We start from the raw sequence: 70,731 nt of genomic DNA on the forward strand, positions 1-70,731 counted from the left end.
AGCTGATAATTCATTTAATTTTCAGGTTTAACTGATTTGAAATCATGGGTGAAGTCAGACTAAGCTTTGAACAAAGAAAATTTATCCACTAGACTTTTCTTTATGGGGATACACAAAAGATAAAGTTTACAGTACAAACCCAGCAACCTTTGACGAATTGAGGGTGCACCAATACCGAACAGAATGATTCTTGATGTTTGCCATCCCATTGCTTCGTGTTAGCAGCAGTTTCTGGACCAGAACGATCATCCGTTTGAAAACAGGCTTTGACAAAAGTAACTACTCATTTCTGTAGATTCGTTCACATTTTGAAAATGAACTGTGTGCTAACAAACACTGACTATGATCATTCAAAGTGCATATACATTTTTGGGGACACCCTGTATTTCCTAAGAGCTGGGGGAAGCTCGGGGGCTGCTGAGCAGACCAGTTCTCCCCGCTCTCCTACCTTCCCGGGAAGAGCACCCGGAAGATGCAGTGTTCCCAGGGACAGAAATCACCCGAGAGGAAGTGTGAGAAGAGCTGAATGTGGTCTTTGCAGGGTCCCCGGAGCAAGGTAGGTATAATAAATGGCACTGCGTTTTGGCAGGCGGAGAACATTGTAAGCTCTGCCCTAAATAATACTGGAGCAAAAAAAAAAAAAAAAAAAAAGGAATGCAGCAAAAGCCAGCCCAAATGCTTGCAAGATGCCTGCCAACAGCCCCCATCATCATCATTACCGTCACTCCCCCTGATGGGCTGCTATTTTAGAAGAACACTTTCTGGGAACTTCCTACCACGCTCTCTGGGGCAGGCTCTGTTAGCCCTTTGGCCACCAAGCCTAGGGGAGACCCAAGGACAGAGGTGGGAGGGTAACTCTCAGCCCTCCAGCGCCTTCCGCCAAGTCACCGCCTTGGTGAGAACGCACACTTAGGTGGAATGGCCCGGAAGGCAAGGGAGATTTTCCAACTGCCTGTAGGGCAAACGCTTCTTTAAGATTAATTGCAGTATGTTTCCTCCCAGCTGTAACTCATTTTACGGCTTCCACATCTGCCGGCTCATTTAGTCTTTAGTCAGGTCGGTGAGCGAGGCAGGACAGGTGTCCTTACCTGATTTCCCAAGTGGGAAAATGAAAGCTGGTAGGTGGCTGCAGCTCACAAGGCCATGCCCATGACCCCAACTCCACCCGGTGCTCTCTTCAAACACGCAGGGGACAGAAATGACCCTTAGAATCCCTGACTGATGGCTGGGTTTCCTGGGAGCTGTCTATGTTGGTTTGTTTAAAAAAAAAAAAAAAGTTATTTAAATTAAGATCACTCAAGACCTGGCAACAAGGGGCAGGGCGTAGTTGGTAAGCAATCCCCTTCGCTCTACAGCTGCTATTTATTAACATTAATTCTGGATATGAACTTTTCTAAAATATGTATTTAGGCTTCTCTGCTTTCTCTTCAGAGGATGCCTGCATCCTCAAAGAGCCAATATCATCAAATGATTCTCAGGCCAAACCCAGGTCTGGAGAGAAGTGGAGCGGAAGTGACAGCTTCTGACCACTAGAGGGACCCCAGGCACCAGCTACAATTTTTTTTCTGCAGCAACTGGTGCTGGGAATGGTACCCATCTCCTGGGAAAATTTAGGTCAGATGTATATCTGGCAAAGAATCCCTACATTGTTTAAACAAACCAGGTCCATAAGAGACCAAAGTATCTCAGCGCTGAACCAAAGAACTTTAATTTTAGGATCCAAGCAGAGATTAAAGTCACCATAAGTAGGACCAGACACCAGAATCAAAGAATATGCATTTTTAAAAAATATTTTTTATTGATTTTTCACAGAGAAAAAGAGAGAAGGATAGAGAGTCAGAAACATCGATGAGAGAGAATCATCGATCAGCTGCCTCTTGCACACCCCCTACTGGGGATGTGCCCGCAATCAAGGCACATGCCCCTGCCCGGAATTGAACCTGGGACCCTTCAGTCCGCAGACCGACACTCTATCCACTGAGCCAAACCGGTTCCGGCAAAGAATATGCATTTTATTTAGCATATTATCCTTTAACATGTTATCATAGAGTTTTCAGAGTCTTCTAGTCCCAAATATTCTGATTCAGAAAAGCTTTTTCGTTTTTAATCCTCACCTGAGGATCAATTTTTTTACATGTTGATTTTAGGGAGAGAGAGAGAGATGGAGAGGGAGAGAGAGAAACATCGATCAGTTGCCTCCCATATGCACCCCAACTGGGGATCGAACCCACAACCTGTGTATGTGCCCTGACCTGGAATTGAGCTGGCGACCTTTTGGTGTATGGGAGGAGACCAATCAACTGAGCCACACCTACCAGGACCTGATTCAGAATATCATAAATTGAGGGGGGGGGGGGGAACAAAAACCTATTGAAACTTTCTCCTCAGGCGATTCTGACCCACTGCCAATTTGGGGGAAAGCTGTTGGATTGTTCTGAGTATGTCCCATGCATGGGTGGCCCCCTGTTCTGTTTTGCTATCGGTTACTTCCCAGTCTCAGACTGAGACCTTCTGTAATTGTGAACTCAGACCTCCGCTTAGCTCTGCCCTTGCCTTCTCTGCTGTGGCACCAGGTCTTTCCTCTTATAACTGCATTTATAATTTATGTGTTCGCTTAGTGTCTAATGCCTGCCCCTCCTACTTGTCTGCAAACTGCACAAGAGTAAGACCCTCACCTCATGCACTCACCACTGCAGAACAAGAGCCCTGAGCAGAGCGGAGCACAGTGTGTGGGGAGTGTTTGGGTGTATGTGTTTACATTACCAAGAATGCCACAGCCCCTCCCTGTAATCTGTAATCCAACTGTGAAAAGCCTTTCCTCACATGTGGTCAAAATCCACCTCCGTGATTTCTTCCCATCCAATGTGTCTAGTTGTAAAGCTGCAACTACCTACATGGGATATGCTCATTCACAGGGCGACCACTCGGCCATATGAAGACAGCTATCTATTTTCTATAGTTTTCCAGCATCAGCGTCCCATACCCTCTCATTCCTGCCGCTCAGCCCCTCCTTAGAGAAGTGCCATGGCCCCCGACTGTCTTTGTGTTGACCACGCTCCTTTTGAAAGTGATAATCTGTTAATGTCACTTCCAACATGTGGTGACCAGACCTGTGTTCTCAGTTCCAAAAACGGCCTGTCCAGGGCGGGAGTGAGTGATGTAGTCCCCCTCCCCCTGGTCCCCCAGCTGCCCCGCCCTGTGCGAGCACACCGAGTCTTAATGCACTTGGAGTCTGATTCGCTTTTTGGCCACCACATGTGCTATTGAATCATCTTCAGCCCCTGGCCAAGTGGAACTCTGTGTTCTCTCATGAGAACTTCTGTTGAGTCAGGCCTCTTCCATCCTGTTTGGGGGTTTTTTGTTTGTTTGTTTTGCCTTGCAATAAATGTTAATTTTTTGCATTACACCTATTACATTTTATTTAATTTCTGCGTTTTTTGCAATCTCAGTGAGCTTCCTGCCAGTCGGCTCCTCTCACGTTGCCAGCGCTTTCCAACAATGTGGCGTGAGCAGCCCCACTCTGGGTCATGTGAAGGAGGAGAAATATGTCATATTCTTCAAAGCTTCCAGGTTGATAGCAGAGAGTCCACTTCTCCCTACCTGCTTTCTCAGGTCACAGACAGAAAAGGGCCCACTCATTTGTAACGCATTTTCTTTTCCAATGCCCCATGCCCCTGGCTTCTCCTCTGGGTAATCAGCCTCGTTGTCCTGGCTTCCAGAACCCACCCACCCACCAGTACGAACATCTAAGAACGTTCCAGAATGTGCCAGCACTGCAGGGCCACCACCTACAAGGGGCTCTGCACTGAGATAAGGGTCTCTGCTGTGTGGTCGAGGCCTAGGCTGGGAAGTCTAGGCAACTGAAGGCTGGTGGGGTTTTTTATTTTGTGCTGTTTTTTGTTTGTTTGTTTGTTTGTTTGTTATTTAAATATGTTTTATTGATTTTTTTACAGAGAGGAAGAGAGAGGGATAGAGAGTTAGAAACATCGATGAGAGAGAAACATCAATCAGCTGCCTCCTGCACACCCCGCACTGGGGATGTGCCCGGAACCAAGGTACATGCCCTTGACAGGAATCGAACCTGGGATCCCTCAGTTCGCAGGCCGACGCTCTATCCACTGAGCCAAACTGATTTTGGCAAGGCTGGTGGGTCCTGGGATCCAAGTATGCTCAGGGTTGCTCAGGAGAGGGCCGGGACATCCTGAGAACCAAGGAAGCAAGCTGGCAGGCACCTCTCCCTCACAGCACCTTGAACTTGGCAGGCACTCAGTACACGTGGTCAATGAAATGAGCTCTACACCCCGGGTGCCTGAGGGTTACCCCGAACTGCACACAGAAAGGAAGCTGCAGAAGGCCAGGAGGTGGCGGAGGGGACATGGGTGCCAAGCAGGAACTGAAGAGGTGCAGGGAGACGTGATCAGGAAAAATAAACACCAGCCCTGGAGACTGCAATGACCTTCAGGCCCTGGGAGGGTGTGGGCTTGCTCTGGCTGCGTGTGATAACATCTAGGAAGATGGCCAACACCACGGTTGGTTCTGAGCCAATGATGACTGTCGGCTGGAACTCTAGGGCAGTGGCTGGGACTCGCCTTTCCTCAGGTTAGTTGAGAACCACTGCCCCACCGAAACTGGTTTGGCTCAATGGATAGAGCATTGGCCTGTGGACTTAAGGGTCCCAGGTTCGATTCTGGTCAAGGGTATGTACCTTGGTTGCAGGCACATCTCCTGTAGGGGGTGTGCAGGACGCAGCTGGTTGATGTCTCTCTCTCATCGATGTTTCTAGCTCGCTCTCTCTCTTTCTCTCTCTCTCTCTCTTCCTCTTTGTAAAAAAATCAACAAAATATATATTTTTTTTAAAAAGCCCTTCTCAGCTCTCCCTACGGTCCAAAGCCTCAGTGCCCAAAGCCCCTCCAACGTGCGGCTCAAGAAACGCAGCCAAGTCCTCCCGCACCAGCAGGCCAAAGGTGGACACACAAAGTAGGTGCACACACCGGGAGTTGTGTACGACAACCCTTCAGTCTCTGGTCCCCACGTGATTGGCCGGCCTGGGAGAGGCACCCGGAGGCCTGGGGAGAGCATGTTTGGGGGCAGTTAGTCTGCACTGATTCTTCGCTTATTTGTTCCTCTTCTCCAGGAGACTTGAAACCATTGGGGGAATGGGGAGGCGGGGGTGGGGGGATGGGAGGGAGCAACATGTGATTTCCACAGAATTCATTAATTCCCATACTCAGCACATGTTTCCTGACCTCTCACTGTGCTCCAGTCACGAAGCAAGTTCTTGCACCCGGGACACTTGTTTTCCAGCGGGGGAGGCGGTGGTAGATGAGCAACAAACTGGTAAGCAAGCAAATGAAGCGCCAACAGAATCTCAGGGCGCGATGAAGGCCACGCTGACAACGTCCCAGGTGTGTTGGTGAAGAATCATGGGGAGCCCTGACCAGGTTGGCTCAGTGGATAGAGCTTCGGCCTGTGGACTGAAGGGTCCCAGGTTTGATTCCAGTCAAGGGCATGTACCTTGGTTGGGGACACATACCCTAGTAGGGGGTGTGCAGGAGGCAGCTGATCAAAGTTTCTCTCTCATCGATGTTTCTGACTCTCTATCCCTCTCCCTTCCTCTCTGTAAAGTAATCAATATAATATATATATATATATATATATATATATATATATATATATATATTGAAAGAATCATGGGAAAGTAGTTAGGGCTACACCCCATTGGATGTCAGGGAAGGTCATTTTTTAAAAAAAAATTGATTTCTGAGAGGAAGAGAGAGAGAGAGAGAGACAGAGAGAGGGAGAGAGAGAGAGAGAGAGAGAGAGAGAGAGAGAGAGAGAGAGAGAAGCATCAATGATGAGAGAGAATCATTGATCAGCTGCCTCCTACATGCCCCCCACTGGGGATCAAGCCCACAATCCAGGCATGTGCCCTTGACCAGAATCAAACCTGGGACCCTTCAGTCCGCAGGCTGCTGTTCTATCCACTGAGCCAGACCGCCTAGGGCAGGGAAGGTCTCTTTTGAAGAAGGCGATTTGCACTGAGATCCCCAGGACAGCGATGTGAATGACACAGGAATTCGCATGCCACATAGATGAGATGTCCAGCGCAGAGACTCTTAGCAGGGAAACAGGCTGTGCCCATTCAGAGAACAGACAGTTCTTCAGGCGCCAGGCCCCTCGGGTTTGCTGAGCAAAGGGGAGACAAAGCCGCACTTGGTCCTGGAAGTCCCACGAGGCAGCTGAAAGCCTGAGTTGAACTCTGAGTACCGAGGGAAGAACCCAATGCCAAACGTGGGCCATTAGTAATGCTATGTCTTCCTAAAGAGAGACTTCACCACTTCATCCTATTTCCCAAGACTTATCGCCCCTCCTCCCCCAAAGTGCATAGGACCTAGGACCAGAGGTCCTTCAGGAGGGTGCTGTTTGGAGCCACGCGCAGTGCCTCCTTCTGGAATCCAGAGAACTGCTTAGGAAAACAGAACACGCAGTCGCCCCAGAGAAGGGCAGGTGGCCCTCGGGACGGTATCTGTGAAATCTCAGGGAGTAGGCAGCCTACAGTGCCCCCACACTGTGGGAGAAACGCACACAGAAAAGTGAGGGGGAAGCTGGGGTTCTCGTGCCAGAAACCAAGCCCGCAAACACCTGGGCCGTCCGTCAGAGGGATCTGAAAGTCACAAGGGCTCCTCCCTCGCGTTAATACCAACACGTCTGAGAGCTCTCCGACATCGGAGTGTGACACCAGGATGCCCGAAACCCCCTAACGCTCTGCCCCCAAATTCCCCAAGCCGGTTTCCAAGTGCCGTCCTCCCTCCTGGAGAGTCCCTCCTTTCCCCGAGTAATTACAGGAAAGATAAAAGCTAACGTGCCTTCCTGCGGAACTTATTTTTAAACGCCCTTCCTGCCCAAACCGCAGAGACGATGTGCGGAGATGATTTAGAGGGACTTGAACTTGTTAATTAACCTAAACAGTCACATTCATCTGCAAGATGCATTGTTAATTAAAACTGCGATTCTCCGTGTGCCCAGGCAGAGGGCTGCTGATGTCAGAATAATTAGATAGTCTATAATGGTTTTCTTGCAAATCCCCAGCAATTAGAGTTGGCGATGAATTAGGTTTAAACTCCCAGTGAAGTTTTCAATTAGGATTCCTCTGAGGGTGGCTTCTGAAGGAAGGTGAGGGTGAGGCCGGGAGGATGGAGGGATGAAAGGAAAAGGGGGTGAGGACAGGCTCTTTGTTTCCTAAATCCCCTGGCAGGGGTCTGAGCTTGGGATAAACAACGAACAGTGGCGTCCACGTGACCTCCAACCTTCCCCGGAAAACAAGTCTCTCTCCTTAAAGGAGCAAACGCAGGTCGACCCTTCCCCAGGGTTGTGTGCCCCCAGGAGCCTGCGGTCTGGGTTTCGTCTCGCAGAGAGTTTTTTGTTTTGTTTTGTTTTTTTAAGTCAGGAGGCCCAATAACTCTCATGCAGCTGACATCCCTGCCAACCCTGAGATTAAAGGCTTAAGGGCTCTAAGAAAACAGGATCTGTATTCCTGGAGGGTTGCACACAAGATCCAGGAGAAGGGTGGAGTGTGTGCTGGCACGCAGTGGGTTAAGTGGGCTGGGTAGCGGGATTCTGAGGAATGCCTTCGAGAAGGGCCTGAGGTCAGGCTCCCTGGCTCAGGCTTTCCAGACTGCCTGAATGCAGCCGAGATGATGACACGGAGAAGCGGGCCCCTGAAGGGACCGGGCAAAGCGGGCAGGGGCAGAATGGGGAGGAGGTAGCTTTGGGAAAGGAAGGGTATCTGACCAGCCCTGACCTCTGATCGGCGGCAGGCTCTCACTTCTGCTTTTCCTTCCTGAGGGATGGGCCGGCCGCTGGATCACCTGGGATTCTTGCTCCTTGGACTGGGAAAGGAGGGGTTTTCACCTGGAGACTGACCGGGGTGGACAGCCTAACGATTGAGACAAGGCCAGTGGTCTCCAGTAAGTTTCCCTCGCAGGGGGTTGATACTGAGCGAGTCTGCAAGTCAAAGACACCCTCACCCTCAACGAGGCCAACTTTCCCCAGGGGAGGGAGCTGGGCGATGTCTGTAGGACTGAGCGGGTGGCCACGGGTCGGAGGGGCGATCCTGAGAGAAAGCTGAACGGGAAATAAGGGGAAAGGGACACTGAAGCACTCAGGAACCGTGGGAACGTCATTTAGGTTTGTGAGTTATTGTTCTTCTTCACTTTCTTCCCGTCCTTTCTCTTTCAGAATGCCTCTGCATCTCCATCATCCCTACATCCCACCCTTCCACGTAGCACACACCCAACAGCAGCTAACCTGGTAGCTACTGAGAGACAGGAGGCGGGGGGCTTTGGAGGGTGTGTCACAGCACCCACCCAGGACACTTCCCAGGGCCTCTCGTGCTGTCCGCTCAGAATGCTCTAGCGCATCTGCCTCCTGCACTCGGCCAGAGCTCTCCAAGCCCAGAGGCAGGCAGTGGGTGTGGGGCAGGAGCCAGGTATGCTCACCTTTGAAAAATGGAAAGTCCACATTTGGATTCCAATGCAAGGTACCCTCTCAAGTTTCCCCAGCTTGTAACTGAGCTAGAGAGGAATTCTGCGCGAGTGCGTGAGCGTGTGCATGTGCGTGTGCGTGTGCGTGTGTGTGTGTGTGTGTGTGTGTGTGGGAGAGAGAGAGAGAAAGAGAGAGAGAGAGAGAGAGAGAGAGAGAGAGAGAGAGAGAGAGAGAGAGAGAGATTTTGGATAGAGGGTGAATTTGTTGGTGGCAGTATAAGTCATTCCCCTTATATAGAGGGCCCGATTCATTATTCTTACACTCATCACCTAGACGTGGCTGCATAGAGGTTGAGAAAAAGCCTCCAGGATCAAGCTTAGCAGCCAAAAACTCAGGGGCATCTAAGAAAGAGGTGCCTAGGGCACAGGGACGGTGTGAAAGGTGGAAGGAAAGACTTGTGTGGGGAGAACAGGCTTATTCCAAGAGCTGAGGTTTGGAAGAGAAGTGTGGTGCATTCTAAGCAGAAATTAATCCGCTCAGGCCTCTGCTCCTTTAAGTTTCTCCTGTTGCACAACTTCTAGATTTTTGGTTCCCTACACACAACCTCTACAGAAAAGATTCAGCACAGAAACAAGGATAAAGAAAACATATGTGTAGGAAGTGTGTCATAATTGCCAATTCTATGTCCTAAGAACAGGGATGGAGAGTGGGGTTGGGGGGAGGGTTGAGGTAGGTGAGCACACAGACACACAGACACACACACACACACACACACACACACACACGGGTGTGTGCAATTCACACACTAATGGGAAGTAAGCAGACATGTCAACATATTATTATATGTATGCATCTAACATGGATGTGAGTTTTTAACAGATTGAGACAGGCAGACGCACATGCTCACACGCATGAGGGTTCAGGTCATGCTGAGGAATCCACCTCAGAAGAATGACTTCTAGGTGGTGGCTTCTAGATTATCTTGTTCCCTGGACTCTGTGAGGTTCCAGGATGCTTCTCTCCACCTTTCCCACCGCCGCCCTGATCTCTAAACAAAGCCAGCAGGTGTCAGGGAGACAAAGGCACAGAGGACCTCAGCACAGGCCAGCCAGGAGGGGGAGCCATGCTCTGGGCTCAGCTCCAATCTTCTCTGCTTTGCTTTCTCCAGTTTCTAGTCTTCATTCTCTGTGGCAGTTTCTCTCCTTTCCTTACCTGCTAAGCCATCTCTTCTGGTTGTTCGGGGTTAGCTGCTCCCCTCCTGTTCTGGTCCCCCTTCTCCTCCCCCATGGAGAGATGGCAGCACCCGCACACCCGGAGCAAACACCTGTGTGCCCTGAGGATGTCCGCACATCAGCCAGGTACTCCCCACGCCAGCCAGGGAAGCAGAAGCCAGCAGGCCGGCCTGGCATGAAACCCAACTCCCCGCTTCGGTCTCTCTCTCCATGTCCCTTCCTCTCCTCTCCAGCCCCAGACAAAATAAGAAACCAGCAGCGTCACAGAGGCAGCACAGACTTTAATTCAGGCCGGCAGGGAGGAAGGGAGCTGAGATTTGCCTCCCAGGGCGTCCGGAGGAGAGGGCTGACTGGCCGGGAGGGGCCAGGAGGGCAGGGCCCCGCGAGCCGCCCGGCGGCACAAGGCGGCCAGGAGCAGGGGCCCGGCCACGCAGTGCAGGATCGCCAGCACTTCCGCCAAGGGCAGCAGCAGGTCCAGCGCCTGCTGGGCCGGGCAGGACGACAGCACCAAGATCCTGGATCTCACGAGGGCGTCCAGTCCCCAGAGCACCCCATGGGGCCACCAGAAAAGGAACCAGAGCCACAGCACATCCACCCGGGGACTCGGCCCCCTGCCCAGTGCCCTCGTCAGCCCCTTGGCTCCCAGTAAGCCCAGGGGCAACAAGACAAAGATGGCCAAAAGGCTGGCGCTGTGCAGAAGCTTCAGAACGCCCTGGCTGGATGCCAAGGAGCAGAGTCCATCGGAGGTGTCGCTGGCCAGGGTGATGGGCACCGCCAGGAGGACGGCCAGTGTCCAAAGCCCCACCGAGAGCCCCAGGACGAGGCGTGGGACAGGGCCAGCCCCCAGGGTGGGGCCCAGGCAGGCGTGGCAGCCGATCAGCAGGGCTTGGGCGAAGGCTGAGCCGTTCCAGACTAGGTGGGCCAGGTGGCACAGGTAGGTGTTGTGGGCGCCCTGGAGCCCCGGGGCCAGGATGGGCACCGCGACGCTGTAGAGGGCGCTGCCCACGGCCAGCTGGGTGAGGAGGAGCCGCCGGCCGGGACAGAGCTGCCGGGGCGAGCGGGGACTGAGCAGAGCGAAGAGGATGGCCGCGCTGGCCAGGATGCCCAGGACGCTGGCGAGGACGTAGAAGGGCAGCGAGGACGGGTCCAGCAGGGTGCAGGAGTGGCAGGGGGCCGCCGCCTCCATGCCTGAGTAGTCGTAGATCTCGGAGGAATAATTCCAACCCTCCAGGTGCTCATCTTCGAGGGAAAGGTGAGTCGAGTTGTCGTCGTCGGGGAAGGAGTCCACCTGGGGGGTCCCCGGAGGGACAATCACACTTGCAGTTACCCCGCTGGCCTCTGGGGAAGGCCACCTGACAGGGGGCGGAGGGGCCGAGGGGAGCAGTGGGGGTGCAGTGGGAAAGGCCATCACAGTGGAGACTGAGGAGCCAGCAGAGGCATGGACAGCCAGGGGAGGGCATGGGGGCAGGGCTGGAGGGCAGGGGAGTCCCAGGAAGGGCTGCCAGGGGCCTGGATGGTACTGATTGGAAGACAAATGAGCAGGAAAGCCATAGAGACCTGGGGCTCTGAGGTAAGAAGCGAGGGGAGACGAGGGAAGGGATACGAGATGAGGAGGGAAGAAAAGAAGAATGAAAAAGCCGGGGTGGGGGGGCAGAGGGTAGGAGGGGCAGAGCTGCGGGTGCCGCCCCACACTCACCGGGCGCAGGCAGTTCCCCATGCCACTGCTGGGCTCCCGCAGGCCGAGAGGGAGGCCGCGGCTCCGTCACCTGCTGCGGTCCCCAGATAAGCGCCGGGCTAATGAAGGGCCATTGGTTCTGGGCAGGGCCCTTGGGTGGCAGGGGTGGGGGCACGCAGGAAGCCCTGGCCCCACGCCCACTGCCTGTCTGAGCCCGAGGCCCACACAGGGCATTGGCCCCCGGCTTTTCCTGTTTTGAGGTCGGATCCCACTGGTGGGGTCCCGGGCTTGGCAAAGGAAGAAGGTGGGAACCAGGAGGTGGGTCCTTCCCCGAAGGTGGCGGGAGGCTGAGGAGCCAAGGGCTTTCCAGCAAGGAGGGCTCCTTGGGTTCGAGGAAGGAAGAGGGGCCAGGGGTGAAGTGTGAGGCAGAGATAAGAGGCATGCTGGGAAGTTGGAGGGAAAGGCGGCCGGTGACGCTCGCTGCTCCTCCGCCCCTTGAACCTGAGCCAGGGAGAGAGGGTTCAAAAGCCACGCTGGCGAGAGGAGTCAGTGGTGCTGGGCTGGGCCCTGTGGTGCTGAGGGCCGGGCTCTCTGTGTAGGAAGGAGTCTGGGGTGAGAAGGGCTCATTGGCCTGTGGGGTGGCTTGTGCTGTGCATCTGGCACATACCTGACCCAGGTGTGTGGCTCTGGCTGCTTCCCTGCGCGAGGAGGGAGGGCCTACGGAAGCTCCTGAGGGTGACTGGGCATTGCCTCATCCCCGAGGGGTGCGGCGAAGTCCCTTTCGGGACGAGCAGAGCACGTGGGCTGAAAGGCGGAGCCTCTTTATAGGGGTCCCGTCTGCACTGGGGGGACCTCAGGCCTGTGTCAGGCTCCGCGTGGGGGGAGAGCCCCTTTCTCTCCAGGTGGTGACCGTGTCTCCCGAGCCAGAACCCCTAAGCCGACACGCCGGCTCTTAGGTACCCCCCCCCCATGTTTTCCCAGGTCTCTGCTGATTCTTTCCACCCCTCTTCACCCCCACGTTCTACTTCTTCCGTTCGGGAGCCGCAGTCTGGACGTTGGAAGCGATGAGCAACGGCCGAGTCTGACTGGTGACGCAGGGGGGCCGCTTAGAGACACTGTGTCGTAGGTCCAAGGAGGCAGGTGGTATTTTAACTCCAGTCCTGCCAGCAGCCTCCTTCCGGTCCCCACGGGGCGCGCTGCAGTGGAGCAGGGAAGCCCGGGGGCGAGAGACCAGACAGAGACCAACCCCTCCTCTCCCCTCCTCCCCGGGGACACTAGCTCAGGATTCCCCTGGGGAGGGGAGGAGGGGGAGAAACGGGTTGGGGGACCTGTTGAAGCTGCCCTGGAATGATGTCGGTGGCATCTTCACCGTCACCTGCACCTCCTCCCCTCCTGTCTGGTGGAAGGCAGGGGGAGCCCAGCCCCAGACACTCAGAAAGCAAGGCCCCGGCCGGAGGGAGTGAGTGCACTTCTCTCCCTTGGAGAGCTGTATTGTTCCCATACAGAGTGCCCTGGGGAGAGGGCCCGGCCAGGCCCATGCCCCCTCCCTCCCCTCTGGAAATGGGGTACCAGCCAGCAGCCCTCAGCCACGCATCCCCATGGGAGCCAGAGCGGCAAGAAGCAGGCAGCCGAGCCAGCGAGCGACACGGTGATCGATATATTGAGGGTGGCCCTCGGAGATTAGCATAGGAGAGTTAGAAAGGTTATAAAGATACACGGTCCCCTCCCGGCCCCCGGCCCCGCCCCCGCCCCGACAGACGCACAACACAATGGTCCCTCTCCCCGCACTCCCGGTACAAATATGGCTTCTGTGTAATATGGACAGAGTGATTGAGCTCAGAGAGGCAAAGTCAACTTCCCCGAAGCGGTGCTAGGAGACAGGAGCCGCTGCGAGGGGGGGCCTGGGCTTGGAGGGGCGGCCGGGCGCCCAGGGCCCTCACCCACTGCTGGGAAAGCCGCTCACTGTGACCTGAACTGGGGAGGGGGGCGGAGGCCTGCGGGTGCAGCCGCCCCCCTGTGCACACCCCTGGGTGTCAGCGGGGAGGACATGCCGGGCGAGGGTGACAGCAGCGCCAGGGGGCATCCGGGATCTGAGGCCGGGCTGCTGGCTGGACCGGGAGCCTGAGCAACTCATCTCTATGGCAACCAGCTCAGGCCTCAGAGGAAGACAGACAATCGAAAGGAGGGGTGGCGGTGGGAAGAAGGGACGTTTCTCTCTCTCCAGCCCTCAGCTCAGCGGGCACGGATGTGCCAGGGGTGGTTCTAGGATCGGGGCCGGGGACAGGCCGAGTGACCCTGACTCCACAGCTCCGAGAAGGGAGACGGGGCGGGAGACGGGGCCGAGGTCCATGCTCCGGCGAGACCGATGGACAGCTGAGCACGAACCTGTCCCGGGACTGCTTTCTCCACGACAGGTGCGCACTGGGGGTGGCAGGAGGTGCCAGGATGAAACAGCCTCGCCCGGGAGACACCCCGCTGGCTGGGGGTCCTCTCCTCGAAGGCCCTCCTTCCCGGTCCCAGGGCCGCCACCTGCCGGGACCCGCTCGCTGCCTCTCTCACACACAGATGTGCACACAACACACACATCCACACACTCACAAAGTTCACATTATCTTCTTTGTTTGGGCAGGAAACAGCTCAGTGCAGCGAAGCTCCTTTTAGTGCTTGTGTGGTTATATCTGCCTGGCTGCTGGGAGGGGGGACAGGCTGAGGGGCAGGGCAGGGCGGGAGGAGGGGATGGTAAACAATGCCATAGGAGGAGTGGTTGCCCAGCAATAGCCCAGGGCTGGGGCAGTGAGGGCCCCTGGGCAAGGGGAGCGGGCAGTGGCCTTCCTGCGGCTGCTGGAGCCACGAGGGACTGCCTGGCCCTGCGACCCCACGGGCGGCTCCTGTGCAAAGGGCCTGCTTCCTACATCCGGGGGACAAGGGGAGGTGGGCCATCTCACATCCTGTCTCTCCAAACCCATCCCCCCCGGGCGGGGACCACGTCCTCCCTGTGTGGACGCCCTGGGCCTCTGCCTGCCACCTGCAGGCCGCCTCCTCAGGGACCCCGTGGGTTCCTGTTCCGGGAAGAGGGACCGGAGAGCAGGGAGCATTGTCTCCGTCCCCCTCCCGCTCTGCTCACAGCCTCCCCGGCCCAGGGAAGTCCAGGCAGCTGCTCTGTGCAGAGGACCGAGGGCTGATGCCAGCCCCCCGCCCCCCATAAACCAGCCTGCCCCATCCTGTCCTTACCTCCTCCCGGTCTTCCTCCTTCTCCTCCTCTTCCTCCTCCTCCTAAAGCTCAGGGGCTTTGCTCCTCTCGCCCCAGGGCCCCTGCCCCTCCAGCCCGGAGACAGGTTTGATTTGGGGTTGTTACAAAAATAATAATAACCCAAATGCAGAGAAGCCAAGGAAAGGGCTGAGGACAGCCCTCCCTCCCCACCCCCTCCCTCCCCATTCCAAACCGAGTACAAAACCGCACCCAAAGCAGACATTCTGTACAGGGGTGGGGGCTGGGGAGCAGGCGGGAGGGCGCCCCCGGTGGCTCTGTACAAGTCCGAGTTGGTCGTGGCCCCAGAAGTCCCCGTGGGGCCCGGCGGGCGCAGGGCGCGGCCCCTAGATGAAATACTCCTTCTTGTCGTCCCCGCCCGACTGCCCGCCTTCCGCGTTGATGATGGCTGTGTCCGCGTCTGGCGCGTCGTCGGAGCCTTTCGCTTCGTGTGTCAGGTAGGTTCCTGGGGAGGCACAGAGGCTCCTCTTTCCAGGAGCGGCTTCCAAACCTCTGAGCCCCCTTGCCCACGCCCCTCCCACCCACCGACCCACCGGCCACCCCAGGCCCGGCCCGCTTCTCCTGGTCAGAGCTTTATTCCTCCCCATCAGACCTAGCGTGCACGTGCTGCCAACACCCCTCACTCACCCCACCCCTGTGAATTAGTGAGTGCTGCCTTTACATAGAGGACCTCAACAATACTGGCAAAAACGTGTGTGTGTGTGTGTAGATGTGCATGTGTATCTATGTGTGCCTGTGTATGTCTATGTGTGTATATATGCGTGCACATGCATGTGTCTGTCTGTCTGTGTGTAGATTGCATGCATATGCTAGTGTTTGCATGTGTGCACACATATTTACATGCGTGTATAATGTGTGTGCTTGTGTGTGTCTCTGTTTGTATGGTGGTGCTAGGGGAATTGGCATGTCGGCTCCCTGTGCAATGCAGTAGAGAGCTGGCTAGACTGGGTAGTCTGGCTGCCGCTAGAAGTTACAAGGGGAACATCTGAGAGGAAGGCATGTGAAGAGAGGCAGTGAGATGGCGTGCGGATAGGAGAGAGGAAACAAGAAGAGGATCTTGTGGAGACCAGGGGGGGGAGGGGGGGGGGAAGGAGGTCAAAGGTCAAGAAACAGGAGGCCAGACAGAATGACAGGGAAGGAAAGACATGGCTCGAAGATGCAGATTCACTGTCCCTGCTGAAGGCAGAGAGCTGTGGTGGCGGAGCGCGTGGGCGCAGCAGCTGGCTGAGTGGGAGGTTTGGTTCTGTGGGTGATGAAAGGGCAGTGCGGCTCCGCCGAGGGGCCAGGGGGCCCCAGTTCTGCCAAGGTGCCTGTGTTCTTCCTCCTCAGACCTCGGAGGGGCTGCCTGGTCCCCAAAGGCCCTCCCTGCAGCCAGCTCCCACCTGCCTCCCTCCCCGCGCCCACCCCTCCTCCCGCGCCCCCATATCTGACCTTTGTGCCGAATCAAGTAGTGGCCCAGGAAGATGAACAGGATGAGCAGCAGAAAGACAATGAACGCCACGATCCCGCCAATGATGGCGTGGTAGGTGCTGGTGGAGGAGGGCACCGGACTGGGGTCTGGAGAGTAGGGGCAATGCACACCGTCAGCCTGAGAAACCCCGTATCCCGGCATCTCCGACCTGGCCACACGCAGTCTCCCCCGGCAGAGAACACAGGCTGAGGCCGGGACCACGGAGTGGGGTCGCTCAGTAAGGGGATGGGCCTTATTATGTTTCTCACAGTGTGTGGGACATAGCCATGTCTACAGGCATTAATGTGCTCATGAATAAATAGAGACATCTCCTCCAATTAACCCTTGAAGTTGAATTCATGACCCTGAAGTTTGACCTTCACAAAGTCCAAGTTCATCACTTGAATGTTTAGATCGTCTCTTAACCTCTCTCTCCCTCTCTCTCTCTCTCTCTCTCTCTCTCTCTCTCTCTCTCTCTCCCTGGCTGCTTCTGTTTCTCTATTTCTTTCTTCTAATCTCTGGGCTTTCAGAGTATTCCTTCCCTATCCTCCATCCCTCACACTCTTCTGTCCGCGTGCTTTTCTGAGATGGATTCTCCACAGGGGCTTCTCAGCCTGTTCACCCTTTGCCCTGAGATCATCAGAAAAGGAGCAGAAAAAGACTGACAGACCCCAGAACTGGGCACTTTGTAAGATGCACCTTACAAAAGTGACAGATGGCCACCCCTGTCCTGAAGACCAGGAGGAGTTTGAGTTCCAGCCAAACCCAACCCTCCAGCAAGTCTCAGCAGGAGAGTCTGCGACTGCGTTCCTCCCCACCATGCAGAGTCTGTGGGAAGCTGAAGATTTCCGCCCTGATGCCTCCAAGGATGGCCGATGTCTCTGCCGTCAGAGAGCAGACCTGTCCTCCAAAGCAGCATCCATGGAGGATCGATGCCAACCGCGCAGAGGGGCCAGGCACGCCCAGGACAGCCCCAGCCAGGGCAGAGTCCCAAATGCCCGGGAACACAGGGCCCAGGCTGATGAGTCCAACGTTACCCTCAGCATCCATGTGACTCCCACCCATGGGAGAGCTGCTGTTTTTCCACAGACTCAGCTTGCATCTGGATGCCTCATTGACTCCTTAGTCTATATTTTGTCTCTGCCACCTTGTCTCCTCGGGCTTGATCAGGCCGGCTTTAAGAGCCGTGCCTGCTTGTGCCTTGTTTAAAAAGAAAACGTTGATGCTCTGGTTTTTCATGTTCCACTCGGGAGGGAAGGAGAGGGTGACCCCAGGGCTCCATGATCTGATGGGGGCGTGTGATGGTGCAAGCGACAGGAAGCAGCCCTTCTCCTGGGGAGTCCGTGAGACCCAGTCCACAATAAACACAAACCCTGGGTAATTTTTCTAGCGATTAGGGAAACGGAAATTCCCTAGACAAACGGGTTCCCATAGCAACATGACCTCCTGGGTCCTCCACGACATTTAATTTCATTCCAGGCAGGTGGAGTCAGCACTGCTTAGGCTATTCCTGCAAGGAGGTGCAGTAACTCATTCTGCCATCAGGGGTCAGCACTGGGAGCAGTTTGAACAAGACCCACTTTCCAGCACAGGGCACAGAGGACCAGCAAGAGGCCAACCATGGGGTACAAGAGCTTGCTCTGGCTGCCAATCATCACCCAGCCTGACTGCGGGGAGATATGGGGGTGGACACCGAACCTCAGGGCCCGTCCTTGCTCCAGGCTTCTGGCTCTGTTTGTTGTGCTGAGACCGTCCCCCCATGCTGAGATCTGCCCGGGGTCAGATCCGCCCCAGCCAGACACTGGGGGCCCTTGTCCCTGGGAGCCTGTCCGTGGGAGAACTGCTGTTTTTCCACCGACTCAGCTTGTCTTGACGCCTCATTGACTCCTTATTATATATTTTCTCTTTCCTACTTTGTCTCCTCAGGCTTGATTAGGTCGGCTTTAATGGATGTTTCACTCAAGGGAGCCTCCATGTTCCCCTGACAATGCATTTCCCTCTTCTCGGGAAAGGCTTGTAAGACTTCCTGGCACGACCCCACTCCACTGCTATTGGGTTCTGCAAAAAAATCTCCTGCCCAGCCCGGCCAGCATGGCTCAGTGGTTGAGCATCGACCTATGAACCAGGAGGTCAGGGTTCGATTCCCAGTCAGGGCACTGGCCCAGGTTGCAGGCTGCATCCCCGGTAGGGGGCCATGCAGGAGGCAGCCAATCAATGGTTCTCTCTTATCATTGATGTTCCTATCCCTCCCTCTCCCTTCCTCTCTGAAATCAATAAAACATGTATTTTTTTTTCCAATCACCTGCCCACTTTCCATAAGGGAATTCTGCGTCAGCTTGTCTCTTCCCCTGACCTGGGTTTTACGGTTGCACCTTTTGGTAAGAACGTCAGAGAAGAGGCATCGCCAGTTCCTCTAGAAGATATGGCATCTAGGGAAAGATTCCGACTATTTCTCAACAGAGTACAAACTTATCTCCACATGCGGCCTTGACCCAGGTCTGCAGGAGTATGCGTTCTGTCCCCATCCCCGAAGCAAGTCTGCGAATGGCCTGTTGCAAAGGACAGGCATCGACAGCCATACGGGAGAGGTTCCGGGGGTAAACACAGGATGACCATTCCTGCTGCCAGAGTGTGTGAGGTTGGAGACGGTGCCACTGAGTCCTCCTGGCTAAACAAGGCCTAGGCCAGCCCTACACCCTGTTGAACTTTCCTTAGTGCTCATTTCAGGGGGGATCTGCAGCTGAGACTTCAGGCCCTCAGTGGGGGGCTGCTGTCCCTTTAGTCCACTCCAAAGCACCATCTGGGATGCTCTCGGGGTGGACAGAGAAAGGGAGAGAGTGGTCTGAGAGGGGAGAGGGTGGACAGAGAAGGGGAGAGAGGGCGCGGGGGGGATGGAGGCGGCTCACCGTTCACGTTGAGCGTGTAGTAGGCCTTGTAGCTGCCCAGGTTGCTGATGGCCGTGCAGCCGTACGTGCCGCTGTCGCTCTTGTTGAGGAAAGGGAAGATCAGGGCGCTCTCCTGGGTGATCTTCAGGGGCGGCCCACTGCCCTCCTTCTCCCACAGGTACTGCTGGGGGCTGCGGAGAGGTCAGGAGAGAATAGGTCAGGGAGCTAAAGGGAAACAGAGATAACGGAGCAGGGAAGTCGGGGGCTGTTTGATGAAAGCTCGAGAGGGTCTAGGGGCCAGAGACACAGAGCTGCTCAGAGGCAGGGGGAGGGGTATCGTTTGGGGTTCCTTATGGGAACCGCAGGGAACCCGTGGGGTGGAGAGCCCCTCCCCCCTTCTGCTGCTTGGCAGTAGAAACAGAGCATGGCTGTTGGCGTCAGGGAAAACGAGAGGCTCAGACAGTACAGAGGCGACAGGAAGATAGGAAGATGTTATGTGAAGATCTGGATCTGAGAGGGTGGAGTTGTGTTGGCGGCCGGGAAATGACTCCTCTTACACGGGGTTGCCTCGCCCCTCGCAGTGCAGCAGCAGCTTCTGGCCCTCGCGGGGATGTGGAGGGTCCGGCCTGATCTTCGCCGTTGGTGTGTCTGTGGAGAAGAACATGGTGTTCAGATCGCCTTGATCTCCAAAGCATCCTGTCACACACCACAGCTTCCACACTGGATGCCTCGGGAGGCCACGGGGCTATGAATCAAGACTTGGCTCCCCCTGGTCTTGTGAGCAGAGAGCACTATTGCCACTGAACGTGGCGGGGACTGGTGCTGCCACCTGGTAGAGGTAGGGCTCTGGAGGGTCTGTCCTTGGTGAGGACCTAAGACATGTCTAGCAGAGAGCTGAGAAGGCATGCCACCGGTTCATCTGTGCCTTGCACACTGCCCAGCGCATAAACAGAACTTCATGAACAGTTGTGACAGAACAAATACACTTGAACTTGCCTGGTGAGCTCACAACTTCTCAGTCCTCTCTGTTCTGGAGGGGGACTTAAACCGGTTGAAGACAATAAAACAGAATTTTTAATGCTCAGTCCAAAAATGAAGTGAGAGCATTGAAACAACAAGAGACAAGGGGGCATAGTTTGGCTGCAAAAAGGCACTGACACCATAGAGACGGGCTCTGCAAAGGGATATGGCATCTGCCACTGACACCAAAGGGCTGCTGAGGAGGCGAGGTCCAGGCAGCTGCGGAGAACAGCACAACCAGATGCTGGCTCGGAAGAATGGGTAAAGAGGCCGAGCTTCCCCTAAGACAGAACCAAGCTTAACCAGCTAATTAGCGTGTTTCAGTCAAATCAAACGGGACAAAGAGAAGCAGGCCCCACAGGAACCTCCAGCATAGTGCCTGGAGTGTAGCATTTGTCCACTGACCACTGATCACAGGTGGGCCAGAAAGCTCCCTGGAGAGGAATCGCCAGATGGCCGGTTCCTGACAGAAGTCTCTGGGACTCCGACAGCCGAGAGCTTCCTTCGCCCTGGCCTGGGCCCAGACTCAGAGGAAGAAGCCCAACGCCAGGGGCCTCGCCCTCAGAACTAACAATCAGAGAAACAAATCATAGCAACCTAGAACTCAAGTTTACCAAGCTCTTCTTTCGATATTGTTTCATTTATCCTCAAGAAAGTCCAGGGAAGTAAGCAGAAGCCACTAAGCGATGCCATGCTTTGGTGGAAATAGCACAGAAGTAGAGGCCAGAATCTGGGTCGTCAGCTTCCAGATTGAGAGTCGGCTGAATGGGAAGTGCTGCCACCCCAGACCTACCTCATGTTCAAGTTTCAGCAACAAGTTCAGCAATGACTTAAATGGCCTTCAAGTCAGGCCTGTATCTCCCAAAGGAAAGAGATTCAGGGTTTGAATTATTTTGGAAAAACACCCAGCCTTTAGATGAATTAGAAGAAAAAGAATACATTATTTTACAACTCTTCGTCTTCCAGCTTTGGGCTTTATTTTCCGTCCCCCTTGGATCCACCACTCAGAAAAGCTGTATTTGAAAATGTCCAAATTTCCTCAGGAGAGGAGGAAAGTTCACTGTCCATTCTCAAGGCAGATTCCTTGGAGGAAGGAGGATCCTGGGAAAGGTTAAGAGTAGTGATGATAATCGTGGACATGTTGGGTCAGAATCCCAGGAAAAATCAAAGAGCTGTGGTAAATAGAGGAGTACTTAGGAAAAGATCTAGGAATAATGATGCTGGAGCAATTGTGCTTCCTACGGCCTGCATTTTCTTGAAACCATCAAAAGCTAGATCAAGAAGAAGCCTCAGTAATCCCCATGTTCATCTTCTCATTTAGCAAGTAAAGTATCAAACTCAGGGAGGTGAAGCAATTTTCTTAGCATCACATGGTTCAGAAGTAACGGAGGGCAGACTAGAGCGCACATCTTCTGACTACTGGTTTGCTATAGTTGCCACTACAGCTTACAAGCTGGTTGCATGGGACAGGCCTACACCAGGGCTTGGCAAGCTTACCCATTGGGTCCAATCCTGCCTGCTACATGGTTTTGTAAATAAAATGTTGTTGGAACACACACTATGTTTGTTTGTTTACATATTATCTTTGCTACTTTCCTGCAAAAACAGCAAAGGTAAGTAGTTGAGAGAGAGAGAGATCATATGACCCGCAAAGCCTAAAATGTTTGCTATTGGGCCTTTTGCTAACCCTTGGCCTATACCACCACATTTTGTCTCATTTTGTTTTTACCTACCCAGGTATCTGTGCCTATTTTTTCACATACAGCCATCACCACTTTCCTTTTCCCCACACCCCACCTCATACCGGACTCATCTTCACCCACAAGCCCATGACATACATAAAACTTCAATGCGTTGAGAGGTGGATCTGTCAGCTTCTTTTATAGATTCGTGGTTCACAGAGCATGTGACGTCGACCCCATCATCCTCCCGAGTAACCGGGAACGTCACTGAGCTGCTCACGGTGAAGGTTTTGCCATTGGAGTCCTCCTGTATTCGGGTTGGTTCTCCTGGAGTAGACACACACACACACACACACACACACACACACACACACACACAGAAACAGAGTGAGCCCTAACACACAGATAGTGTGTGGGCCCCACTGTAGACATACAGATGGTGAGTTTCAACTTTGACAAACTTAGAAAGTTGTGAAATGGATATGTACACACATACACCCATGAGTGTACACAGAATATCTGTCACTCCCACTTTTTCCTTTTCCATCATGCTTTGTGTGCACACAGACATGCAGACATGCACCACTCCCTCTCTCATTCTCTCTGCCTCCCAGCACACCTCCTCCTGTAACCCCGAGGCAGGAGGGGCTTACCATTAAGCTCTTGATCCCCCTTCCGCCAGGTGAGCTGGGCTGCGGGTTTGCTCCCGGAAGACTGACAGTGTAGGGTGGTCGTATCCTTTTCCCGTAACGGTGACTTGTAGCCAGTGATGATGGGCTTCTGTGGGATTCCTACCAGGCACAGGGGATGGGCAGGATGTGAAGGAGAGGCCAGGAGGTTACCCTGGGCTCTCCCTGCTAAGATGGTCTCTCAGGGGGGGGAGGAGGGGTGGCAGAGAGGGGGGGAGGATACCTAAGTCCTAATGTGCTTTATGATGGGTAGAAAACTAGGTATCTTTCTCTTTGATCTCCTACCTAAGAACCTGGAAGAAATATCTGGGCAGGGAGGTGAAGGGGAGGGGAGAGGAGGCATGGTAGTATGGAGATAGATTATATGTGACCTGGCAACCCAGAGGCCAATGGGATGGCCACAGAATAAGTATGAAGCTCAAGGAAGCAAAGAAGGGAATTGAAATATAGGGTAAAATATAGGAGGAAAGCAGGTAAGCAACTGTGGTATTCAACCTGGACACTATGATCACAGGCTGCACGCACCTCCCATGTTTCCCTCACACAATCTTGGGAGCTCGGTGGAACAGACATCATCATCCTGCCGCTACCGGTTAGGAAGTTCAGGCTCAGAGAGAGTAAGAGGTCTGTCCCAGAGCAAATGGTAAGTAGAGGAGAAATTATTAGAAGTCAGTGCTCTTTCTATTTTTCTCCGTTGCGAAGGGAACCTGGGTTGAACTTTTCCAAAGGGCTCAGAGTCCTGCCTGGCTGCAGACTCCTTTGGGGACGCACCTAGAGAGGTCTGTTTGCACTAGAGTATGCGGCAGTGACTCTGGGGTCAGGGAACCTCACCCAGCACGGTGATGAGGGACTTGGCAGTTCTCACAGGCATAGTGAAGATGGAGCAGGTGTACTCGCCCTCGTCCGCCAGGGCCACGTTGCTGATGCTGATGCTGAGCTCATGGGGCGTGGACCTCACCAGCTGAATCCGATTATCTCGCAGGGCTGGCGGGGAATCGGGAGAGTGGGAAGGAAGGCTTTTACTGGTACCTTTCATGTTTATATCCCACCAGCTTCCTTGGGGGAAGGGGTATAGTGCAGCGTTTTTCAACCGCTGTTCCGCGGCACACTAGTGTGCCGCGAGATGTTGCCTGGTGTGCCGTAGGTGCAGACAAGACAAGAATTTTATAATTTTTCACTATTTTGTTTACTTAATATTTCATAATAAAGTAATTATAAAATACTTTTTTTGTGTTTATTTGATTCCTATTCAAGAGAATTACTTTATATATAGTCAATATAGGCACAGAGTTAAATTTTTTAACATTTTCTAATGGTGGTGTGCCTCGTGATTTTTTTCATGAAACAAGTGTGCCTTTGCCCAAAAAAGGTTGAAAAACACTGGTATAGTGTGATTTGGGGGGGGGGTGTGAAATCCTGCTCCCGAGTTTCAACAGTCTTTAGGCCGTTTTCCTGGACCACTGTCACAGCAGCCTCAGATCTACTCAGAAGACTATGTTGGTGCCGAAACCGGTTTGGCTCAGTGGATAGAACATCAGCCTGCAGACTGAAGGGTCCCAGGTTCGATTCCGGTCAAGGGCATGTACCTTGGTTACGGGCACATCCCCAGTAGGGGGTGTGCAAGAGGCAGCTGATCGATGATTCTCTCTCATTGATGTTTCTAACTCTCTATCCCTCTCTCTTCCTCTCTGTAAAAAATCAATAAAATATATATTTTTAAAAAAACAGCTTTAAAAAAAAAAAAAGAAGAGTATGTTGGATCTCAAGGGCCTCCTTGTGAGACTCACAGGTCAACACTTAGATTAGGCCGTCTCTTCCTGCTCCTTCGGGGTCAAGTCCACCCAGGACCCCATGAGACCACGGAAGGCTCAAGTCAGAGCTGTAATAGCCAAGTTTCTCTGAAACCAGCTGGGGAGCCCATGGCTTCTTGTTCCCTCAAACAACCATACCGTCCCCTGCCTCAGCTTCTGGGCTACAGGGACCGTTCCCCTCGGTGCTGCCACCCCCTCCCCAGCCCAGGGTTCCCTCGGAGAGAGATGGCTCTACCTCTCTTCTCCCCAAAGTACAGCGTCTGCTGGGCAGGGTTAGACCACTGCAGGGAGGAGTCCTCGGGGTCTTTCACTTGGCACTTGAGCTCCACGATGCCACCAGCCACCACTGTCTTATCGGATGTCCAGGGCTGACTGTCTGCAGGAGTAGAAGAGGGTTAGTTTCCGGAGCAAGCCCTAGTCTCTCCACCCATTTCTGGGCCAACATCTAATCCAGACCAGCCAAGGTCCAGGTCTCTGTGTCTCTTAGGGCAGGAGGAAGGAACAGGGGGAGGGAATAGAGGTGGTGGTGGTGGTGGGAACCTTATTTTCTTGTTTGGAATGCACAGGAAAACAGTTATCTTTTGAATATTTGCTTACCAAACTGGCATGGCCACACACATTTGGAGGAATAAAAGCCCTCCAAGTCTACACATGCCACTCTACATGTATCGTTTCTGATAGAGGTCTACCATTCACCTTGGAAAAGTCTACGCATTCGCCTATGTATCTGTCATTCTAGGATTCGCCTTCCTGCCACCACCTGCCTATGGAAGCAAGAACGGGAGAAGCAGTTGTGACTAATAATCCCCACACTGACAGCGAACAAAAGGCCGGGCCAGCCCTAGGCTGGCGCGTTCACTTACATAAGCAGCAGCGGATACAACTTCAAGCCACACAAACAAAACAGCTTTATAAAAACGGAAACAGTTGACACCGACTTTTCAATTCCTCCAACAATGGCTGCCCTTCATTCATCAGCTCCCTTAATATATTTCTGCAGTGTTAGGGCTACCCGCCTCCCAACGTACAAACCCCGTCACCATCCTGGTGTTAGAGCATTGGTTTTCCCTGATGTGGTGGAATCCCTCTCTCCCTGGTCATGTTACACAAACAAACAAGGACTAATCAGATATGATATGGACGAGCCGTTTGGATCCCAAATGTGCCTTCTAGCCAGGCATCAACTGTGAGCCCCTTGGACTGCGTGACTCTTGCTCCTCCTCCAGGTGTCATTGCTCCGTTTCCCCCGCAGCATTGCCTCTGATTCCCGTGATTGATTCCCTCATCTCCAGGACTGACTCTGGGACCCAATAGCAGTGACCTTCACAGAACTAAAATAAACACCTCCCAGCTGATTCAGAAACATCTACAGCATTCCTTCTATGGTGCAAAATCACTTAACCGGCATCACTTCCTCTGACTAGGAAGCCAAGAAACATCATTCCTATGTTCCCTAATGCAGTAACTCAGACCATCCCTATGCTCCCTATGGCACCGATCGTACCCCTCCCCTGTCGGCTATTCCTTTCTTCCTTGGCCACCACAGCTCCAGCGCCACCTACAACGAGCGCTCCCGGTACAGAAGGTGCACGTGCTGAAGTTGCTCTCAGACTTCAGGATAGCTGTCTCCACACTGAAGCACGAAGCCTGGCCACTGTTTCAGTGTTTAGAATCTGAATTAGAAAGGGATCGTAGGGACCATGGAATCCAATTCCCTCATTTTACATGTAGACAATGAGACCATGGCGGTGCGGTGAGGGCCTAAGCTCATTCTACAATACTTATCAGTGATTCCAGTTAGGACTCAAACTTCTTTCTTCTGACACTCGATGCAGTGCTTATGTCATTGGAATGCCCCTCAAGTAATCATCTAATTAGAATTAACGCTATGACTATGAGATTAATGGCCCATAGACGGAGCTGGCGGAGTAAATTTGGGAATGGTATATTCCTTAAGTATCTCAGTGAAAGATTTGGGAAGCCTTTCACTTACAGCTAGCTGTATATCAATGTTTGACTAGTTATTCCATTGCCCCTGGTTCCTTATAAAAATGTCTACACTGACTATGTCTTCCAGACCTCTTTATTCTGAGCAGTACACTCCTCCTGAAATCATTATATTTTTAGGGGGGAAAAAAAAGTGAGGGGACACAGAGGTCTACAGGAAGAAGGAGTGGGTGCTAGGGATGTTGGTGTAGAACTAAGAACTACAATGTCCGATGGAAAGTCGAGGAGGAGAACACAGGGTGAAGGCCACATGAGCGGGAAGTGACATGAGGATGGTCGCGGGCACTGAGAGACACCGAGATGAGGAGGCCTGGATTCTCACCTTGACTGACCAGCATGTCAGGAGTGCTCCAGAGTGTGGAGCTGATGGCCTCGTCGAGTGGAGCCAGAGTTCCCAGCTCCAAATCCTGCTCCTGCCAGTAGCCTGGGGAGAGAATCTCCATCAAGGATGAGCCCTACAGATGCGCTGCTGTCGTGTGGGATCTATACTCTCGTTGGTGGAGGTGGGAGAGAGCTAGGCCCCTGTGAAAAGTAGGTCCACCAGAGAGCCCAAGAAAAGGCAGGTTTCTCACCAAAAAAAAGTGACATTAACTAAAGTATTGAAAAAGGAAGCAAATCCTTCCTCCCAAGGGTGAGTTCAAGGAGGACACTAAGGTTTACAGCCAATCAGATCACGTTAGCGGCAAAAGAGCTCCTAGAGGTCACTGGTCCAGTTCTCCCACTTCACAGCGTGTAAAGGTTAAATGTGACCTGGGGGAGGTCACTACAGTGACAATTACAGAAAACCAAAGACTTCTCTTTCCTCACCCAGGATTCTCTCTGCTTCACTCTGTTATCTACTAAAATAATGAGAAGTTTAATAATTAGAAAATGCTTTTGCATTACTCCTTTTAAATGGCCTGTCAGAGCAGCCCTCCGGCATTATTACTACTTTGCAGGGTGGAAACAGAATGAAGTGACTTGCCCAAGGTCATATAAACAGAACACAAAGACCGGAAATTAAATGCCTGATCCAAATCCAAAGTTCTGCTTGCTTCTGTTAAGACCCTGCCTCTAAAGACAGACACCACAGTGAGGGCAGAAGCTGCCCACAGCCTTCCCAGAGTCTCACCTCTCTATTGGGTGCTCAAATTTTCAAGTTCGCCTCCTTCCTCCTCAGTCCAGTTGCCCACTTATATCACCGATTCTGCTCACTGCTCAGGCACAACAAATCCCTCTCTTCCTAGAATGCAGCCCACAAACCATTTTGTGCCTACACTGTGTCCAGGGCCTATTTCCCCAATCCAACCTGAAGGGGCGGAGGGACAAAGAAACAAGGAGATCTTTTTAGTCTCCCGCCATAAGCCCAGAAGTAGCCAATCACGTGCGCAGAACTCAGTGAGGTCATCGGCTGCTGAGCAGAGTTCTGAGCTGCTGGCTGCTTGTCCAGACCTGGAGTTCCCGCACTACTACCTGCTCGGTAGAGACCCTAGGGAGGGTGGTGGGAGAGGAAAGGGCGAGAGGAGAAGGGGGAGCTGGCACTAGGGGATGCATAGGGGAGGCTTGGGGAGGGACAGAATGGCACTAAAAAGAGTAGTGGCACAGGGGCTTACGGTCCTTGGAGAAGAAAGGGGACAGAGGACTGATGTATCAGAGGGAAGGTGGGGGGAAGGGAAAGGAGACAGGGAAAGAGGGGAAGAAATGGGAGATAAAGAGATTTTCTGCGTTTGGATGGAGGCTCTAAGAGACAGTTTCAGGGTTCGCAGGCCTTCATGGAAGCACCCCCTCTGCTGAGTTCCTCACAGACATGCTCTTGGAGATTTAGAAATTACTCTGTTCTCAGACAGACATGTTAATGCGCAAATGAGAGGGGGAGGAAAGCAGAGAAAACAGAGTCTGTTATAGGTAGAGAGAAGCAGGCAGAAAGGGGACAGAGCACGTGTTGGTGGAAAAGGCAGCCAAGATGAGGACCAGAGAGAGAAAGGTGGCCTGGGGAGGGAGGACAGGGCTCTCCCACCCAGCAGAGACCCTCCCTGGGTGTCGGGACCTCACCCTGCTGCCTTCTGTGGACATCAAGGATAGAGGCAGCCGGACGTTGGTGAGTGTTTCCTCTTATTTTTCAGTGGCTTGTGTGTTTGCGCTTATGCTGCTCCTACACACTGTAGGAAGCCAAGAGGTTGTGCTAAAATTTGGGGTGGTGGAGGGAAGGGAGGCAGCGGGGAGGGTCAGTGCTCAGCCCACCGTATGAGAACCAGGGGCACAAAATAAGCCCCGAGTAGGCCTCTGCTCAAAAGAACAGAGAAAATAGCCATCTCAAACCCCGGCATAGGGCTTGCAGTTTGCAGAGTGGATTTTTTCAACCGTGAATTCACTGAATGTCAAAACAACCTTGAAAGATAAGCAACTAGACATAATCGCTTTTTAGAGACGAGGTTTAAAGAGGTTCAGGGACTCACCTCAAAGCGAACACATAACAACTCTCAAGGACCCTCCTTCTCTCTCTGCTGGTACTCTCCAAGCCTTTCAACAGCTCCTTTTCCTCATAGCATTTCGGCCATTGTCATGCAATTTACTTGTTTAATTCTCAGTCTTCTCATTTAAGCCTTGAGTTGCTTGAGAGCAGGGGGCTTACCTTATTCATGTCTGTATCTTTGAAATTTAGCTCATAGCGGGCCCTGGCATATTTAATTGGTCTGGTCAGTCATTCTGTCGCAGCTGGCATGGTGCTATGCCTCTTTTTAATCATGTAGAGTGGGCATTCTGTCCCACAGCATGGATTTAGTCTTTACTCTCCTGCTCCTTTCCCCCCCTGCATTCTCACTTCTGCTCTCCTTGCTTCCATTCCTTCCCTCCTCCTGCATTTTGTTGTTTTTTGTTTGTTTGTTTGTTTGTTTTGTTTTTGCTTTTGCTTAGGATGAATAAATGAAATGATGGTTGGGTCATTCAAATTTAACTAAATTGTTCAGGTGATGGGACTGATAACTAAACAAATGATCTCCAATAAATGGCAATATTTGTGATATGCTTGATGTATCGTCCCCTGTAGGCTAACAGAAACTCTGGTTTGTATGTGTTTTAAGAAACTGCTGAAGAGCTAGATGTCTTATTTGCGCACCTGGGGTGACGGTTCTTCCTCTAATTTTGAGAAATACTTAAGTTTTCTTTCTCTTTGTGCAAAATTGTACACCTGTAATGATAATTGATGAATGGCCACTCCGTGGGAGCAGAGGAGTAATTATAATTCTATCAACAGGATAAGTAGGAGAAATTATTGCCTGGGTTGTGAAAGGCTAGTGCCTTCTTTGAATTTAGATCGTGCCAATTATTTATGACATCAACACAATTCCACCCATAGAGTCAGGCCGGAAAGGAAAACTTGAGAGAACTCTGAAAGGGCCCCGAGGACTTGGAAGTGGAAACCATGAGAATTCTCCTCAGGCAGGGGCTTTGGAAGGAATGAAAAGATTGAAACCACAGGACTGTCAGTGAGGGGAGGATCCTCTCATAGAAAAATAGGTGGTCATATTGATCATATAGTTTCCATGCATTGACTTCCATTGTCTACAGATCATATCCAGATTTGATAGCCTAGCCTTTAAGATCCTGTACGGGCTGATGCCAATGTGCCTCTCAGCTGTGTATTTCCTTTACTTCACTCACCCATATCCCAGACAGATGACTCTATTTGAATCCTTTTTGTAACCACTTTGCTTTCTTGCATACATCCCTATTCCTACAATAGCTGTTGATAATGCCCTTCACCCATCTCCACACATCTAAGCACTATTCATTCTTGAGGCCTATTTTCTGTGGCATCGCTTTCAAAACGTCTCCCCCGATTGTCCCCGGTGAAAATAATTTCTCATTTCCCGGAGTTACAACCCGTTATCTGCCTTCCTTAAATTATGCATCACTCTACTTTGTACTGCATGTTTGGGTTCCCTCCAAAATTATTCAGATCGTGCAGGTAGGGTTGATATCTGATTCATTTTTGTATCCAGCACTGGACCTAATACAGCATGTCACACATAGAGAGTGCTTGAAAATTATGTATTTAATAAATGAAACAGAGAGGCTGAGTGAGCATTTTCTACTGAGAGAACTAGGCTCAACATCTGCCAGCAAAGAGGCAATAGCAAACAAAACACAGTAAAAACAAATAGGCCATCCAAGAGGGTCCCCTATCTAGAGATGAAGTTCCGAAAGTACACAAGGTAATGGGGATCAATATTCATCGGTCACCCTCTGTGTCTCAAGATCCAAGTTAGTTGGTCTATATTCATTACTCCAGGATGGCCCCTTTAGTTGGTCTTCTACACATTAAGGATGAGTTAACTAGGACTCAAGAGACTAACTAAGGCTAAGAGAAGCTAAGTAACTCATCTAGATGATGGACTCAAAAGTGTTGAGGTGGGACAAGCTTTCAACTTAGATCTCTCTGACCAGGAAGCCCAGACTTCCTGCACATCTTCATGGCACTGCCTTCTTCACAGAGCGTGCCTTTGTATCTGTGGTTGTGGGGCAAGGGTTACAGAGGGAAGACTGTTGGCCAAGGGTGGCTCGCCCAAACAGTATTCACATCCTCACCTGCAATGTGATTAAAAAACAACCACAGGGCCGAAACCGGTTTGGCTCAGTGGATAGAGCGTCAGCCTGCAGACTGAAGGGTCCCGGGTTCGATTAAAGTCAGGGGCATGTGCCTTGGTTGCAGGCACGTCCCCGGTGGGGGGGCGTGCAGGAAGCAGCTGATCAATGATTCTCTCTCATCAATGTTTCTAACTCTCTATCCCTCTCTCTTCCTCTCTGTAAAAAATCAATAAAATTAAAAAAACAACAACAACAACAACAACAGGAAAGCAAGTTGGAAATGAGTGCCTGTGGTGATGGTGGCACAATCTGTGCCCACTGGTTGTATTTTTTATTGGGTTTCTGAACATATCTTCATCTATACCTTTGGGGGCTATTTTGTAAGAGCCTTGCAATGTGGGCCTCTTCAGTTATCAAAGCTACGGATGTGTCCAGTTAAAACTATGGTCCCATGTTTTCATAGCACTCTAATACCTATGCTAACAGCTAACATCATCTTCCTGTTTCCCTCAGCTGCCTTGGAGGTTCTGAATTCTTGGTTGATTTTTCCATGGGTTCAAGTGTCTTTAGGATTCCCACCATTTTAAAGGACAACAGAGCCCTGATTGATTGTTCATATTAAGAGTAGCAGAGGTAGAATTGGAAACTTACTAATGTGCCTCCTTAAACATACACTGGCACCTGTGGATGAGGTTTTCACCTCGCACATAGTAAGTGCTCAATAAATGTTTGTTGAATAATAAGTGACTCCAATGAATCAGAATGTATTATCTCTCCAATTTAGATGTTGCTAGTAGGGAAGGCTCTGAGCCAGTACAATCTCTGATTGCTTGGGTCTTATATCTTCCTTGCCCTGTCTTGGGAATCTAAGGTACATTGGCCAGAGGGTCAGTGTGCACAGGTGCACATTTAGGATGGTGGGACAAGGGGACAGGACTCTCCCACATAACTGTTGCTGTCCTTGACTGTGCTTGGATCCAGACCCCCACTTCACAGACCAGAGAAAATCAGCTCCCTGAGTAAGAGTTGATGGTGATGGTGATGGTGATGATGAGTCAGCATTTCTCTAACCGCAGAGTTAAAAATAATCTTCATCTCAGCCTACTTATTTCTCATGACTACTGTGACAGGTGGGTGGAGGAGTGCTATCTCCAAGGGGAAAATATGCTGAGAGCTGTAGCCCAGAATACTAAGGAACACACTTTTATTTTTTTTCAATATATTTTTATTGATTTCAGAGAAGAAGGGAGAGGGATGGGGAGAGAGAGAGAGAAAGAAAGAAAGAGAGAAACATCAATGATGAGAGAGACTCATTGATAGGTTGCCTCCTGGATGCTCCCTACTGGGGATTGAGCCCGCAACCCAGATATGTGCCCTGAATCAAACTGATGCTCTACCCATTGAGCCAAACTGGCTAGGGCACGAGAGGCACTTTTAGAAAGGTTTACTCACTCCCATGCTGGGGCCCTGATTCTTCCCTAACCTCAGACACATAGCAAAATCTTATGCCACACACTAAAGAGAACAGCCATGGCAAAATCAGAATCAGAGCTTAGCCTTGGAGCTTTTCTTTACGCCCAGAAGCCAATCCCATCTGAGTCCTGATTTAGGCAAAAAACTCCAAAATTTGGGAAGTCACTTTGTCTTGAGAGATTTCAGAGCACAATACCCTGATCAAGAACAAGACTCCCCTTAACTCTCCAGATGCCCTCGGACTGCAGAAATCACACTACTCCTCTGAAGTCACGGTGCAATTTCTTAGTATAAGACTTTGAGGGACTGAGCGTCGAAATATTTCTTATTTTCTGCTCTCCATTCCTTTTGAGCTGTCTGCCCTTCCTTAAATTCCCAGCTGCCGAATATTCCCAGCATTACAGGGCAATCGAACAAAAGCTGGGGCCACCGAGGTGGGGGTCACTCTGTCATCTGAGATTATCTGTGGCTCCAGGTACTGCCTGTGCACTTCCCTCTCTTTCTGCTGCTCCTTGGGGACAGGGCTGTGTGATCCCCGAGGATCTCCTTGCTGAGCTCGGTTATGGTCCAGGTCACATTTCCTTCACAACTCAGGGCTCAGACACGCTTCAGCGGCCGCCTGCCTCCCTGAGCCAGGCCTGCTCTCCCACTCATGTCCTGCCACCCTCTTTCTGGCTGGACTACTGAGCTCCTGCACCTCCTCGTTCCCTCCCTCCATTGTTCTTCCTGCTGCTGTCTGGTGTTTCCGCAGTCTTGTTTACCTACTTTCCTTCTGCTCCCAGCAGCCTCCTGGGCCCGAAGTCACCACGCTCAGCTTTACTCTCCTCTCCCAGGAGGCTTTGGGGAGAAAGTGAAAACAGGTGGGAAGAGAAGCTTCCCTCCAAGACCCTCACCTGCTGCTTAGCCTGCAGCCTGGGGGAGGAGGCCGGGATTTACATAACCTGCACGGTTAGGTTAGCCGATCCAAGGCTTAGGTTCGCCAGGGGCTGATCGGCGCTCAAACAGGCTTATTGTTGGGCACTGGCAGACACCTTTGGTTCCATCCTAAGCAGGTTGCTGCAAATGAGAGGCTTTGTTTCCCAGGCCTGGGCTGGCCTGTGGCTAAGCTTTTCCAGGCCCGATGGCAGAAGGGAACTTGGCAGGTCGCTGGCTAGCTTGCCTGTGGTGGGCCTGAGGGTGAGGTTAAAACAAGAAGCTCATCTAGGTGTTAACCCCCTTTTCACTGAAACAAAACAAAACAAACAACAAACAATAGCCCAGTTATTCCAACTTTACTATGTCATGAATATTCTGTGTATCTCCTAAAACCCTGCCATCAATTTGTATGTCTGGTCATTTTTTACAGCCCCTAATGGCCAGCTGTGGTTATTTTTAAGATCTTTTTTATTCTGCCAGACAGGATGGAGCTGATATCCTTTTAAACCCCTGTTACCACAGTTCAGTCATTCCTCACCTCCTTCTGTTACACTTAATTCTTCCCAAAATATTTTCCCTCCTGTGATTCTTAGAAGCATAAACTTGTAGAGTTGACCAGAATCCTAAGTAGCATCTAACGCAACCCTCTTATTTATTTATTTTTTAATTGGTTCTAGAGAGAAGAAGGGAAGAAAGTGGATGGGTAGACACACACACACACACACACACACACACACACACACGTGATAGAAACTCCAGTTGTTGCCTCCCTCACCTGGGTATGTGTCCTGACTAAGAACTGAACCCATAACCCCTTAGTGTTTGGGAAGGTGCACCAACCAACTGAGCCGCACCTGCCAGGGTAACCCTCTTATTTTAAAGATGAGGAAATGAGGCTCAGAGGGGCTTACGGACTTGAGCCCAGTAGCAGGCAGCAGGTGGGAGCTGTGTCGTAGCCTGGCCTCCTGAACTCATTGCCATTGGAAAGCAGGTCTCTGCACCAGCTAATTCAAAGGTTAAGTTTCCATTTAGTGTAACTTCACTTCCAGTGGCATCTACCCTTTCTGATCACCATCTTTCTATGCATTGTTGTGAGAAACCCCAGGATCCTTGACCCCAAGGAAATTAAACTAAATGCCAGGCAGGTTAGAGAAGTTGCAGCGAACTAAGAGCTAAGGATGAAATCTCTGAAGGTGCAAAGAATGGCATCTTCACAAAACCCAGGACCTGACAGGCAGATTTCAGTTCTCACAAAAGATGAGGTCAAGGAGCAGAAGCCACTTCCCTGCCCTCAGGAGTTAACAAGGACAGGCCGTGTGTGTGTGTGTGTGTGTGTGTGTGTGTGTGTGTGTGTCCTGGCATCCGCATAGTGGAGAGCTGGAGGAATGCTAGCCTGACTAAAAGGAGAGACAGAAACTAGAGGAGATTTTTCAGAGACTAAAAGAGATTTAAAAAAAAAAAAAAAAAAAAAAGCAGAAAGGCATGTCTTATTCTTGAGCTAGAGAGAGGGAGAAAAACTGGAGGCAGAGGGGGTTGCAGTAGGCTGAGGAGGCCCTGAGACGCTCAGTTAAGATTCCTCGGAGCGGAGCCGGGGAAGTGGGTGGCACAGAGGAGGTGGGACAGCTGTTGCTTTGATTTGATACTGAGTCAGTGTTCTCCATGCGGTAGTGCTGGGAGGGAGCCCGGGGCTTGCCCCCAACCAAAACAAGCCCCTCTGCAGCCAATCCTGCGCCAAAGACTGCAGAGAGGAAACTAAAGGAAGGAGATCTGTTCCCCAGGAGCCTCTTCCTAGCCTCAGCTCCTTGCTCCTGGGACTGAAGGAAGGCCTGCAGGGGAGACAAGACTGGGGAGAGGGATGGCTCAGGACCTGCTGCTTCTGGAAGGAGAGGGCCTGTGCAGGGGTCTGATTCTAGTCTGTTGTTCTCAGGTGAGCTCCTAAGGCCGGCCTTGCAGTCACTCAGTCCTGAGACGTTTTTTGGAGTGTCCATTGCCCAGTTTCCTCATTTCCTTCCCACCAGGCTCACATGCTCAGAAATCAGGACCAGAACGACCTAAGATTTCCATTCTAATACCATGGAGGCCGGAGGCCAGAGCTGATCTGGACTTTAAGATGCCCCTTGAACCAAGCGCAGGCACTTAGATCCTTCCACTCAGTGTACCTTGCTGTTTTCACACGGATGTAGTCAAACTGGGCGGACATCCCCACCTCCCCATCTTAGGAAATACTTGGGAAGGAAACATAACGGCGCCACTCGTCATGCAGAATTCAGTTTCGCCCCCTTGGAAAACATGCTTCCTAGCAGCCGTGGGAAACTCGGGGCTGCAAACGGGCACGCAAGCCCAGAGGCATCGGGGAGAAGGAAAGGATGGACTGACCCCCTGAGGGAGAGAGATCTCAGTCCGGGCTCCGGAGCCTGCACAGACCCTCCCGAATGGCTGTTTGCGTGCACGGATGAATCCCCTCCATCAACACGCTCTGTCTTTCTCAGCCTGTTGACCTGGGGCGGTGGGTTACTATGCTGTGAAAAAGCTTAATTTGTTAGAAGTCAGGCAAGAAGGCATTTATCTCTGCTGGTTCTGATTTTACTGACTGGTTTTTATGGTTTCCCTTCCCTGGGCGGTCTGTCAGGGTGTGGATGACCGGTTGGGGGCAGTGGTTAGGACATTACATGGGAAATAATGTGTTCCATGCTCCACGCCCACACGACTCAGGTTCCCCTCGCCTCCCAATTCTATCTGTGATTCGGTCTATTCCCCTCACTTTTTTTTCCCACTTAAAAATGTGTATTTTCCAGAGGGGGCACATTGTTCAATCAGCCTTACTTTGTGCCTTCCTGGGACTTAACTCTTCTGTGAAACAGAAACATTCTCCTAAATCTGCAGACTTCACAGTCCCCGCCCAGAGCGGTAACTGGCACTGTTCTGACCCAAAGACCTTCTCTTCCTCTGTCTTCTCAAATCTCCACTGGGTGTCTCCTTTTCAACATGAGGATATACTCACTTGTGTGCCCAAGTGCATATATATTCCAACTTGGTTATGTTCTTTTTTCCCTTCCATATGTGTTCCTCAACATACATGGCACACTACAAGTTTCGCTATTCATATATCAGTTTTCTTTTCTTTTTTCCAGTCATACACACGCAGCTTATCTTATGACCCAGATACAGAGCCATTTCCACAAGCCCATTAATAATCAGAACCTCTTCCTTCCAGAAAGCCATATGGCTTCAATGCAGATCTTCTCCCCAAGCAGAATCTAGGCCCTCTTTTCTGCTCACACTCCCCAGGAGAGGGCCAGATCCTCTCCTCCCCAGGGCTGAGGCTCAGTCCATCTGTTACTGACATTGGACTCCAGGGCTTGGAAAGCAGAAGAGCGTTGGCATTAAGCAGCCACGGAGGATAAATGAGAATATGTGAGCCCAGGGGCTTTGTGATGGTTTTTGTTTTTTATATTTGCCTGATATTACAGGATAGAAATTGGGGAGAGGAAACATATGTGTTTGGGAAGATTTCATCGTTAAGAACTAGAGTTAAGAACTGGTAGGAACGAGTAAGTACGGTCGTCCCGCTGTCATTTTTGCATTTTCTGAGGAACAGATGATAGATGATTAGGAGCAGATGGTATAACTGGCCCCGCATTTTATAATAATAGAAGAGAGCTTGGCCCTCGGCTTTTCAAAGGCTGACCTAGGCTATACTAAGTCTCAAGTTACTTGTCATCAATGTATTTATTAGAGTCTTGCTGGGTTTGCAAGAAGTACCAGGTATTTCAGCCAGAGACTCAATAAACCAGTTTACCTCTGTAACTCTTTATCCTGCCTGAGGCTTTGGCCCGAATTCTAGAATCAGAATAGAAGCAGGGAGCCAGGGCACAGAAGAAAAAGGAATCTGTGAATCAAGGATCTGCTAATTCCCACTGAAGCCTGGTATTGGAAGCACTCATTTTCATTCTGCCTTGCCAATAACCGGGACTAGATGAAAGGCGTGGAGAGCTAAGTCATGGTTAGCTTGGGCATGGCTGGCTGAGACACCAGCCTTCATTTCCTTTTCTCTCCCCTAGGACAAGGTGGTGCATCTGACTGCTCTGACCCTGGAAGTAAATGAGCCAAAGGCACTTATGATTATTAATCAATACACAATTAGTGTAGGTCTAGATGGGGTAAGAAAAAAACAAAACAGCACACAAATCCTCTAGGAGAAAGATGGAGAGACGTGAGGGGGTTAAATGATCCCAGAGGTAAGAGTTCACACAGAAGAATGACACACATGTTGAACAAAATTTGGACCCTCTGCGCTGGAATCCTTTCTGAGACACGTTTGCTATTTGAGAGAATAAGGGCACAGGGAGAGAAGTAGATGGAAAATACCCCAGCTGTCACTGTAACCCTAACTCTGTCTTCCTAAAGGCTTGCTCATGGAGATAAATCACTTCTATTACCTGTCCTTGAAGAATGGCGTTTCTCCTGGGTTCAAATGAGGAAATGTAAAGGGGGGTCCCCCAAAATTCATTCTGGAAGCCTGATTCCCAAACCAAACTCTGCTGTAAGTCGTTCATTGGTATTAACTCTTACATGAACTATTATGCAGACATTGACACAGGACGTCAGCACTGAGAAGGAGAGAAGCTCCTGCAGTTCTTCTGTGATGGGAGGAACTAGCTGCCTCGTCCCAGACTGGCAGGGGCTGAGCATTCTCGGCTCCTTGCCACCCTTGATGTCATCCACTTATTGGCAGATACCCCAAGAGAGTAGCAGAATCCAGTTTAAAGATGCATCTCCTGAGATACGGCCAAGCACTTGTGCTCTGGATGGATGGGATGGTTAATGTATTTAAGGCCCATTTAGTTCTGTACAAGATGGTTGTAATAAGAGGGGGCATGACTCAGGGTTTTGGTATTTGTTTTCGGTGCCTCTCATATGCCGAGTCCCTCCAGGATCCATTCTGATAACCCATCATTATGGGTCGTCTTTGCTTTTACTTCTAAGATTGAGGGAAAAGGGAAGAGAAGCTCCGTGACAAGACAGCTAGCACTGGTCATCAAGCTCAAGTGGCTTTAAGTTCAAAATGTTTGTGCTTATAAACCGAAGAAGACTCATTTTGTATTCCCCATTTATAGAGTATGTGTGGTTATTGTACATGAGCAATCCAGTCTCCGTCTATAACATGTCTATTTGTAGTTCTGCTTTTAACATATCAGTCCATAGATGACAAAACATCCAGTTCTTCTGAGGCCCTTTGAGGTCACTCTCTAGGCCCTAGTGCCCTGAACATTTCAAACAACAATTCTTTCCAATCTCAGAATTGCTTGTCTTTCCTGTCCCCTCCTACAGTTGGCTAGATGGTTGTGAGGACTCTCCGCATATATAGCTCAAGGTTTTGTTCCCCTTTTCCTGGTGGATCAAGTCAGGGACCATCACCAAGATGTCTGTAGTGGAGGAGGGAGATTCCAACACTGTTCTGAGGTGTGTCTTATGGAGAGCAGAGATTATAAAGCGGGGAGGGAGAGCAGGACCGTGGACAGCAACAAGGAGAGTCTGGCGTGTCGCCATCAGTAGCCAGCACCTTGGAGAGCTCAAAGCACAGGTAGTTCGTTCGCAAAGAACCAGGGAAGCAAGGGGGGCCAGGGGTGAAGGCAGCCAGCCTTCTAACAATCAATCTAAAGGCACAGACACCAGGGCTTCTGTTAAAATCATGTTCCATACTCATCACTCGCTCTGATAGGCCTCCTTGAAGTACTTTGTTTGAACCTGTCATACATACAGCCAAGAGGATGTTAAAATGAGGACTACCACCAGACTTAATTTGTCAACATGAGCTACAGTAATTACGACAAATTACCTAAGTATTAGTGGTGGAAAGGGTTTTAATTTGCTACAACCAATTAGGAATGAAATTGCAGTTATCATCTAATGAGGTAAGCAGTGCCACAAAGCCTGTGTCCCCTCAGAGACACAGGGCACGAGGAAGTCAAAATGTAATACAAAATGTATTGCAGTCAGATAGAGTCTGATCTGAATTAGAGTGCTCTAAGGTATGCAAAATTGATGTGAATATTCCAGTCTTGGTCAGACACGAAAAGGAGAAATGGAGCATGCCTCTTAAGAAGGGTATTGTTTTCAGGATTTTGAGGCTGCTATGTTAATTGGGGCATTTGGTCACTTTTCTTGGGCTGAGGGAAATTTTGATAAAGAGAAACTGCTTGGTCTTTAATCCTTGTTGCTTCAGTGAAGAATACACTGAGTGGCCAGATTATAATGATCTCTGAATGCATAATAATCTGGCCACTCAGGGTATATCCTATATAATAAAAGGCTAATATGCAAATTGCCCCCTGGACCAGGAGTTCGACCAGCAGGCAGGCAGGCCAACCGCCCATGTCCCCTCCCCCTGGCCAGGCTGGCCGGACCCCACCCATGCATGAATTCATGCACCAGGCCTCTAATATATATACTGAGTGGCCAGAGTATTATGCATTCAGAGATCATAATAATCTGGCCACTCAGTGTATGTAGCTTTACTGAGCCTCTATTTTGTAAAAATCTCAACAGCTTCATGTGTTCAAGACACTTGAGAGCTTGGTTTCTCAGTGCTAGGAGGGATAGATCTCCTTGTCATAAAAGAAGATTGAACTGGGTTTTTATTTGGGTTATAGGAGTCCTTAGCATTGACTGTTTCTGCCCTTGTAAGAAATCACCACTGCTGCTGGTTTTGGAGTTTATGGATGGACTTCTAAGACATGACCTCATCCAGAAAACAAAATGTTCCAATAGAGGGACCTACAGCCAATGGTCAAACTGAAAATATTACATTTTAACATGGAGAACTCAAAGGAGGAAATACAATCACCAAAACGTTCTAACACCCAATATTTTTCATTCACTAGTAAGTAAGGAGCTGGTCCAGTCCACAATTTGTTCTCAGGGAGAATCTAGAGTCTAGAAACCATCCTTAGGTGAAACTCCATTACTGAGAAGTAGATAACAAAAGGGATGGCTGGGCCAGTATAGTTCTACTAGAAGAGGAAACAACAAAGGAGGTGACTAGTCACAGCCCCATAACTAAGAAGATACTTTTCCCTAGCATGTCACTTGAGGAAAAGCACCTTTTGATCAAATTCTACATGTTACCTGAACTGCAATAAAGTAGTGACAGCAAGGAGAGCCAAAGTAAAACCTGAAGTTTTACAGAACAATAGCTCAATTACCCAATCTGCTATTTCAGAATGACCAGAACAGCCCCCACCCCCACCCCCCAAATAAAAGAGAATTTGATGGCTGCAGAACTATGAGTCACCCTCCAAGTGAATAGTGAATGTCTCCAACAAGGTACTCTTGAAATTAGATCTGTACCTTCTTTCTCCCTCAGTTGGAAGATGAAGGAGAGAGGAGGAGAGAAGACAGAGGGAGGGAAGAAGGGAGAAAAAAGAGGGAGGGAGAGGGAGAGGGAGAGGGAGAGGGAGAGGGAGAGGGAGAGGGAGAGGGAGAGGAAGAGGGAGAGGGAGAGGGAGAGGGAGAGGGAGAGGGAGAGGGAGAGGGAGAGGGAGAGGGAGAGGGAGAGAGAGCCCAAGAGTAGTGAGTTGACTCATTTTACTGTCAGTCTCTGGCCCAGGATTTCAGACCTTACGTAGCAGAGCTCCAGGTTGTGCCTTAAGGATCTTGGGGAGTGTGGGGAAGCCAAGAAGAAGAGTAAAAGGACTACTTTCACTCTTACTTCTCTCTTTCAACAAGAATAATTTTCCCTTTATGTGTTTTATTTATTTGGGAAAGAAGTTTACATCTTAAAAAAAATAAATAAATAAGAGTCCAAAAACCACTGCCCTGGAGGAAACTGCTAAAACCAAAGTGCTTAGTTCTAGCGAGAACTCTGGGACAGAATCTGATGTAACAGCTGGATGGATGGCTGACCGTCCACAGCCGGGCCCCACCGCAGGCAGGCTGGTTCTGCACAGAATTAGCTAAACTGGAGACCAGTGTCTCTCTGGTGGTCTCAACTTCTCTGCACCAGAAAAAGCATCTGTCTGAGGGAGAGCATGCGTACCCTTCCCAAGAGTTACAGCAGCCACTCGGAAGAGAACAGAAACAGGAAGAGACGACAGAGCAGTGACAACTGCAACTAGGAACAGAAAGTGGGTGGAACAGGTCTGCCAAGCAGATATGGAAGCTGCTCTGGAGCGAATGCCTTCTGGACTCCCCTGGCACACTGGGCATGATCTCTACACTGGGCACCTGGCCAGGGGGCTGCAGAACGGATGGCAGCGGACAGAAGGTCATTGGGAAGGGAAAGGAAATGCATGTGTGGGGCAGCGCAGTGCAAGGTTAACCTGCTATGACCTGGTCTAAAGCAACGTGAGGCTGCCCACTCCTCTCTCTGCACTGGATCACCTCACGCGGTGCTAGAAGGCGCTTGAGAAGGAAGAACCCAGGGAAGGCTGGTCACAATGTTGAATGTCAAATGCTCACCAGAGACAGAACCACAGGACAAATTAAGTTCCTGGGGCTTGTACTCCCCCCACACCTGCAGCTGCTGACTGCCGCCACTGCCCGTGGGGAAATGTGAGAAGGAAGGGGCAGGTGGAAAGCTCTGAATGTCTACACTGTTCCTGCGCTTCTGGCCACGGCGCTAATGGCCAGGCTCAGATATCACCGCTGCCCTTCGCCAGCCTCTCCTCCTTGTTCAGCCTTAGGAGACTGAGCAATGCATGCTGTCCTCCAGGGAGCAACAAGCCTCGGCAGCACATGAAATCTGTTTTCCTTACTCCACCAGGAAGCGGAACGAGCCGCTCTACCACATGTCCTGGACCACTCAAGCATCAGTGCGTTAAGGTATCTTTTCCTCAAACCTTCCTACCACAGACCTCCATGTTTTGGTCGAACATTGCCAGGTGTGTTCTGAACTGCCTAGCTTCCTGCCCAGGGGGGTCCCAGACCTACTGAGGGGCACCAGATACTCCTAACCAGACCAACTGAGGGGTACTAGATACCCTTAACCAGACCAACTGAGGGGTCCAGATACCCCTAACCAGACCAACTGAAGGGTACCAGATATCCCTAACCAGACCAACTGAGGGGTCCCAGATGTCCATAACCAGACCTACTGAGGGGTACCAAATACCTCTAACCAGACCAACTGAGAGCTACCAGATGTCCCTAACCAGACCAACAGAGGGCTACCAGAGACTCCTAATCAGACCTACTGAGGGGTACCAGATATCCCTTACACATGATCCTGGTCTGCATGGCTTCATCAGTGAGCATCACACCTATGTGCCTACCTCTCACTATCAGAGCTGGCATGGTTAGATCCAAACATGAAGAGATGGAATTCATTTAGATAAAAGATCTTAAGTGGTTGTTGCTCTCCTACATCCGAGCATCCTGAGACACTGCACACCGGACAGGATCCCACACTCCCGACAGATAATGCTCTACCAAGAAAAGGATGCTTGACTTGCCTCTTCCTGGTTGACAGACCTCTTCCCCGTCTGTCTTCCCCATGCAGGCTGTGCTTTAAATGTGAGGAGAGAGCATTTCTCTTCCTCTCAGCCTTACGCCTGGGTGGCGGCGGGGTCCCCACGTTGAGGACCAGCAAAGAAGAGGGCAGTGGGTGGAGCCGGAGCCAGCAGAGAGAAGTACTCTGATGTCCAGTGTTTACATTCCAGGACTGAAGAGCTCACCGCTTTAGGGGGTGGATGGCTTCTTCCTGGTCAGGGCCCAGCCTGGCACCACCGGTTCCCATAGTGGGACAGTTCCCATGCGGGCCACCTAGTCCCGCCCTTCCCAAAGGCAGCTGGCAGGATGGGAAGAGGCCGAGCTGAAAGTCAAAGCCCTGTCGAGGGTTGTCTCTGTGGTACTCATGCCCAGTGCCTCTCCTGACCTTGCCCTTAGCTTGCCCTCCCTCCTGCCTCCCCCCCACACCTCCTCAGTGAGCTGGGTCAGCCCTCCAGGCCTCTGGGGACGGGATCCACACAGCAGAGAGGAGGCTGCTGTGTCTGGGGTGACTCAGGCAGGAGCTCCCTTTGGGGTGTGTTGCTGGATCCTGGGTGGAAGGAGTCAGGCAGGGAGCCCGCTGCAGGGAGGGGGATCCCAGTGGCTGGGGGGGGGGGGCTTTATCATGCTGGAGACAGGGCGGGGGAGGGGGGAGGAGGAGGTCAGGGTGGAGTGATTCTCTCTCCAGCACCCTGGCTCTTGGCCTGTTTTCTTCACATGAAATTCTCTACATCATCCTCCCCGGCTTCAGTCCCTACCGTCCAACCGGACCCCGCCCTAGCCCTATGCCCATCCCTCCCTCCTGGCCACTCAGACCATCACCTACGCACCTCCTCCCTCTTCTCCCCTGCGGCTGGTTCTTTCTCCCCCCCCCCCCCCCTGGCATCTGGCTGGGCACAGCTACCATCCTCCCCCTCACTCACCCCGGACCCCTTTCCTCTCAAAGGTCCCGTCCCCCCCGCCCCTCCCCGATCCCCACCCCTTCGCCCAGCTCCCACCAGGCTGGTGCCTGGAGAATGCATTCCTTCAGTCCCTCCGCGTCCTGCCCCCCCCCCCCCCTCCGCTGGGACCCGCGGCCCCGGGCTCTGGCCGCCTCCCTGCCTCCCCATAAACCGTCCCTGCTTCCCAATTAGCCGGCGGCCGCCTCTGAGGAAGCCGAGGTGCCCACACGACGCTGACCTACATAGCCGGCCCGCCCGGGAGGGGCTTTCCCGGCCCCTCGCCCGGCCCCGCCTCCTGCCTCCCGCACTCCCCCCCACCCCCCAGCGCCCATCACCACACAGCCAAGGAGGCGCGAGTTGCAGAGCGGGATTAGGCGGGCTACCCCACCACGCATTTTTTTTTGGGGGGGGGGGATCAATGTTTAGCTCTGGGAAGCGTTGGGGTTCCCATGCACCCCGCTTCTGCTTCCCCCATATCCTGGTCCTTCCTTCTTCCTCATCCCCATCTACCTCCCCCGATCCCTCCCGGGTTCGCTCTCCCAGCTCTGGCCGCCGCCTTCCCAGCCTGGTCCGCCCGGTGTTGTTGTTTTGCTCCGAGGAGAACCCCCTTCTTGCCCACGCCCCCCGCCCCGGCCTCGCTCAGGCCCCTTCCCCGGCCACGCAGGGCCCCCGCGGGTGGGGGGGCAGGACTGTTTGCACACAGCCCTTTGGGCGGGGGGGTGGCCCTGGCCGCCCCAACCCTCCAGACACACAGACACAAACAAGCCACACACGCCCTGGCTGTCTCCCTCCGCCCCCGGCACACACTGACACACACACTCACACTCACACACACACACACACACACACACACACACACAGATGCTGACACAGGGACGCAGCAGCACAGACACCAACACAGACAGACGCGCACACCCAGGCGCGCGGACACCCACACCCACACCCGGACCAGGACCGGGCCGCCGGGGCAGGCAGACCCCACCCGGGGCACACGCGTGGGCACCCCGGCGGCTGTGCCAGGAGGAGGGTGCCCGCCCGGCGGCACACCCACAACCCACAGAGACACAGATGCTCAGACAGACTCAGGGGCACTGCCAAGGGCTGGCGACCTGAACCCCAGGTTCCAGACAAAGCCGACAAACGCCCAGCCCCGGGGGCCGCCGGCACCCCCATCCCCACACCCACCCACCCACCCACCCACCCCCTCCGGCGCCCCGCCCGCACTCACCGTCCTGGGAGAGGTTGGCCCAGCCCGGCGCCCCGCAGCAGGCGCTCAGCAGGAGCAGGGCCAGGGCCGAGGGGGCCCCCATGGCGCCGGCGGAGGCTCCCCGCGGGGCGCGGGCGGAGGGTTCCCGGGGGCTGGCACCCACCGGGCGGGGGGACAGCGACGCCGCCGATCGGAGGGCGCCCAGGAGCCGCGGCGGCAACCCGGGGCCGAGGCTGGACTGGAGGGAGCTGGCGCTGCTGCAGTCGCGGGGATTAAATAGGACGCTCGCTCGGAGCAAACCATTCGGGCGGAGGGGGTGGCGGGGGGCTGGGCCGGGCGCGGGGGGGCGCGGGCTGCAGCGCTCCCCGCTCCCGCCGCCCCCCGCACCCCCTCCGCGCCGGCGTGGTGCCTCCCGCCCGCTCCCCGGGGAGCCCCGCCAGCCCGGCGGGCGCGGGTGTGGAGCCCGGGGAGGGACCAGGCTCCGCAGCGGCCCCGCGCGCACCCCTCTTAGGCTTGGGGTGGAGGCAAGGAGTTGGCATGGCCCGGGGCCAGCTGGCGGGAGCGGCCACTGCAGGCCTGGACCAGGGTGTGCCCACTCGCCCGAGGCCTTCCAGCCCCTCCCTCTTCTCTTTGGCAAGGGGAGCCCCAAGAGCCCTGGGGGTCCCCCATCAACAGTGCGCCCAGGGGCAGCATCCCGTTGGGTAGCCCGTTACCTTGACCTTCTCCTAGACACTAGCACCCCCAGTTCCTCTCACCCAAAGGCGCCCCGTTAGCACCGGCCAACAATCGGTGGCCCCAGGCCATGTCCCTTGACAGGCATCTTTCAGCAAGCCCACTGGTCATGGGACTTCACATTTCCCTGCATCCTTGTCACATTCCCCCTCCCCCTAAGCAGTGGCTTCCCTTCCCACTCCTACCCAACCCAGTGGCCTAGCTCAGTAGTTCCCCCTTCACCTTTCCTATGACCCCCTTTACTCCCAGTCCTTCCCTCCAATATTTTTCCATTTTTTCTTAGTCTTTCAGAGGATCCTGTTTTTTTTGTTTGTTTGTTTGTGTTTTGGTGAGTGAGATTCCTGAATGCATGGTTTGCTCTACAGACCCTCAGGAAGCTGCCCCTTTAAGGACCAATGTATATGTGACGAATGCAGCTCATATATATATATATATATATATATATATATATATATATATATATATATATATATATATGTTATTGATTTTTTTACAGAGAGGAAGGGAGAGAGATAGAGAGTTAGAAACATCGATGTCAGAGAAACATCAATCAGCTGCCTCCTGCACACCCCCTGCTGGGGATGTGCCCACAACCAAGGTACATGCCCTTGACCAGAATCAAACCCAGGACCTTTCAGTCCTCAGGCCGAAGCTCTATCCACTGAGCCAAACCGGTTTTGGTCGAATGCAGCTCTGGGCTTTGAGGCCAGACAGTGTATGGAGGGGAGGCAGGGAGTCTGTCCTCCCCTTGGCTCAGGAGTGCCCAAACCCCAGGGTGGTTGTTCTTGAGTGTGGGTGCCTCTGGGAGGGCCTTGGTGTGTCTCAGAAAGGGATCCTTCTGAGCCAATTTGCTCAAACAGAGCTTCTAAATTTTGTGATCTCTGAACCCAATAATTTTGCATGTGTAAGCATTCTTTTAACATATTTGGTCCAGCCTTTTATTCCGGTACAACTGGGGTCTAAAGGGTATTAACTGACCTACCCAAGGGCACCCTGACAGTTAACAGGAGGAAACACAAGCATTTATTAGGACATGGAACAGCACGATCTCCAGCCACAGCGCCTTTCCTCTCTCTCAGGCGATATTTTGTCCCGAGAGGAGGGATTGGGGTCCATGTCTTTCAACTCCTGGGCCCGTCCCCTCCTGGGCTGATGCCTGGCCTCCGCCTGCGAATCCTTCCTGACTGGTCCTTTCTCCCCTCGGACAGGCTTCCTCCCTCCGTGATGGATGCAGGGACAAGGAGGTGGGAAGCACTTTGTAAACAGTAAAGCTCTCTATAAATGCTAGCCACTGATGGAGAGGCCGAGAGAGAATACTCTCCAGGGCATCCTGCGGGATGGCCTGGTGCTGCCCGGTTCCCCCCTCGCTGCTCCCAGAGCTGAGCTGTGGCTTCTGGGAGAAGCTCTCTGCCTGCCTTCTGGACATTCCCTGGGAGGCTGAGCAGTTGGTAAGAACCCCTGGCGGCACCCTGTCTGACCACCTGCCTTGGCACCTGCCAGTGACTCCGAACCAGTCCTCCTCCCTGGATCCTCTGGCCCCTTGAAATCTCTGAGAAGCAGAGATGGAGGGAGTAGTGTGATTGAGGGATGGAAAGACCTGGGTGTAAGAGAGAGGAGAGGATGGTCCATGGGATGAAGGACGGGGAAATCATAGGAAAATGGGACTATCTTAAAGAGGTGAGACCACGTTGGCAGGGAAAAGCAAGGAGCAGGTATGTTTTCAAAAAGAGAATGGGACTTCGGAGGGGAAGGACCAGGCTATCCTAGTTAAAGGATCTTGATGGGTAAAGGGTATTGCCTTTGGAGCTAGAAGAAACCTTAGAGATCATGTAAGTGGGTTGAAGAGAGAACAGGTTAGTGTGGGCGTGGGGGGTGAGGGGGTGAGACCAGGGACCAATGGGATGGGGGTGGCAGGATGTGGGATTAGGTTCCAAGCACCTCTGACTAACGGTCTTCTGCCTCTGCTGCTCTGCAGTGGCCTCCCTCTGCCTGTTCCCTCTTAATTCCTCCTCCTGCGGCTCTGCTGGTCCAGCCCTGCCCTGTACTGGAACCGCCTGGGAGGAGAACCAAATGTGGGTGGAGAGGAGGAGCGTTGTTTTGGAGAGAGAGTATTAAGCACAAGCAAATGAGACTCTGGAATGCTCTTTTCCTCCTGGCTCCCTCTCCCTTTTCTGCATCATCAGCATCAGTCTGGCAGCGCGTTAGGCCCTGGGAATTGTAAGCAGTCATTGGCTTTTAGAATCACAGAATAAAAGAGTATGCGAATTGTAAGAGACCTTTAAGATTACCTAATTAATGCCCCTGTTGAACAGATGATGAAAAGGAAGCTTGGAGACCCTGGGTCACTTCCTGTGCTCGCAGAGCTGCACAGTGAAGGTTAACCAGCACCGGGAAGGGGAGACACACCCCACCCTTGGAGGCAGGAGGAATAAGTACAAACAATCCCAATCTGTAGAGTTTGTCCCTCCCTCCCGCCTCGCTCAGAGCGAGAGGGCAGTTTCTCCTGCAGATGTAGGCGTCTACACCGGCATAACTCCTCATCTGTGACCATTCTTGTGCCTCCAGCATCTTACAGGTGCCCTCTTCAGGGACTCCAGGAATGGGGCTTTACAATGAAGACTGGCCTACAAGTAGAAGTAAGTAAAGTAGAAGTATCCATGTTGGATTGTGGTCTCTACAGTTGCCTACCACTTGAAAATGCTGTGGCTACGCCGAAACCGGTTTGGCTCAGTGGTAGAGCGTTGGTCTGCGGACTGAAATATCCCAGGTACGATTCCGGTCAAGGGCATGTACCTTGGTTGCAGGCACATCCCCTGTAGGGGGTGTGCAAGAGGCAGCTGGTCGATGTTTCTCTATCATTGATGTTTCTAGCTCTCTATCCCTCTCTCCTCCTCTCTGTAAAAAATCAAAATATATTAATAAAAAAAGAAAGAAAGAAAGAAAGAAAGAAAGAAAGAAAGAAAGAAAAAAGGAAGAAAAAAAGAAAATGCTGTGGCTACAATATGTGTTTCCCAGAGATTTGCACAAAGTCTGGAGGAGGTGGTCGGTGGGGTTAAAGACCTGGTAGCCACAGTGAACACGGGGGGTTGGGAGGAGAGAAGGGGAGTGGAGGGAGTGCAGGTTTGGCTCCTGAGTGCCCCGTCCACTCAGCAATAGCCTGGGTCACTGGGGGCGTGGAATGTGCAGCTGGCACCAGTGCCGGGCTGGACACAGCTGTGTGGGCCCCGGGCATTCAGCTCCCCACGCGGCCGCTGTGGAGGGAGAGGGGGGACCCGGCCTGAGGGGGGTGAATACTACATGTTCTTCAAGGGGGGAGGGGGGGCAGCACCTGGAGGGGGAAACAACTCAGCAACCTGGCTCAGTCCTGCTTCGCACGCTAACCCTTCCCTGTGGGACTGGTTCTTTACCAGAAAATTCTACATGGATTTTCCACTTTAATTTTCCACCCAACTAAACCAGTGCTCCCGATTCCGCTTCTTACTTCCGCTATCCAGTTTTAATGAACCCCGTCCTTAATGGTAAGCTCTGTATGGGTTTTCATTCTAACCGTCATTGAGTTCTAATTTCAGTCTTAGCCTTCATCTATCAGGGACTCCCACCAACTAATCCTGATACCAAACCCAAACTCATTGTCAATTTTAACCAGTATCTTAATTCTAACCTGTTATAAGCCAGCAACCTGGGCGGCGACTTGCACATAATAAAAAGGATCACGGGTAGCATTGATTGAGAGCCCACTGTGTGCTGACTTTGCCCTGGGTACTTTACATGGGCACGGTCTCATTCAGGTACCTAAAAGCATCCTAATGCGGTTGGCACTATTAGCTGCCTTACAACTACGAGGAAACAAGGTTTAACTAGATTGTGCAATTTGTAAATACTAAATTCAAATCCCCAGTTTAATTCCTTCTTGACTAGAAAGCTGGTACTCATTCCTTTTCCCACCAACAAATACTTTTTTCAAAATCCTAATTCTGACTGGAGTGATTTCTAACATACTGAGTTTCTCCAAAGTATGTTATTAGATTGTATCAACTAACTAGTAGTACAAAGTAGAAACCAACCAACCAATCAATCAACCTAACAAACACAAAGCCCAAATTCCTCTGACCAGAAACCCCATTGACACTTAAAAACATTAAAATACTCTATAATAATAAAAGCATAATATGCTAATTAGATCAGACAGCCGAACAACCTTCTGGACATCCTTCTGGACAACCTTCCAGATGAAGCCAGGGCTACAAGGGCCGAGGCAAGCCGCCACAGTTGCGAGGGCCGGGCGCCTTGCACAAATTTTGTGCACCGGGCCTCTAGTGTATTTATAAAGTTAAAACAATCAAACTAGAAAGAAGCAAAGTAAAGGTAAAAGCCTCCTTCTCCTTCCCAGGCTGGCCACTGGGCACACCCAGGGGCATCATGGGAGTTGGTTGTGCAGCACACTAGCCCCACCTCCCATGGCACCAGAAGGCGGGGAAAGTCAAGGTAAACGCCAGTGGAACCAACTATGTATGTACAGGACTTAGACATGCAGATCACCGGACAATTTGAATTTACGATTAGCAATGACTGTTAAGGGCCAAGGGTCTATATACTAAGCTCTTCAATGTATTATGCCTTTTAATATTCACACACTCTCTGAGCGGGATACTTTACTTTACACATGAGGACAGCAAGGCCTGGAGAAGCCAAGTTATTGGCACAAGAGCACAAAGACGGTGAATGAGTGAACCGGGTTTCAAATACAGATCTGTCTTACTCCAAAGCCTACATTTTTCACCAGTAGACTTAGCCAAGAAGGCTTATAAAAGGACAGATTATTTGATCTTGCTTCTGAAGGAAAAATAGAAAGAAGAATTACCTATGAGACTGGACTCGTATCGACGTGGGAGGAAACATTACAAGCGGAAAGGAGCGGTGGAACCAGAGCACAGGGAGGAGTGTGTAAGAGGCGAGAGAGCAGTCGGGGAATAGAACAGATACGAGTGGGAACCAGGGACATTCCTGTGATAAATTCAGAAAAGAAAAGAAAAACCGTGTTGTAAATATGAGTGTTACTATTGCTTCAATTTCGGGCTGATTGATGTATTTTGGAAAGACAGTAGACACTCATAATTATCTGCAAACAAAAATACGCATTTTCGGCTACGTGTATCTGTGTCTCCAGCTTCTGCATTTCCCCACTCGCATTCCTGTTCTGGCAATATCAAAGGACTTGTAATGGCCAAAGCACACTATGTGGTTTCGTGCCTCAGTGTCTTCGCGCCTGCTGTCCCCTACACCTGGAATGCCCACCTTGTGAAGCCTGGTGAAATTCGCGCGTGTGCTTATTTATTCAAACATGGATGAGGTGCCACCATCTCTGGGAAGCCTTCTACCCAGAGAGAGTCCCTCCTTGCAGGGCACCACCATACACTGACCATATACTTCCACGGTTACATATCTTTGGCTGTGTTGCAATGATTAGTCTATGTGGTTTTCTTCTCTCACTGTGAGCTCTTAGAGGTCAGGAGTGATATATTCATGACTCTTGTTAATCCTGCTTAGTGTAGAAATGGAAAAAGAATAGATTCTTAGTTAATTCTAGTAGATTAAGCTGAAATATTCCTATATAGTGAAAGGTTAATATGCAAATTGACCAAACAGCGGAATGACCAGTTGCTATGATGCACACTAACCACCAGGGGGCAGACGGTCATACAGGAACTGCCCCCTGGTGGTCAGTGCATTCCCACAGGGGGAGCACCACTCAGCCAGGCTCACGGCTGGTGAGCACAGCAGCAAGGTGGGAGTCTCTCCCATCTCTGCTGCAGGCAGGCGGTAAGGAGCGAGGGATCTGGGACTGCGAGAGCCCCAGACTGTAAGAAGGATGTCTAACTGCCAGCTTAGGCCCGATCTCACAGGCCTAAGCCAGCAGGTGGACATCCCCTGAGGGGTCCTGGACTATGAGACAGGGCGCAGACCAGGCTGAGGGATCACAGCTCTCCCCAGAGTGTACAAATTTCATTTCAAAAGCACATATCTATAAAAATAAAGGCATAATATGCTAATTAGACTGAACACTTAACGACCTTCCGGACAAAGACACAGTGGCAAAGGCTGAGGCAGAAGTGATTAGGGGCAATCAGGCAGGCAGGTGAGAAATTTGGGGCAATCATGCAGGCAGGAACAGTGGTTAGGGTTGATCAGGCAGGCAGGCAGGCAGGCAGGTGAGTGGTTAGGAGCCAGCAGTCCCAGATTGCAAGAGGGATGTTTGACTGCCAGTTTAGGGATCAGGCCTAACCTGGGAGTTGGACATCCCCCGAGAGGTTCTGGATTGTGAGAGGGTGCAGGTCAGGCTGATGGACTCTCCCTACCCACCAATCCCCTCCCCCCCAATGCATGTTTTCATGCACCAGGCCTCTAGTATTTATATAACACATTTCATTGGATACCCCTATAGGTATGTATATGTTCTTATGGATATAATATATCCAAAATAAGGTGAATCATTGTAATATACGTGTATACATATTTTCATCTACTTATTCAAGGAACATTTTATAATTCTTGGAATTGACTTTAGAGCCTTCATCATCAGTTGATCAGTTGTGGGAAGTTCTCATCCTTTCAGACTGGCTTTTAATTTTGAAAATAGCCAAATGTCTTTAGGATCCAAGTCTTAAGGATAAATGTTGTATTACTCAACATCAGGGTCATGTTGGGTAACACAAAAACAAGATTTGATTGTAAAGTAATAAGAAATGGCTTATGGGTGGACTAATATGTTGCTTCTTTTTTTTCTTTAAAAAATACAGTTTTTTGATAAATTACAGAAAGGAAGAGAGAAGGATAGAGAGAAACACTGATAAGAAAGAAACATCAATCAGCTACCTCCTGCACACTTCCTACTGGGGATGTGCCCGCCACCAAGGTACATGCCCTTGACTGGAATCGAACCTGGGACCTTTCAGTCTGCAGACCAACACTCTATCCACTGAGCCAAACCAGTTACGGCTAATATGTTGTTTCTTAAGGCAATTCCCCAAGAGTAGTTCTAGCTATTTCTGAACAGTGTCATTCTGGTCTATTTGTTAATACAAACAAAATCAAACAAGAGTTTTATTATTTTATAGTCACATCTGGTAAATGTATAAGAACACAAAAACATCATGTGTCCAGAATAGAACTCTTGATCATTCATTTATAGCTTATTGAATTTTTATATGAAATGCACAATGCTAGTTGAAATTGAATGTTTTGTCCCAGCTGTTTTGTTGCTGTGTATAAAAAAATTATAAACTCTCAGGTTTTATTCTTCCACTAGAGGCCTGGTGCACAAAATTCATGCACAGGGTGTGTGTCCCTCAGCCCAGCCAGCACCTTCTCCAATCTGGGACCCCTCGAGAGATGTCTGACTGCGTTCAGGCCAAATCCTACCTGGATCAGGCCTAAATGAGCAGTTGAACATTCCTCTCACAATCCAGGACTGCTGGCTCCCTACTGCTCACCTTCCTGCCTTCCTGATTACCCCAACTGCTTCTGCCTGCCAGCCTGATCACCCCCTAATCACCCCCATGCCAGCCTGATTGATGCCTAACTGCTTGCCTGCCAGCCTGCTTGCCCCTAACTGTCCTCCCCTGCAGGCTTGATTGCCCCAACTGCCCTCTCTTGCAGGCTTGGTCCCTCCCAACTGCCCTTCCCTGCTGGCCATCTTGCGTCCACATGGGACAGTCATCTTTGACCACATGTGGGTAGCCATCTTGTGTATTGGAGTGACGGTCAATTTGCATATTATTATTTTACTAGAGGCCCGGCACATGAAAATTCATGCACTGGAGGGGTTCCCTCAATTTACCCTGCCCCCTCTCATAGTCCTGGAGCCCTCAGGGGTGGGAGGTGACCCAGCAATCAGGAGAAGGCAATGCCCCATCACACCTCTGCTACTGTCATTGCTGGCAGTGCAAGCCTTAGCCGGCCCTGGTTACCTGAGCCTTGGGCAGCCCTGGTGCCTAGGCAGCCACCATCCGAGGCTTGCCTGCACCTCAGGCTGGCCCTGGGCAGCTGGGGGGCTGAGGGGACTGTGGGACTCCAGAGGCAGGTGTGTGGAGCTGCCAGACCCGCCTGGGGGTGGGCCTGGCCTTATTGCATGCCTGCTGCCCCAGTGGGGCTGAGGAGACTGGGCACCACCATCTTGTGGCTGTGGATGTTGCCATCTTTGCAATGGTGTGAGGGTCAGTTAGCATATTTTCTCTTTATTAGATAGGATTAGATAGGATTAGATAGGATTAGATAGGATTAGATAGGATAGAGGCCTGGTGCACAGGTGCGGGCCACCTGGTTTGTCCTGAAGGGTGTCCTGGATTTGGGGTGGGGTTCCCTTGGGGCATGGAGCAGCCTGAGCAAGAGGCCTGTGGTGGTTTGCAGGCTGGCCACACCCCCTGATGACCCAAGTGGAGGCCCTGGTATCTGGGATTTACTTATCTTCTATAATTAAAACTTTGTAGCCTTGAATGGAAGCCAAGGCAGGCCAGGGCTGCAGAAACTTGGCTTCCTCCATTGCAAGGGGCAACTCAAGCCCCCTGCTTTCTCCAGCTCCATGGTTGCTGCCATTTTTGTTGGGATTTATTTATCTTCTATAATTGAAACTTTGTAGCCTTGAGTGGAGGCCTGGGCCTACCAGGGTGCATGGAAATCTTGGCTTACTCCATTGCCAGGAAACCCAAGAATCCCACTCTCTTCGTGGCCTCAGCCATCTTGATTGGGTTGATTTGCATACTTGCTCTTGATTGGCTGGTGGGCATGACTTGTGGGTGTAGCAGAGATATAGTCAATTTGCATATTACTCTTTTATTATATAGGATTACAAAATAAAAAGACTATTCACTTCAACTCCCACCATTTTGAGCCTCATTTTATCTGTGAAGAATAATGCAAGGGTCAAAGATAAGATAATATTCAGGGATGCAAAATACTTGATTACTAAAACCAATCTGATAGCAATGGCTTTGCTTTTCAACAGCATAAAATAGGTGTGAATGTTAAAAAACAAAACAAACAAAAAACAAAAAAACAAAAAACTGCAATCTTGAGAATACAAAGATGAGTCAATAAGTCATGAAAAATACCTTCAGGGAACTTCTAGTCCAGTAGGGACACAAAGCAAACAGATAATTATTACACCTTGGGATAAATGCTGCAGAATGAGATTACATTTGTCAGGGACTTTCACATCTGTCGGGAGACCTTAAGGATGACTAAGAGCTGACCAGGCATTACAAAAGAGGGAACAGCATAGGCAAAAGCAGGAAAGGGGAAAACAGTATAGTCAGTGTGGCTAGACTGTGAAGGGAATTTAGGCTAGAGCTTGCTCTTTATTCTGCAGACAAGGAGTCATTGAAGGGTTTTAAGCTGGGAAATGTCAGTGCCCGATTTGCATTTTAGAGCGATAATTCTGGCAGCGCTGGGTGGATGGACCGGAGGATACATCTCATTTGCTTAAGAAGCCTGACCCTTCCGGGGACCACCAATCCAGTATCACGACATTACCTAGGACCCACTGAGTGTGGTCTTGTCTGAGCCTACGGGTAAGGTGGACAGGACACTTAGAACATGGCTGTAGAACCAGACGTCAACCCACAGCGAGGCCCATGGGGCGGAGCCCACAGGTGCAGCCAGCAGTGCGCAGCAGCCTGGAGTTGTGTGGGGTTGAGGTTAGGATCGATGGCCAGCTTTCCCAGTTTGCCAGGGTCTAAGAGCTGACACTGGGGATGTTCCTGACAAACGGGGATGGATGGTCACCTGGGGCAGGGCCCGGAGGAACAGCCTGCACTCCGTGGCCACCGTTCCTCAGACCTTCTCCCTGGTAACCAGCTGGGGGTCAGCTCCAGGGCAGACTGGAGGGGGCGGGGAGGAAAACTGAGTGAGTTAATTTATGTCTTAGCGGAAGGTCGAAGTGGGAAGGGGTAGGGATGGGTGATGACAAAAGCTAGGCCATTTGAAAGGGAGGAAAGGAGGAAGGCTAAGGAGGAGCCAGAGGATGGAGGCTGGTGTCTGGTCCAGGATGCGGGGCTCTCTGCCGGTGTGAGGAACATTACAGACTCAAAATGGCAACCATCCCAAAGGGGAACTATACATATTTGGCTTTTTATTCATGCACAGGTATCGCATATTCATTCAACATTCTGGGAGGTCCTACTGTGCGTCCAGCACTTCACATATGCTCTATCGCTTAGTCTCCAAACACAGTCCGATGACTTGTAAAAGGATTATTCCCATTTTGCAGGTGATGAAAATGAGGCTCCGGAAATGGTGGAGCTGAGATCTTAACTTAGGTGTGTCTCCAAAGTCCCCGGTTGTTCCTGCAAACCAGTATGTCCACCTTTGCCTGATCATAATAATTCCTTGGGGCACCTGCTAAAAATGATACAGGTGCCCAGGAGATTCTGACTCCAAAGGTTAAGGACGAAGCTCTCCAGGCTGTCTGTTAACCAGTGCTCCCAGCTGGGCCCTAGGCCCTGTCACTCCTGAAGAGCAGGAAGTAGCCGAAACCGGTTTGGCTCAGTGGGTAGAGCGTCGGCCTGTGGACTGAAAGGTCCCGGGTTCGATTCCGGTCAAGGGCATGTACCTTGGTTGCAGGCACATCCTCAGTGGGGGGTGTTCAGGAGGCAGCTGGTCGATGTTTCTCTCTCACCGATGTTTCTAACTCTCTGTCCCTCTCCCTTGCTCTCTGTAAAAAATCAATAATAATTTAAAAAAAAAAAAAAGAGCAATAAGTACACCACAGCCTGTATCTCCTCCCAGAGAGCCCCTGCCTGCGGGAAGAACCACGTGTGTTGATAGTCCATTAGGACACGGTTATGTTAAGTTTTAAAACCAACATGTGTCACTGAGTCTTTCAGCAAATAATTTCCTTGGCTCTTCCTGGCCAGCGATCGCTACGCTTGTTAATAAAATGCTGTGCAGTCTGGCCCCTGCCTGTCTCTCTGACCTGGGTGACCCGTCCTCCCTCAGCATCTCTAACACACGGGCTCAGGCCCACACTCACCCTCTGCACAGGCCGTCCCCCGGAACTGGGGCCCTCCCTCCCTGCCCTGGGCAGCTTCTTCTGCCAGCACGTCCGATTTAAATGTCACCTCCGCCTTCCCTCGCAATCCTTTCTGGTGTTTTGCTATTTCTTTTATACTAACCATTCCTCTTTCGTTTGTTTATTTGTCATCTGTACCCCTTTCCCAGTAAACACAGGCTCAAGGAGAAAAATAACCTCCGTGTTGTCCAGAGTTGTATCACCGGAAACCAAAAGGACATTACGTACAAGACCTGGCACATAGCATGTGCTTATTAAATGTTTGCAGGAATGCATGACAGGGAACACTCTCACTTAGCACGTGTGGAAAAGTGTGTCCACATATTTTGATTTTGCAATCAAGACCTTTTTTCTTAGGCCCCGAAATAAACCTCCCACCGCCGTTGAAGACTTTCCCCTACGGTTCTCTTCACTAGCCTCTAAGTAATGTCCTCCAGAGGCGTGAAGACTGTTATTAAATTGCCCCTCCACTTCCTGTGTAAGAGACGCAGTGTCTTCACCTCCTGCCAATGCTCTGATCATTTCAGAATCTCTTCCCTGATCCTTTTTTTCTCAGGTAGTTGGGTTCAGAACAGGTCCTGGTAGGTAGTAAGGTTGATGGTCATGGGTTGAACATGAGATGCTACCGTGTTTCCCGAAAATAAGACATCCTCCGAAAATAAGACCTACTTACAGGTTTCCTTCTGAGTGAAATATAAGGCTCCCCCCGAAAATAAGGCCCCCCTAGGCTAAACATGAGAGATTTGGTCCACTAATTCTGAAAGAAATGGAGTCACAAGAAATTCACCAGGAAATTCAGGAATTGGATTGTTATGATGATGTTCCAGAAGATGATGACATGATTGTCATTGAATAAATGAGTAAATTCTTGATACTTCAGGATTCACAGTTTGTCTGGTTTGTGTTGACAACTACCGTACTACCGTACAGTATACAGGTAATAAATTTCCTTTATTTTCATTTAACAATAAATGTGTACCGTATTCTTCTTCATGGAAAAATATGACATCCCCTGAAAATAAGACCTAGCGCATCGTTGGGAGCAAAAATTAATATAAGACACTGTCTTATTTTCTGGGAAACAAGGTATTTCAGGCCCTCTTGTATGTTTTTTCTGTTATTCTTGATTTTTTAAAAAAATCTGTTTTCTTTGGCTCGCTGGTGGTTACTGGTGGTCCATTTTGGTCCTAAGGTCTTTCTGAGCCCAGAGCTTGCTACTATTAGGGTAGTGTTGCTTAGCCAGGTGACACCTGATGCGATTTGCCACCAGAGCTTCCCATCCCGTGGTTTGTTGGTGGACTCGCGTCCCCACACACACATCCCTGTCCGGCTGACCATTGCTGCTGCTGCTCCTGTGGCCGGGCCAGAGTAGAGGCAGGTGCATGGTGGGGCTCTCGCTGCATCCTGTGAGGCACTGTGGGTGAGGACTGTGACATTCCGGGGTGACCGTGAGACCTGCTCGGGGAAGAGTAAGCAGGTCTGGGAGCCACTCCTGACTCAGTGCATCGAAGAGAGAGCACAGGCGTGAGACAGCGTGGGTTTGCAGTTTGACTCACGGGGCTTGAATACCAACTGGGCTCCTTCCTTTCCTTGAGGTCAGTTTTTTTTTTTTTTTCTTCATTTGCTAAAACTTAGGCATTATTATTGTCTGTTTTGTAGGCACCCTGTGAAGATTAAATGAGGACATTTATGCAAAACTCCCTGTTGAGAAATCAGTGCAGGTTAGTCAGAGCACAGGTGTGAGATGTTCCCTGATCTACTGGGTGTGCCACGGAATCCTGCTCTGTGCCCACTGTCTGAAAAGACATAAAGTACTGCTTGGATCTAGACTTGAAGTTCCCATAAATCGTTCATTTGGACCCAGGGCGCCTCTGTTTAGCCTGCTCTCTGCTGCCCTCCTGTGGCCACGCTGATCCCTCGCCATTCCTGATCCTATGCTCCCTCAGTGTGGTGGCTTTGCTGTAATGCAGCCTCTTCCCAGCTTCTTGGCCAATCTGGCTCTCAACTCCTCTGAGCTAGGAATATGTCCTTAAAACTGGCGGGGGACTCAATGGTTAAGCATTGACCTATGAACCAGGAAGTCTTCAATTCCAGGTCAGGGCACGTGCCCGGGTTGTGGGCTCGTCCCCAGTGGAGTGTGCAAGAGGCAACTGATCAATGATTCTCTCTCATTGATGTTTCTAACTCTCTCCCTTCATCTATGAAATCAATAAAAAAGAAAAAAAAGAAGAAAAAAAAATATATGTATATTTAAAAAAGAACATGTACATAAAACAATGTTTAAGTTTATTTAATTACTTTTAAATATATGACTTTTTAATTTTTAAATTGAATGTATTGGGGTTACATTGGTTAATAGCATTATATAACTTCCAGCTGTGCAACTTTATTATAACCTGTGTATTTCGTTGTGTACTCACCACCCAAAGTTGATTTTCCTTCAGACATCATATATTTGATGCCCTTTCCAATTAGCGTTCCTTCACCCCTTCTTCTCTGAAAACCACCTTTCTGTTGTCTGTATCTATGAGTTTGTTTGTTTGTTCATTTGTTGCTTTTTGTTTTATATCCCACAAATGAGTGACACCATATGTTTTTTGTCCTTTTTCATCTGATTTATTTCACTTATCCTGATATTCTCAGGATTTATTTATGATGTCACAAATGGCAGTATTTTGTCAGTTCTTATGACCAAGAAGTATTCCATTGTATGTATGTACCACATCACCTTTACCTAATCATCCATCCAAGGATTTAGCTACCATGTTTTGGTAATATATTATTATATTATATATTACTATATTACCATGAATATTGCTGCATGATGAATATAAGAGTACATATACTTTATGAATAATTATTTCCACATTTTTTCAGGTAGATACCCAGAAGGGGGATTGCTGACTCATATGGTAGCTCTGGTTTTAATTTTTTGAGGAACCTCCATACTGTTTTCCATAGTGGCTGCACTAATTTACATCCCAACCAATGGTGTATGAGGGTTCCCTTCTCTACCTCCTCTCCGACACTTGTTATTACTTGTCTTATTGATAACAGCCATTCTCACAGGTATGAGATGGTATCTCTTTGGAATGTCAGCCTCCTCCTCTCAGGTAGCATTAGCTCAGTCCTAACCTTTTCTCATTTCTTTCTAATACTTATCCCATCTGCCAGAGATTCTGTAGGAAACATTATGCATTTTTAGAGTGTGGATGCCAGTAAGTCTCTACATTTCAAATCCCATTATCTATTGCCCTATTCAACATCGTGCTCTCCTATGAATGCTGAAAAGGCAGTATGTTGCCATTGATTATTTAATCATAGAAATGCCCTATTTCTGCTCTCAAAGTCAGATCTCTTTAAGTTAATAAGGAGAAACACAGCTATTTCTGTCTTGCTAAAGGGTAGTAGTGGATCATGGATGGCCCAACGTGCCAGTGCTTAAGAATGAAGATGTATAGACAAAGGACACATCTGCTCTGTCCCTCTCCTAATTGCATAGTGTGGTTAGCAAGGGGAATGAAGGATTTTTATTATTATTATTATTTTTTAGGATACGGTAAGTACACCAGTTTGAAAAAATTTGTGGATGAGAATAAAGGGTAATGAAGTTGGTGAGGTGGCCTTAAACCAAATTTTAGAGGGAAAGACTTGGAAACCAGACACTGAAGAATTTTATTTTTAACGTAATGTTATGTGATTGAATTGGCATTTAAAGATTAATGTTCATTTTATGGCAGAAATCAGGTCGGCGGGAAGCAACAAACAATATACACTCAGAGGCTCAGGAAAGGACTGCTTATTCCAATCCTGCCTGCAGCATGGGCAAGCAGCGGGTCGTCCACAAACATCTGCTCTGCCACCCCCCAGAAGCCAGCTGCTTATATAGGGCAGGACAGAGATCACACAGGGAGACTGGATTGCAGGCCTGGGGGTAGGAGGCTGCAGTGGGACTCCATTGTTTGGGAAGCAAGAGTGTTAATCTTTCCATGAGAATGGACCACAATCCAAGGCGGATTCCCAGGTTCAAGGTTCAAGGTAGGTTGACTCCCAGGTTCAAGGGCGTACAACTCCCAGCCAGATCAGAATGTCCTTTCTTTAACCAACACAAGGCAATCATGGTTAACAGAGCATGATCAATATTTCCCACAACCATAGCCAGTCACCACCATTCCTTTCTTGCCTCTAACATTCAGAATCAGGATGTTTACCATGTTAATTTTTTCCCCCTCTTCTTCTCTAAGTTCAATTTAATCATATGCTAAACTCCAATAATTTTATCTTATGAAACTTGACCAGTCAATTCTAACATCCGTGGGAAAGAAGGTCAAAAGAATAGCCACAATTGAAAACACTTGGGGTTTGGGGTAGAAAAGGGTTTTCCAGCTATCCTAGGTTACTTTAAATTATAGCAAGGAAATCATTGAAGTATCACACAGGAATATACGAGTAGTTGCATGGGACAGCAGAGAGAGCATAGTGACAAATCGACGTGAGAACTTCGTGTACAAAGAAGAGTGCTACCTTCATCATATACTACGGGGCTTGGACTGGTTAGTGAATGTCATGTGTTGAGCCCTCCCTCCAACCATATACAAAAATAAATTTCAGATGTATTAAAGTGTTCAATTTTATAAACAAAACACAAGTAAAAGACATTTTATTTTTTAAAAAGACATTTTATTGATTTTTTACAGAGAGGAAGGGAGAGGGATAGAGAGTTAGAAACATCGATGAGAGAGAAACATCTATCAGATACCTCCTGCACACCTCCTATTGGGGATGTGACCGAAACCAAGGTACATGCCCTTGACCAGAATTGAACCTGGGATCTTTAAGTCCTCAGGCCAATGCTCTATCTACTGAGCCAAACTGGTTAGGGCTAAAAGACATTTTAGAAAACTGTAGAAAAATGTTTAATCTTGGAGTGGGAAAAGCCTTCCTAAGCAAGACACAGAACCCAGAATCCATAAATGAAACCGCTGACAAGTTTTACTGCATGAGTTTTTAAAATTGATATATTGTAGACACCGTAGATAAAGTTTAAAAGTAGATTACAGAGTGGGAAATTTTTATCTACAGCATATATAGCAATGCACTAAATTGATAACATGCAGAATAGCCAATAAATACTCTGTGGATAAAGAGAGGCCACATGCTAAGCTGACAAGCTCAGGGAGGGCCTGTGTGATGACCTTGAAAACTCAGAGGCCGAAAGTAACAACAAAAGATGGTCTGAAATGAAAACTTTTTAACTAAAAGCAGTCTGTGATGGGTAAGCTATGTCTGAGGCTGGAAACTTCCCTGACAGAAGTCAATCTTTATATTGTCAGGGTAATGCCCCTTTTTCTAGACTGCTAGGGCCACAACCAATGCACCAGGGTGGAGACCATAAATCTTATTGTTTTTGTTATCATGTTCATTCTATCACCAATGATTGGAAGTCTTCTCTTTTAATGGTAATATATAAAACAAGATGCAAAACTGCCATTCTTTGGAGCATGATCTCAATCCGCTGAGATTTTGTTTCCCAGCAATTGTTGACAGTTTTGCTTGAATAAATTCACAATTTCTTTTTTTACAGGTTTGAATGGTTCTTATGTTGACAACACATAAAAAGAAAAACAATTGAAGGGGAAATTGGACACAAGATATATGTAGAAATTCTTATAAAAAGAATAAAATTGCCCAATAAACATCTGAAAAAATGATTAATAAAGGGCAGGGCGGGGCAAACTCCCGATCCTCCATTATGTAACTGGACCCTAGCCCTCATCCAACCAATCAGGGTCAGCCAAAGCAGTGACATCACCACCCTATAAAACCCCTTGATCTGTTGAAGCTCGCTCTCTTTCGCCATGCCACTGTTGGTGTGAGTGGAACAGAGCCCATACCAGCATGGAATACAGGCTTTCTGCTATTGCATCGGACTCGGCTCCCTGGTGGTCCTTGGGGATCATGAAATCTGGGCATAACAATTAACTGCATTTGAATTTTGAGAAAAGCAAGTTAAAGTGACTAAGAGACCCTAGGTTGTTAAAAATTAAAATGATGAGTAATATCCAGGGTTGGCAAGTATTTGGGGAAACGACCATCTTCATTTATTGTTGGTGAAAATGTAAATCTGTGAAGCATCTTTGGAGACATTTTGACGGTATGTATCAAAATTAAATATGGAGTCCTGGCTGGTTTGGCTCAGTGGATAGTGTTAACCTGAAGACTGAATCTTTCCATGTTCAATTCCAGTCAGGGGCACATGTCTGGGTTGCAGGCTCAATCCCATGTGTGGGGCGTGCAGAGGGCAGCCAATCAGTGATTCTCTCTCATCATTGATGTTTCTCTCTCCCCCTTCCTCTCTAGGGTCAATAAGGATACATTTTTAAAAGTTAAATACAAAAATACCAGCAGTGCTATTGAGAGTGGGGAAGGACATGTAATGAGAGAAGGCTACAGTTGCCTAATAATTGCTCATCTCACTAACTAGACCTGTAGATAAGAAGTTTTCTTACAGGCCCGGGACCCTGGAGGATGAAGCCAGGCGGTACAAAGTGTAAGGTTCCAGTTGAGAGGTTTGCAATGCAGAAGCAAGACACAGAGTGCAGGCGATTAAAAAGGGGGGAGGTTTTAATCTTGCGCTCACGGGCGAAGCTCACTGGTCCGAGGGTGGGCCAGGGAAGCAGCATAGGTACTTCTTTTATATAGCTGTTTAGGGAGGGGAGGGCGGAGGGCATGAGAGGTGTGGAATTCCTGCCTCTGCCTGGCCAGCCCAGGTCTAGGAAGACCCTAGGAAGGCACCAGCTAGCCAGCTATCTTTGTCGCCACCCACCTTGCAGATACTTGCATAGGCTCTGGGCTTCCTCCCTGCCTCGACCTCACAGAAAGGTAAGATGCCTCGCTGGGCCCATGACTCAGAAAGGAACTACATTTTGAGAACCAACCAAGGACAGGCCACACTCTGATTTGGTTGCTTTGTTGACCCTGACCCCCTCGGGGAGTTTTCTCAGGGACGCTGACCATTCTGGGTCCCCGGGACGGACTGCCCTCCTGTAACATCACAGACTGGCCACCTTGTTATCGGACACTGAGCTCCGGAAGGCAAGGCCGACTGCAGGCCCTGCCCTCCCCTTTCCCTGTTACACGTGCAGGCTCGTAGCTCCACGTAGCTGTCTTCTCCCTCGTGTGTGTGTGTGTGTGTGTGTGTGTGTGTGTGTGTGTGTGTGTAACCAGCCCACTGGCCGGGGAGGGGGGGAGCAGAGCAGATTTTTGTGGACGACCAACTGCCCTCCATGCTGCCCGCAGTACTGGAATGAACACTCATATAGGATTTAACCCTGTTTCTGCTCAATTGGCTCAATTAAGCAGCCCAGCCCCTATGGTGTCCAGTTACACTATTTCCACAAATCTGTTCTTAGGTCTATTCACACACCAATGCCGCGATTTACATAGAAAGAGGTAATTCACCTCATTGTTTCTAGTAGTGTAGCAAAGGAAAACAACCTAAATATCCTTCCATAGTGAATCAGTTAAGTAAATTATTACCACCCTCAGACTTTATAATAACAATAACCATTAAAAATAATGAGGTAAATGTCTATGTGCCAACGTGGAAAGATAACCAAGAAAAATATATTGGTAAGTGAAACTACAAAGAAAATACACATACTATTATTCTCTTTGCCTGGAATAGGAGGGGTGGGGGGAGGCTGTTTCTAACATACATTTGCATATATTACCTTTCATACAAATGTAAATGTGTGTCTCAGCGAATGAATAGCTACTCAATGGCTGTATGGCCTTGGACTAGATGCTTAACCTCTCAGTATTTTATTCTCCTTGTATGAAAGGGGAGATAATAATAGTCCATATTCACTAGGGTTGTATGATGGGGCTTAAATAAATTAATCAATTTAAAGTGCTTTGAAATGGGGTGGGGGGAGAGGAAGGAGGAATATGTAATACTTTCAACAATAAAGAATTTAAATTTTTTAAGAAGTGCTTTGAGTAGTGCCTGGCACATAGTAGGTATTTGATAATATCCAATCGAAACCATTGTCATTAACATAGATATCAATAACAGGAAAGGAGCAGAGGGAAGGCCAACTATTATAAGCATGCCATTTGGGCAGCTCTGCCTAGAAGCTACACCTTTCCACACCCCAAAAGTCCCACAGAGGGGAGAGAGAAGCTTGCCCAGTCAAGTTGGGGTGACAGGGAAGGTGCTTGTCTGTCAGTCACAGCTGGGAACCAGCCATTGACCAGAAGAGGCGTGGCCACTGCAAGGGCGTGAGATTTAGGATCTTTAATCCCCTAAACAGAGGAGTTAGCTCTCTTGTGCTTGGCTCTCTTGGGCCTCCTGTTGTAGGGAACATGCTCTCTTGGCTCCCCTGCATTTACCCACGGCCATGTGGACCCCTCACACAATGGACTCATGGACGGTAACTGGCCTCATGCTCAGCTGGACCCGGCTGCAGCGTGGAACGGAAACGCTGGACCCTGGCTTAGCTTCTGGTGGTACTGAAACCCCAGCTACACTTCTCCCAGGACTGGGTTAAGGTAAATGGGATTCTGGGAACCCAGGGGTATAATTCCACAAAAATAAAAATCACTCATCCTCCCATGTGATTCTCAGGAAATTCTTTTTCTTGAGCTATCATAAGGTGTCCAACCCCAGCACTCAGTGTGGAAAGAGATACCCCAATTTTTCTGATAACACTAATATTCAGGTACATGTTGAACTTGGGCAGAGAAATTATTATTCCTGTGGTGACAATAAGATTTAAGGCGCTTGTCGAAACCGGTTTGGCTCAGTGGATAGAGTGTCGGCCTGTGGACTGAAAGGTCCCAGGTTCGATTCTGGTCAAGGGCATGTACCTTGGTTGTGGGCACATTCCCAGTATGGGGTGTGCAAGAGGCAGCTGATCGATGATTCTCTCTCATCGATGTTTCTAACTCTCTATCTCTCTCTCTTCCTCTCTGTAAAAAAATCAATAAAATATATATATATTTTAAAAAAAATATTTAAGGCGCTGAAACCAGTTTGGCTCAGTAGATAGAGTGTCAACCTGTGGACTCATAGGTCCCAGGTTTGATTCCGGTCAAGGGCATGTACCTTTTTTGCAGGCAAAGCCCCAGTAGGGGGCGTGCATGAGGCATCTGATTGATGACTCATCGATGTTTCTAACTCTATCTCTCTTCCTCTCTGTAAAAAATCAATAAAATATATTTTTTTAAAAAGATTTAAGGCATAAGAGGGGGCAATAATTGTTTATATTATATGCTTAATTTTTTAAAGCGACCATATGCTTATGTGTGGAGTGACTAAAATATATTTTTTAAAAGCTTACCTAAGGAGGTCTGTTCAAGAGTGATTATAGAAATCCAGGAACAAAGTCAAACGTCTTGTGCCAGGGCAGGAGCATTCGGAGAGAAAGGAGATACAACATGTGATGTTGGTTATGGGAAGCCAGAGGGAAGGAGAAGGTGGAGTGGCTCTCAGCCTGGGGGTTTGAGTGACTGGGAAATGCTGAGCCATGGAAAGAAACAATGGAGTCAGGAGAACCAATTTGAGGGGTGTCGTACTTTAGGATGGAGGAAGATTAGTATGGCTTGAACTATGTTGAGTTTAAGCTTATGGGAACCCATCTAACGTGACATCCTCAGCAGCTGGAGAAAGTTGAATGTTTCAGCTCCCACGCCAAGGTAGGACAGCAGAAGTCTCAATTTCTTGGGTCTCATTTTAACAGTTTCCATCTAAAATTCCCATCATAAAAATAAGTAATTGGGGCTCTATGGATCCATCTCTGAGCCTGGGAGACAGAGATCCGTTCTAGTAGAAGGAACTCAAGTCGCTCACCAACCGGGGAGATAGACATGCGCAGAACCGATTGCAATACCGTGTTGTCAGCACGCCAATAGCTGCATGCCCAGGGTGTGTAACCGTGTGAAGATGGGTGAGATCCAGTCTGCTTAGGGTGATGGTGGATGTCAGGGGAGAATGAGAAAATGAGGTGATTGAGCTGAGACTTCCCAGAGTAGCAGTCTTCCAGTCGGGTGTGAGGGTGGGGAGAAGGGTAGGGCGTCCCAGAAAGAGGAATGTCTCATGCCCAGGCAGGTTACTATGGGACCAGAACAGTTTTTTGTTTGTTTGTTTGTTTGTTTATGGAACTGTAAGTACTTTGGCATTGCAAACCATTAAACCTGGGGTGGGAGTGGTAGATAATAATAAATGAAGCTGAGAAGAGGGACATGAATCAGACCTGTAGGTTCTTCTGTGGGCAAAGGATGGACAAGCACGGAGTGGGGATGCCTTTTAGAAAAAACACGATTGTTCTGTGTGCAGTATGGCCGATCAGGTGGAAGACAGCAGGAATGCCTGCAGGTAGACACGTGAGGGGGCATTGAAATATTCCAAGTGCTCTGATTACAAAGGATGAACCATCAGAGCTATGCCCTAAGCCAGGGAAATGGAAAGTGGTGAGCAGAATTGATAGAACTCTGTAGTTGATTAATTTTGGAAGATAAAGGTAAGGGAAGAAGCTTTGACGCTCTGACAAGCTTCAAGTTTCCAATTTAAGAGCCCGGGTGACCAATTCTTTCTAATACTGTTTTTATCAAATCCATCATCCCCTTTCAATTTACTGTTGTGCGGCCAGTTCTATTACCGGAGCCCAGATCTCCATTATAACTTACCTTGACCATGGCAAAAGCCGCCTCACAGAGCCCTCCTGAAATTACTCCCCACACAGCCACCGGAGCCATCTGTCTAAAATGCAAATAAAGTCACAGGTCTCCCTTACCTGAATCTCTCCCTGCCTCTGCAGCGCCTGCAGGATTAAAATCCAAGGCCTTTTTTTTTTTTTTTTTTTTTTTTTTTTTTTTTAATTCAGTGTATTTTATTTTATTTTTTTAAAATATATTTTATTGATTTTTTACAGAGAGGAAGGGAGAGAGATAGAGAGCTAGAAATGTCGATGAGAGAGAAACATTGACCAGCTGCCTCTGGCACACCCCCTACCAGGAATGTGCCCGCAACCAACATACATGCCCCTGACCGGAATCGAACCTGGGACCTTTCAGTCCACAGACCAACGCTCTACCACTGAGCCAAACCAGTTTTGATAAAATCCAAGGCCTTTACAGGATAGATGAAGGTCTCCGTGGTCTGGTCTTCCTGGACACATTGTTTGTTACTCCCTGCCTGGGACATTGGACTTCAGCAGCTCCTCATTTCTTGTATTTTCTTATACAAACAACATGGTTTGGGCTACATCTTTGCTTTAAAAAATATTTATATAAATATTATTGATTTTAGAAAAGGAGAGGAGGAGAGAGATAGAAGTATCAATGATGAGAGAGAATCATTGTTGGCTGCCTTCTGCATGCCCAAAGGGAATCGAACAGCGACCTTGTGGTTCACAGGTTGACACTCAATCGCTGAGCCACCCGGCAGGCCATCTTTGCTCTTGATGTTCTCTCTTCGTAGAGTGCCTTTCTTCCTCAGTTTCCCCAACATACATATGCAACACACACACACACACATACACACACACACACACACACACACACACACACACCCTCCCCACCCCAATCTCTCTTCTCTTCCCCCCTCAGGTTAACAACTGTTCTCACTTTAAACCTTGGCTAGGTCTGTAGCTCTAGAGACAGGTTCGTTTGCCCCTTTTCTTTGTTACTATAGTTTTCTGGATGTGTCTCTTCAGTTGGGCAACTTTGTTTTATGATTCTACTTATTTTCTGTTTTTGAATGATTTTATCCAGGGCAGGTATGATGTCTTCATTATCTTTGTGTCTCAAATGCCTAGCACATATCTTGGTATGTACCACATACATGTCTGTGGGTTTGTGGAATAAACAAATTAATAAATGAATCAGTGGGTGTAGAAGAATTATGGGAATAAAAAGGAAAATTTATGATTCTGTCATAAATAAATTTTATGGAAGTTCAGATTTGTACATTTTGTGATTGAGATGTTTATAAATCATATAGGGATGTCTGTGTAGAAGCAGCTAGATAAAGCAACTTGGCTTTTAGGTAAAGCATCTGGTTTTAAGGAACAGATCTGAGAGTTTTCAGCTCCTAGTTGGTAGTGTGAGCTGTGTTACTACTTAAGATCAAATCCAGGGAGAAAAGAGAAGATAACCAATGCACCCTTTAGGGCAATGTTTTGACCCACCGAAGCAATCAGTCAAGAGCACACATATCCACACAAATACGTGTGTGTAACTGAAACAAATATGTCATGAAACTGTGTGTGCTACTATTAAAGGGTGATGTCTTCTGTTATTTTCCCTCTTTTTAAAAATTCTTTCCTGTCCTACTCTATCCTAACCTATTCTATCCTATCCTACCCTGTCCTGTCCTATTATTTTTTTTGTAGAGGACCACCTGAGAAGGCACATGGACATCCTTTAAATTGTCAGCTGAGCCCCAGGGCTGGGGGTGTTATTCAGTTTCTGACTGACCTTTGTCCAGGTGTCAGCAGGGGCGGGTCTAGATATGTAAATCCAGTAATGCTAGGGCCTAGTTAAGAATGCAAATAAGCTCCTTTGACCCTATAAATAAACCTGCTGCGTGGCTTGAGGGATCACTTTGCTACCTCTCCATCAGAGAGATGGCGCTCACCTAGCGCCCAGCTTGATGAATCTATTTCTGCCTCCTGGCCTCTTTCTTTCTTAATCCCCAGCTCCTCCACTCAGGAACCTGTCCTTTTCCGTGATGGACAAGGAAAACAGAGAAACAGCCACCCGCAGTTTTTTTTCTATTTAATAACATAAAATGCTGTTAGCATTCTGACTGGCAGTCTGATAATACAGCTCTTTGCAACACTCACATTTAAAAAGAAAGAGGAATGCTGGTGGAGACTGATACCGCGGGGCCAAGAAATAGGAGAGAAGTCAGAAGAGGGTAGTTTGCGTCAGAAACCAGAGGAGTAAGCATTTTGGGGAGGAAAGGTGTGGCTGTCCGTGTGAAATGCCGCAGAAAGGTGAAGTATGACCACGGAATATGGTGATTAGGAAGCTATTAGTGACTTTAGTGCCATTTTAGCATTTGCAAGGTTGGAGGCAAGTGAGGGGTAAAGGGAAAGAGCCTGAGCAAGACCCACTCTCTCTAAAAATAGAGACTGCCAGGCACTAATCTACCATGGATTTTTTTTTTTCATCGTTTAACTCATTTATTGCTTATAAAGGCCTTACAAGGTAGGCATTATTACTGTTGTGATTTTTCTTTTTAACTCCTCACCCAAGAATATTTTCCATTGATTTTTTTTAAAGAGAGAGAGTGTGGAAGATAGAGGAAAAGACAGAAATATCAATGTGAGAGAAATACATCAACCTGTTGCCTCCTGCATGAGCCCTGAGCAGGGCCCAGGAAGGAGAGGAGCCTGCAACTGAGATAAGTGTCCTTGACCAGAATCGAACCCAGGATCCTTCGGTCTGCAGTCGACCGCTCTACCCACTAGGCCAAATGGGCTAGGGCTGAGCCTCTGGCTCAGAGTTTGCTTAGGAACCTTCAGTACATTACCACACAGTACGTTGTAGAGCTGGGATTCAACCCGTGGTCAGTCTTGACTGTAAAGTCTGTAGTTTGCCAATTGGACCAAAACAGTCTGTCTATTTTTATAATACTGATAAGTAATTTAATTTCTAGGGGTGTGAGTTTACTAATCTATGTAATTATAGATGAAGAGGCTTGACAAAAATTATAGACTGCAGAAATACAGAAAGTAAAGTGCAAACATTCACCACTTAGCATTATCAATTTAATTTTCAAACTGGTGCTTTTTTCATTTATACAAGTAATTAGAGTATATGGTAAAAATTCAAGTGATGCATTAGGTTAAAAATAGGGACTTAATTATTTTAGAATCTTCTTTTCCATTTTGAGCATTCAGTGGCTCCAGGAAGAGGTTATTTGATCTTTTTTATTTTTCTCTTTATCGGCTGAGACTGAATGCTAAGCATTTTGCTCTCCCACTCCCTCCCCTTCTCTGCCCTGAGCATATAGACTACATTGGGTATTCAAGAGTGGTTTGGTGATGCTATGGTGGGATAAGTGAGCACTGGGGTGAGAATCAGAACACCTGGAATTGAATACCAGCTTTGGGAATAACTAGCTGACTGATCT

At 49.8% G+C, this 70,731-nt stretch overlaps 2 protein-coding genes across 3 annotated transcripts; both read right to left on the minus strand.

Moving 5' to 3' along the window:
* Positions 1-9,982: 9,982 nt before the first annotated feature.
* Positions 9,983-12,711, minus strand: ACKR1 (atypical chemokine receptor 1 (Duffy blood group)). The gene is made up of 2 exons (XM_084865910.1): positions 11,413-12,711; positions 9,983-11,004 (listed from the first exon to the last, which is right to left on the minus strand). Exons 1-2 carry the CDS (start codon positions 11,431-11,433, stop codon positions 10,003-10,005), a joined length of 1,023 nt encoding a protein of 340 aa, XP_084722036.1. The 5' UTR covers positions 11,434-12,711; the 3' UTR covers positions 9,983-10,002.
* Positions 12,712-13,988: 1,277 nt separating this feature from the next.
* Positions 13,989-45,092, minus strand: CADM3 (cell adhesion molecule 3). Of its 2 annotated transcripts, XM_084865897.1 has the most exons (10): positions 44,813-45,092; positions 26,526-26,627; positions 24,432-24,572; positions 23,217-23,369; positions 22,350-22,487; positions 21,853-22,023; positions 19,552-19,642; positions 19,016-19,185; positions 16,091-16,216; positions 13,989-15,104 (listed from the first exon to the last, which is right to left on the minus strand). In XM_084865897.1, exons 1-10 carry the CDS (start codon positions 44,892-44,894, stop codon positions 14,986-14,988), a joined length of 1,293 nt encoding a protein of 430 aa, XP_084722023.1. In that variant the 5' UTR covers positions 44,895-45,092; the 3' UTR covers positions 13,989-14,985. The 2 variants fall into 2 exon arrangements, with proteins under 2 accessions (XP_084722023.1, XP_084722024.1); XM_084865898.1 differs by lacking the exon at positions 26,526-26,627 and having other exon boundaries at positions 44,813-45,086.
* Between the last annotated feature and the right edge of the window lie 25,639 nt (positions 45,093-70,731).

This window comes from Pipistrellus hanaki, assembly GCF_964339955.1.
Source record: "Pipistrellus hanaki genome assembly, chromosome: 18".
Classification (NCBI taxonomy): domain Eukaryota; kingdom Metazoa; phylum Chordata; class Mammalia; order Chiroptera; family Vespertilionidae; genus Pipistrellus; species Pipistrellus hanaki.

Bases quoted from the DNA above. Each gene is read 5' to 3' on its own strand.
- ACKR1 (XM_084865910.1), bottom strand. From the start codon at position 11,433: ATGGGGAACTGCCTGCGCCCG. The intron at 11,005-11,412 runs GTGAGTGTGGGG...GGGACCCCCCAG, and splicing joins TGGGGAACTGCCTGCGCCCG to GTGGACTCCTTCCCCGACGA.
- CADM3 (XM_084865897.1), bottom strand. From the start codon at position 44,894: ATGGGGGCCCCCTCGGCCCTGGCCCTGCTCCTGCTGAGCGCCTGCTGC. The intron at 19,643-21,852 runs GTATGTCATGGG...TCTTCTCCACAG, and splicing joins TCAACGCATTGAAGTTTTAT to ACACACCAACGGCGAAGATC. The intron at 19,186-19,551 runs GTAAGAGGAGTC...ACCTCTCCGCAG, and splicing joins GAGGGGCGAGGCAACCCCGT to CCCCCAGCAGTACCTGTGGG.